This window comes from Balaenoptera musculus, chromosome 16 (genome assembly GCF_009873245.2).
Source record: "Balaenoptera musculus isolate JJ_BM4_2016_0621 chromosome 16, mBalMus1.pri.v3, whole genome shotgun sequence".
Classification (NCBI taxonomy): Eukaryota; Metazoa; Chordata; class Mammalia; order Artiodactyla; family Balaenopteridae; genus Balaenoptera; species Balaenoptera musculus.
In genome coordinates, this window is record NC_045800.1 from 8,644,510 (window position 1) to 8,716,598 (window position 72,089).

Sequence of the window (72,089 nt, forward strand, 5' to 3'; positions counted from 1 at the left end):
CTTGTCTGACCGGTCAGCAGTGTGTCCATTCTGTGCTGAGTGTGACAACGGGACAGGGAGAGTGCCAGGCTTGGGTGCTGTGAGAGATCCATGCACGCTAGGCGTGCCCCTGTCTGCCCTGCTCATCCCCCGTGGTGGCCCGCTTACCTCCCGGTCACCCACCCCACAAAGAAAACCACGATTACCACCCAAGCCTGTGCTAGGAGATCTCAGAGCCAGGATGTCAAACGGGCCGTTGCATTCTGACCCTGCTCTGCTCGTTCCTGGCTGAGGGAAACTGGTCCCTCATTAAATGCCTGTCCCTGGGGTGAGGGGCCTTCCAAGCCCAGATCATAAAAGCCCACTCTTCAGAAACCCCCGCATCCCTGCTCCTGGATCACAGCCTGGCCATGGTGGGGTCCCAGACCGCTAGTCTGAACTGACCTCCAAGGGCAGAACCATCACACAGAGGTGCTGAGGCCTGAGTGCCCAGCTCTGCACACCCCTTCCTTCTTCCTCCAAGGAAAAGAGGCGAAGCAAAGCCCATGACTCACAGAAGCAATCAGTGCTGAAAGAAAGGGAAAAACGTATTTCTTCCCACCCTTCCGTCCTGGCCACCAGATGAAGCCCTGAAGCTCGAGACTGGATCTGAGAGCCGTTGTTTTCGGAGACCTGCCTCATCTCCTGCTATTGATCAGGGCAAGGTCCATTGGAAAGGTCAGTGGTGGGGGGGGGCATTTGACAGTCAACACTGTCTCCAGGTCACTGGTACCTGGTGTATTTTGTTCTCTCACCTGGTTGCCTGCGACCACCTCTGACCAGCCTTGCACCTCTGGTCCCTCTCGGGCATGATCACACTGCACTTTACCTCAAAGACTTCCTCCCAGCGTCTCACCTGGGTAATGGCAGAGGAGACCTCCTATCACCCAGCAGTGATACTCACCTTCGCCCGGTGGTCCAGGCCCTCACACTGTGTCACTGGGTTTTCCCTCCACCCTGCCGTCTCCTCACCCTCCCACCATGAACCTGCGAGAATCTCTGCTCCGGTCATTCTGGCCTCCTTGCTCTCCATCCTACTGACCTCTGCCCATGGAAGCCACCAGCCTCCCTTTTTACCTGTCTGAATCCTGCACACCCTTCTCTGACCACTCCAGTCCTGTCCCCCACTTCCTCAGCACACAGATGACATCTGACCCTGCCCTTCTTGCCTCGGGCCCTGTGACCAGTCACAGGTTCACTGGAGGCGCCCGTTATAGATGGCTTTGTTTGAGCCTCTCCCTTTCCTTTGAGCCTCTCCCTTCCTTATCTGTCCAACTTGTCTCCCTGATGTCTAAAGGCAGTTTTCTGACTGTCCTCCCAAATGGAAAAGTCATCTTTCTCCTCTGAACTCCCACAGCGTTTTACACCCCACTTAGAGCACACACGTTAAAGAATAAGTACATGTAAAGTACTTGCCTGGATGATAGTAAGTGCTCACTAGGCATTAGTTATTGTTATTGATATTATTATTATTCCCTTACTAGAATTCATCATAAACATATTTCAGTTTCCTTATTCAACAGACATACATTCATTATTTCACAAATATTTTTTCAGCACCTACTACGTAAGGCTTACAACTCCTGGTGGCAACATTGCTGCCTGAATAATCTTTGCACCTCCTGTAGCATCAAAACCACACTGAGGCAAGTGGTAAGTGTTCAGTGATTACCCGGTGGGTGTGTGAATCAATAGATATCTCTGACTTCCCACCTAACTTATATATAAAGTGTATATGGCTCTATAACCCAACTAAATGTCAGGGGTCCAAGGGGTCCAATCTCAGCATTGTCACATCCAACAACTAAAAGTAACTCCAATCTTTATTTGAATGTCTCACATAACATTAAAGGGAATCTATATTATTACTCAGAGATGCTTCTTTACAGGCTCTCTGTTCTTGCTCTCCAAGCCTTGCAGGCTCTGCAGATGCTCCGAAACTTTTCATACTCTTCCTCTCTGCTCCCAATTTCCACCCTGAACAAACTCTCCTCTTTCCTTTTCTCTGTATTTCCTTTTGATTTATTCTTTTTTGTTGTCTGTTTGTTTTTCTTTGCCCTGCTAAGCAAGGCTGCTAAACTTTTCCTTTAAAAGGGAAAGACTGCTAGCCTGAGGATAAGGATTCTATTTTGCTTCCTTTAGAATCATAAGGCCTCTGAACATGGCAAGAGCTCAAAATGTTGATGTTTGCAACCCCTGATAATTGAACTATCTAGCCATCAAGATCCTGTCCTGTGGAAAATCTCAACTTTTATTTTAAAGAAATACAAGGCTGTGGTTATTTTTAAGTGTCTCTAAAGCAACTTGATAGAGGCATGTGACAAAATAAGTAGGATGAAGTCTCAGGAAACCTAGTTGGACTGCTAAAGTAAACCTTTTTAAAATAAATAAATAAAATGATTTATAATTTAAAAAAAAAAAAAAAAAAACCAGGCCACCAAGTTGCTTTGTTGATGCATGTATTTCCAGGACGCTGCTGGTTGTGTACCAGTGTGGCTTGCTTCATTTGAAAGAGCCCAAGACCACCTGTACTGGGAAGTTAACATGATGCCTTACAGTAGAAAGACCCAGATATAACACATGGACATCGAAGGGAGTGCATTCTAAGGATGGTTTACTTGTCTGCAAGGTGATCTTATTATTTCTGATATTTTAGAATCCACTTTGAGGTTTTTCCACTCAGACATTCTACAAAAATTTCTTTTCCTTTTGTTTTTAATTTAAATTTTTACCACTTTAAGGATGTTCAAAGTGTGTAACACATTGAGTACTGTTCAAAAGAAAAGCAGAATGAAAGCTCCTTGGATTCAGAGACTCTGTCTGTCTCGTTGACCACAATTTCCCGCACCTACAACACACCCTGGAAAATGTATGTGTACATGGAGAAAACTGGCTCCAAAGTAGGGAAATGTTTAAAACTTTTAAAACGTAAAGCAAAAAAAGCAAAAAATTTGGACTTTTCAAGTCACCAAATTCTCTAATCAATGAGAAGAGACAGTAAAGGATGATTTTTTCAATTATATTTTTAAAAATCAAGCTATTATTGATCCAAAACTACTGAAATAAGAGGCTGAAAGGAGAAGCTGAATAACAGCAAAAGAACGCTCTCTAACCTTTGTGTGCCAGACACTGTTCTAAGTGCTGTCACAGATCAGCTCAGTTAACCCTCCTAACAATGCCCATCATCCTCATTTCAGTAGATGAGCAACGGGGCCACAGAGAGGCTCACTCACTGGGCCAGTTTGCACAGCTAGAAAGTGGGGAAGCCGGATTCGAACCTCAGAATCTGCTCCAGAGACCGGGCTCCCCACCACTGCACCACACTGCCACGACTGCACCCAGTGAAAGCTGCCGAAGACTGAGCGGGCTCCCTGGACCAAGACTCAGCTCCTTGGGGCCACAGCCCTGTGAGTATTTGAGCAGGAACATTCTAGAGGAAATTCAGACATTGCGTGGGAAGAGGCAGGTTTGAACTAAATTACTTTTCCAGTTTCTTTCAACCCTGAGATCCACAATTCTAAGAAGGCTGGTGTCTGATTTCTCTAACATTTTGTATCTAAATTCACGTTTTCCTTCAGTGCATCCAGTATGCTTGGGTTTACACGAGTGAGTCCATAAAACTGGCTAACACATTTGGAGGGGAGGGAAGGAAATGGATTCACCCAGATGAATATCTGCAGAGAGCAAAATTTGCCAGATAGCTGCCAAGCTTCCAAATTAGCCAAGACCCCAGAGGTTAACTCAGGAGGAGCACGCTGACACCCCAAGAGAACACCAGCCCAAACAACTAAGAGCTGATCTGATAAGAACACGATAGAACCCCTCCAAAGTCTGAAGAAACGAACTTGCCCGGGCGGAAAAAAAAAACCTTGCTGGGCAACTTAAGAGGCCTAGGTGATCCCGGATGCTTTTTCTTGGGTTCCTTGGCCCAACCCATAAAACTTTCCAAGCTGCGTTTGTGTTAAACTGTTCCTGATGTGCTCCAATAAGTGTGCTTTCGACACATTGTTAACATAAGGCCAGATCTGTAATACAGCATGGACAATTAAGCCCACAATTTTTGTATAAATGCAAAATCCCTCACTGTGAATTATTTAATTAATGCTCTCCAGTTCATTTAATAGAGCTCTTTCAGAGGCCATTTCACTCACAGAAAACTAATTTCATCCTCCGGGTTGATTTAATTAGATCGTATGATATATGGATGGTATTGTTAATTCAGCGACTCCGGACGCCGTGCCTGGGCCCGTTGTCCCTACTGTCGGCAATCTGTCAGCCCCATTTTTAACAGTATTGAAAAATTCAAGCTTTATTATTGCTCGTTCACTCTTTCTCTCCCATCAGGAGGAAAGTAATGAGCTTTTCTTCTTACGAGAGCCGGCAGAGAGCGTGGTACCCTCAGTGCTTCAGGCATGAGGCAGTATTAACAGGGCTGATTCATGAGTTAAGTTTCCAACTGCTCCTGGCTATTAGCACTCAGTCCTTTGCTGTCATTTAGTTAAAAAGACTCTTCGGTTAATTCACTCTTTTAATGAGATGGCGCTATTCAACTAATGTATTTTACTGTATGAAAGGTCACACCAGGAACCAAAACAGATTGGAGGGAATGTAGCAAGAAGCCTGGCTGTCAAGAAACAATTCAAGCCTCCGAGGCATTTAGCAGCCCCTGCGTCTGTAATAAGCTACGGAACTGATGGGCCAGCATTCACCTCCAGAGTTGAGCGCCATAAATCAAGGCTAAAGAGAAGGCAGATTAATCAGAGGCTCAGACAAAAAGAGCACGTGTTTCATTACCCATATAATCACTAACATGATTGCCAGACAAGCTGAGGAACTGGATGCGGGGCTGGAAAAATATAGTTGAAGAGAGCGCTGGAACTCAGTTCTGTTTAGCTGCAAGCACTAAATCTTTTCATTAAGGCCCCGTTGCCTCCATTTTCTGAGCTGCCGCGCGGGGTGCGGGGCAGAGAAGAGGAGGACGGAGGGGCCGTAAGTTTGGGGTGGGGGGCATGGTCGGCGGGAGAAGGCTGGGCCGGGGCGGGGTGGCCGAGGCAGCTTCCACAGCCTCCGCATAGGACGAGGGTGCAAGTTGACAAAAGGGTCCATCTGCACTGGGCTGCGTCAGACCTTGTGGGAGGCTCCAGGCCCGTCCTCCTGGAAGCTCGTGGACCAGGATCACAGGACCAGATCCACAGCCCTCATTCAGCTCTTCAAACACACACGCACACACACACACACACACACACACACATTTTTGAGGTGGTGTGTGTGAGAGACTGCTGACACCTCCTCAAACTTCTGCTATCTTATATCATCCTGCCAGCCTACATTGGCAAAAAGGCTCTGCACAGATGTTGCTTATTTGGGATTCCTAAAGCCACCTCCCACCCAAGGCCTCCAGACCACATTAACTTCTGGGGGGACAAACGAGATGACTGGACATTGTGACCTGCCGATCTCCAGCTTCTTTCGCAGTGATTTGCAGATCAAATTCACGGTTTCCAAAGTAAGCAGATCATAAGAAGCTGCCCTCCCCTGGCACGGGACACATCCCTCCTTCTCAGATATCTCTGTACACTTCATTCATCTAATTCCTGTTCTTGGGAAGCAGAGCAACTAGGACCTCGGGTGTGGATGAGGGATGGGGGGGCGAGGGAGTAAGAATATTTCCTTTAGAACTCGAGTTTCCTCCAAGCGAACAAGTCATGACAATTTGAAATTCCTCCAGCTCTCCAAAACAGGGAAACCGTATGCTTAATTACGAAACATCTGTTGCCGAGAACACCCCTACGCTTTTGCGCAGCTCCGATCTCGCGGTCTGAATTTTAAAATCTGTCAGCAAGGGATCACCAAAGCTCTGGGAGCAAAGAACTTCTCATGTTAACCTCTGAACCAGATAATCTAACGGTAATCCATTCAGAACTAATCAAACATTTACAGAACCGCACCGGCATGCCGGCAAACAATTCGTCATCTTCACGCACTCATTACCTTGCACCCTCTCAATCTACCTATGCAAATGAAGCGAGGGAGCTGACGTCGGGACCATGGACAGAAATTATAAACAAATATTCATCCATTATGCTGCTGAAATTTAACAGCTGAAGTACTAACAGTAGCTGAACTTCAAGCCCTGGGTATCAATTATTTATGAACCTAAAACCGACAGGACTGTGTAGGTGAATTAGCTGCATATGTCAAGCTTTGTTATAAATCCCAACCTACTGTAAAACTCATTTTCATAGAATGTATGTACAAGGCTGACAATATATCAACAGCACAGCATTAATAATTTAGAAGAATGGAACCGGGAGGGAACACCTTGGTAACTGCGCTCTGCTCCGTAGTTGATATTACAAATAAAAAAGTCAAATAAAATGAATTTCCCATAAACAGAGAATCAAATAAAGCATTTTCTCCATAATTTTATTTTCAATTTTCAAAAACATACTGGTTGATACTTTCATGTTTCGGTACCTTAAGCATCACCTTAAGTTATCTTAATTTCCGTCTTTTTTTTTTTTCCCAAGGAGATGGCAGGGAAATTTCTAATCCAGTGATGAACGGAAGGTTTCCTTCTCTTTCTTATTTTTATGACAAGCTAAGTTCAAGAAGGAAGAGGACCTGGAGCCTGCATAGTGCTGTTGGCCATGGTGAAATTATTTGCTATTGCTTGCCAAGGAAAGTATATTTTAAAAAAAGAAGTGCTGCACAGTAATAAAGATGGTTGACTGAGACTCTTTCTCTGGAAAATGTTAGGATTTTCGTAATTGTCACTCTCTATTCTGAAATGCAGAGGTGTAAGCAGTTGTGAAATCTCAGTGACTAGCTTGATTTGCACGGTGCAGATATTCTTCTGCAGGGCTCCAACCTGAAGATGCTAAAGGGGGAGGAGTGGCAGAATTCTCCTAGATGAAACAGTGCCCGGCCTCGCCCCGCCTCCACCCCGTGTGCCTCTCCTCTGACTCGTCTCCAGCCTTAACCTTCACAATCGTTATTAGGCGAGCGATGCTCAATTATGGGGCCCCTTTGTCACTGCTAATGACTTCTCCCTGTCCATCTTCTCCCGACTCGGGATATTTATGGCTCTGTTGCCACATTTGTCACCTCTGGCCAGTGAGGAGGCATCTCTCAGTGTGAGGGGAACTTCAGAGCACATTCTGGGTCCTGGCCTCCTTTGAATGAAGAGACGGGAAACACTTCCTCTCCTCCCATCTCCCGCTCTCCACAGACTTGTCCTCCAGGTCGGATGAACTGAGAGTCTCCATCTCTAAGCCCCTTCTTGCATCTCTGCTGGTGGGGCCATCCTCACTCCTTCCCAGCGTGAGGCCCCTTCTGAGACCCGGTAACCCTGGCCAGGTGAGCCGCAGGGAGCCTAAGCCCACATTAGGCACCACTAGGTAGCCCGTTCTACCTCCTGACTGACTCCCATCCAGATGCCAAACAAATAAGGAACAGCAGCCAGAGGCCCCAGAGCGCCCCTCATCTGCACGAGGCCAAGGTAAAAACCAAACATTTCTACCAGCTCACAGCCCAAAGGCACAGGCCAAGCTTTAAAATCTCCCGGCATGGCACAGGGAGATCAGCTCGGTGCTTTGTGACCACCTAGAGGGGTGGGATAGGGAGGGTGGGAGGGAGGGAGATGCAAGAGGGAAGAGATATGGGAACATATGTATATGTATAACGGATTCACTTTGTTATAAAACAGAAACTAACACACCATTGTAAAGCAATTATACTCCAATAAAGATGTTAAAAAAAAAAAAAAAAATCTCCCGACAACAGACAGGTTATCTGGGTCTCCACCCTGGAGGCCACGCTTGTGTCAGGCGGAAATTTCTGCTGGAGACAGACAAGCACCTTCTGAAGTCTCCCCGGCAAGGCCTGTCCTAATACTTGCTGATGCCAATACTTTTCTTCCTCTGCAACCTTTCAGGGCATCGTTAAGCTTTCCAAGTTCTCCCAAATGGCCTTTAGTAGAGGGAGCCCTGGCAAGGAATCATTTCTTTTTATGCTACGTGAAATTGCACTCTGCAAAGTACCTGCTTAGACAACCTGCTTGGGCCATGGAAATTCTCATTTGTGAAGGTTCGTTCTGCCCCATAGAAAGACAGTGGCCCTGTTCTTTCTTTTTAACCTTGATGTCAATGATTTGGAGAAAGCACTATCTCTTCATGTGTCTTGGACTTGGACTGGCCCAAGCCATCTTCCACCACCGCCACTCTGTCCCAGACAGACACACTCAATTTATTGTGCCCAAGGCAAGAGAAATCTCCCTGTCCCTTTACGAGTGAATTCCTGAGTCCAAAGTGGCAGAAATGGGAAGGAGGCAATGGTGCGACTGGGTTGGAGTTGGACCATTCTGCTCCCTTGAAAAATGACTCTGGAAAGCTAATTGATTAGAATGGGTAGGAAATACTTGCTGTTATTCAAAGGACTGTGAAGGTAGCCTCGTATGTTTCTAGTTTTATGAAATGCTAAAATATTTACACTCTTTTTACTTCAGTCAGGGGGAAATCATTTGGATCTGTTTAAAAGGGAAAAGAATTAAGAGAGCTGACATTTCCGGGAGAAACAACACTCGTGCACGCAAGTGGAATTTAAATGAGAACCTGCGGACGATTCTGACAAAACAGGCTTTCGTTCCAACGTGTGGACGGCTGCAGAACCAGACCAACCTCCGGAAGCCCAGAAAGGACGAGAGCTCCGACTCTCTGGGGTCAGGGGCTGTTGGTTTTTGTTGCATTTTCTGGGGTTAAATATTTCAAGGATTTAAAAAGAGCATCTATTTCTTTTCTGTTTATGATTCCCTTCAGATCATAGCTTTTTCCCCTTCCATGCTTCATGCAGCACAGGGGAAGGAGAGGAAGTGTCGGTTTATTCCCAAGAACAGCTAAAAGCATCACAGGAGTTATGGGTACGTGTTCTACGGAGGAGGAAAATATACACATTTGGTCTTGAAAGTTATTGCTTCAATTACTTAGTAATTTCTTAAGCAACCTCAGGGTGGGCTTTTAAGAGGTGGGTTTGAGAGAAGCCTGTGGAGACTCTCTCCCGAAGTATTACCATTCACACCTGTCAGAGTGGAAGCGGAGAACCCTTTCTACGTTAACCCTGCCCAGAGAGGCTGCCAGGACAAGAGGGCGTGTCCAGGGCACCTGGCCCCGGGCTTGTCTCTGTCTGTGACTTTTGTGATTTTAAAAAATATCCAAAGACTCTTCACAGCGACACTATTCACAATAGTCAAAAGGTGGAAACAGCCTAAATATCCATCGACTGATAAATGAATGAAGAAAATGTGGTAGATCCATATAATGGAATATTATTTGGCTGTAAAATGGAATGAAGCACTGACACATGCTGTAACATGCATGAACCTTGAAAACATTATGTTAAATTAAAGAAGCCAGACACAAAAGGTCACCTGTTGTATGATCCTGTTTTCCAGAATAGGCAAATGCATAGAGACAGAACACAGATTGGTGGTCGCCAGGTGCTGGGGGTGAGGGGAGAGGCAGGAAATGGGAGTGATGGCTTAATGGGTGTGGAGTTTTATTTAGAGATGATGAGAATATTTTAGAACTAGACAGTGGTTTTGTGAATGTACTAAATGCCGTCGAATTGTTCACATTAAAATGGTTAATTTTATGTTCTGTGAATTTCACCTCAAAAAGAATTTTTTAAAGTATCATCAGCTGTGGTTCTTTAAGTGTGTGGAGAGACCTAAGCTCAAGGTCAGGTCCCCCTGGTGATCATTCAAGAGCCACCTCTCTCCAAATAAAGCACGAGCCCCCGGGGCGGACTGGGTGCAAACCATCCAGGCTTTTGCGAGGCTCACGCCACATTTGTTATCTCTTCGCCTGCTGGTGACCATGCGGGTTGTTTTCACCTTTCGGCTGTTGTGAATAGTGTTGCAATGGACAGTCTCTTTACGTGTTCTGTGTGTTAGGTGAGCCCCTCAGCTGTCAAGGAACAGACATTCTCAGGTGACCTAAAACAAAGCGGGCAAGAATACACCTGGCCTTGAGGATGGCGAGAACAGCAAGGGTACCACCTGCCTTTGTGGAGACAGTGCACAGCTCGAGAATAGAAGGCCATTCAGGTCACGTCTAAGCTTGAGCCACCGGAACCTGCTTTCCTCAGAGATGACACCTCTCCCTCCCGACTCGAGGCCTCGGCCACGAGAGCAACTTGGCCTAATGACACTCCTCTCCCGGACGGTTCTCCCTCCTCATCCACGGGATCCCGGCTTGCTCCTGGCTTCTGCTTATCCTGGTCTCCCATCCTCCATGGCCACACTCTCTGCCTTGTCTCTGTTTCTCCGTTTCTGTGCTCTAGAATGAGCCATTAGCCCACTGTTCTCTGTATAGCTTCAAGTCCAACCTCCGTCTTAGGCTCAGACATGTTCATCCATTGCTACCATCTCTGCTGCGGAAGGCCGTCACGTCAGGGGAATAACAGGCCTACGTCCCGGGGGCCTGACCAGTGTAGCGGACGCCTGTGAGGGCAGCTTCTCCCTCCGCACTGCCTCGGTTCCACCCTGCCCTGCTGGTTGTACAAAGTCCGATGTTCCATTTAAAATGTGCTGATTTGGGTGCTGCCTTTTTCTCAGCCTGTGGTTGTGCAGTGGCCAGGACTCTGAACGCCCGTCCTAAACTGAAGGAGGTGTAGAAATAGCTACCTGGTATCCTGCAGGCTGGGTCGGGTGACTTCCGTTACTTTACTTTGTCAGCCATCGTCTTGGAGAAAACCAAGGCCCCGAGCTTCCCGTTCTGCCAGCCGGCTGCAGGGCGGCCGCAGGGAGAGAGAGCTCATCAGGGGACGTTTGACTGGGGACTTTCAAGTGACAGAAACCCAAGCAGACCTTCCTGAGGCAAAGTGGAGGAAGTGTTGGCTCCCACAAACCAAGGAAACATTGGAGAAAGAAGCAGCCAGCCCTCAGGGACACGCTCTCATCCCCTGTCTGCTTCTCTCCGCATGAGGACCAGCCTACTCTTTCTCCTTACAGCTCGGTTTTCCCCGAATAGTTGGAAACATGACCACTGAATCCTCTTAAGTTCTACTTCCACGAAAGAGACACCACCCTGAAGGTCTCTGAGAACCCAGGGGAAACACGCACCAGCCCAGCTGGGTCAGGTGCCCATGCCTAGACTTATGAGCCATGGCTGGGGGCAGGGTCACTGGACAAGAAAGACTATTCTAGAAGAAAGATGCTTCTTTGGGCTTTGGAGCTGGACTTCCTGGTTCACATCCTAGCTTCACAACTTATAAGCTGTGTGACCTTGGCAAGTTTCTTAACCTCTCCGTGCCTCAAGTTCCTCATCTATAAGATGGAGATGAAAATGGAACCTGGCATAGGGTTATCAAGAGGATTAAGTCGTCGTCACGTGTAAAGTGCTTAGAACAGCGCCCGGCACGTGGTGAGAGCTCCTCGTTGATTGTTTCGTTGACTATAATCTTAGAAGGTAAGTGAGGCAAGTAGAATGGAGAAGGTATTCCCAGGGGATCACGATGTACCCAAGCCAGGAGACGAGATGAGAAGAGGCCTTCAGAGACGTGCGGGAGGTGCCACGGGGTCGGAGTTTAGGACTGACAGGTGGAGGAGGGGCTGTCTCGGATCGGCTGGGGGGTGGCTGGAGCACAAAGGGCCTCCAGTTCTCACTGACGAGCCACCGGGCTCCACCTCCATCTCCAGGGGGACCCTTGAGGCTCCCTCAAGGCCAAGCTCCTCCACTCCCTTTCTTCCTGCTTCGCTCGGCCAGGAAGGCTTCCGATGCCCACCCAGCTCCCCAGTGCTACAGGCTGACCGTCTCCAGGCAGTGAGGGAAAAGCCGGGATGATTTCCTGGGAAGCGGATGCTGAGGGAAGCTCTGTGGGCAGGAGAGTTCTGTCAGCTCCCACACGGCCAGGAGTGGCCAGGGCTAGTGGTCGTCTCATCAGGACAAAGGCCTCAGCCAGTCCCAGGACAGCTGTGGAGCTGGGACAGCCCTGTAGAGTTGCCCCAAGTTGAGCTCAGGGAATTGGGCCTTTCTACTTCCTCATCAACCAGTCACTGGAGGGCAAAACCTTGGGACCCACAGTCCAAGCACGTTTCCCAGCTTCAGCGGTGAGCTGTCGGCAACCACCACCCCCAGCAGCTGGGGAAAGACGGCCTCGGCCAGGAGGGAGGGCTCTGGGCAGCCCACCAGCGTCCACTACACCTTTATCTAGATCAGGGCTCAGCAAACGTTTTCTTAAAGGGCCAGATAATAAATATTTTAGGCTCTGCAAGCCAAAAGGGAAAATCAGGTACTCATATAACCATTATAAAACGTAAAAAACTATTCTTCTCTTATGAGTAAAACAAGCAGTGGGCCAGAATTGGCCTCTGAGCTGTAGTTTGAAGACCCCTGACCTGGGTCTGTGTTGTCCAGTATGGTTGTCACTAGGGGTGGCAATTAAGGCAATGTGCTAATTAACCTCTTAAAGCCTCAGTTTCCTCGACTGTAAAATGGGTGTACTACCCTATCCCTTATGGTGTGTATTTTTTTTTATACTTTTTTGGCCACACTGCACAGCATGTGGGATCTTAGTTCCCCAACCAGGGATCAAACCCACGTCCCTTGCATTAGAAGAGCAGAGTCTTAACCACTGGACCACCAGGGAAATCTCCCTTATGGTGTGTATTAAATAAGGGAAGGGAGAAAGAGCACATCACCCAGTGTCTGGGCATAATTCTAGCCCTCCCATCTCTTCTCCTATCTCTTCCTATGGCCAAGTTCTTCTGTGCCTTGTTCAGCTTCTTGCAGCCAAGAACTCTTTATCCAGTGAATAAATGGTTCCATGGCTTGTTAAAGAGCCAATGGAACAGATACTTCCCCGTTTGCTGGGAAGCCAATGTGCTCTAAGAGCAGCCTGGGTGGGGGGTTGCCGTGGATACCCTGCTCCCAGGAGCCCCCCCAGCCTCCCAACGATGCACAGCCTCTTCCGTGTGTGGCTCCTGCTGGGCCTCGAATGCCTTGGGGTGCATTTGTACACAGTAAAGGCCGTTAAATATACTTAGATAATAAATGGAGCTACCAATACTACTCAACATACTGAACACTCAGTGTGTTCGTTCTGAACACACTGCAGACAATTAAATTTACAAACCATTTCCAACTCAGCCAGCAACCCGGATGAGGTGTGTGATATTTGCATGGGTGCGTCCGTAAGGCCGGTAAACTTTAATTTCTCTCTCTCCTCCCTCACCTGGGAGTGTGGAAAATGGTTCTGAGGGAACTTTGCTCTCTGGGGTTTTAAATGGCAGATCACATCCACCACCATGAGAAGAAAGCTGGCATTTTATGATGTCTATAAAGCACTCAGGGCAAAGTCACCCCTCCTTTATTGAGGGGCTATGGACCAGGAATAAGAAGCTGCTGGAAAAAGGTATGAAGCAGGTTTCTACTATTATTATCAATATCTGTGAACTGAGCACCTACTCTGTGCTGAATTCTGGGTATCCTCATCTCAGGAAGAGGAAATTTTGGCCTCTTTGCTTCCTCAGGTAGTTGAGCAGTTAAAGGACTGACACCACCACTCCCATGATCCTGATGGACTCAGGTCACAGGCTCGTGTCAAGAGATGTGATCGTCTTGTTAACCACTCATACAGCCATAAGACAACCCCATGAGACAGGCACTACTGCCCTCACTTCTCATGTTGAGAACACTGAGGGCCAGGGGATAAGTAACTGGCCCAAGGCCATGCAGAAATTACTTCAGAGAAGTCAGAATTTAAACCCCAAACTCCCTCATTTGAAGTCCAAGTCCTTCCCACTATACTTTGCTGCCTCAAGAAGTGAGTGTTAAATCCCAAAGAAGGCTGAGAACTGGGTAAAGTTCTGGAATTTGAGTAATGGGAAAGCTGCCTCGGTGCTGAAACTAAAGTGCACAGTAAAAGGGGCGGTGGGTGTGGGCGTATGTGACAGTGTTGAGGTTCCAGTTTCCACTAAGGTTTTCCCTATGAAAACATAGGGTTGGCCCAACCTAGCACTATACCTTCCAAGAAAACCCCACAGAGAACATCATTGGCCCTACAGCTGACAAGTGTCCCAGGCTCGGTGTCCTATTGTCAAATGATGCATCAAATGCTCTAGACAAAAGGATTCTTCCTCCTCTGACACTGTGGATTCTGTAATGATAGTTTCTTGACCATATCACGGCATCATTTCCAACAGTGTAAATGATCCTATTTACACAGTTAGTCACTTATTCACTCAATAACCATTGATTATACACCTATTATGTGGTTGACAGTCCACTAGACACTGGGATACAAAGAGAAGTAAAGTAACATTTCTGTCCTCATGGAGCTCAAACTCTAAATGGAGATAGATATAGATATTCCAGTCTACTAGGCTACACTGGGGATGCAAAGACAAAGAAGTGAATTAACAATTCTCTTTGAAAAGAAATGGACCAAAGAATTAACTGCTGGCATCTGCCTTGGCAGAAGCAGTAGTGCTCAACAAATATTCCATCAGCTTCTCCACATCTCCCAGCCACCTCTGCAGTTAGGAAGGGTCAGATGACCAGTTCTAGCCAAACGTGTCACTTTTGGGCTGAAGCCTAGAAGAGCCAGTAGGCAACCTTCTGTCTGCCCCTGCTGCTATGGCAACCATACATTCTTGGCAATGGCACCACAGTTACCTTGGGTCCCTGAGTGACTATGTGGAACAGAGCCCTTTGATGATCCACAATGGACAGAGAGAGAAATGAACCTGTGTCATGTTAAAGCCTATGAGATTTGGGGTCACTTGTTACTGCACATTATCCAGCCTATCCTGACTAATACAGATGGATTAGAAGCCAAATCACATTCTGGACAGGAACTGATTTCTCTACATAAAAAGATATGATATGGGTTTTTTTTGTTTGTTTGTTTGTTTCATTTATTTATTTATTTATTTTTGGCTGTGTTGGGTCTTCGTTTCTGTACGAGGGCTTTCTCCAGTTGCGGCGAGCAGGGGCCACTCTTCATCGCGGTGCGCGGGCCTCTTCGCTGTCGCGGCCTCTCTTGTTGTGGAGCACAGGCTCCAGACGTGCAAGCTCAGTAGTTGTGGCTCACGGGCCTAGTTGCTCCACGGCATGTGGGATCTTCCCAGACCAGGGCTTGAACCCATGTCCCCTGCATTGGCAGGCAGATTCTCAACCACTGCGCCACCAGGGAAGCCCATGATATGGTTTTAATTAACCTTTTTTCTATATACTGTCTCAAAAAAACTCACTTAGACTTCACATTTTAAAATCAGTGAGCACCCAAGCCAATTTCCATTTCCTACAAATTTGAAATTCATACCATTTTTCATGAATTTGTTTTCCAAAGTCTAAAGAAGCAAACCTCAGACAAAAAGAATTTTAAAGTGTAATTGGTAAGCTGAGAAAGTAGTGGCATGGAAAATATCTACTTTTAGGAAACCAACAAAAGATAATGGAAATACAGAGGCTGTGCGTTGTCCTGTTGCCATGGTGAATGCAAGGTCTAAATTGGTTCTGGATGATGTGATGGCAAGGACAGCCATGGTTGGTGAAATGTCAGCCCACTAGCAACTGGTTCAGTCCCACCCACTGACCTGGAGGGCCAGGAGATGCACACAGCAAGGAGAGGAGATTGAGGCATAAATTGGAAGTGAGTCCTGGGGTGGTGAACTAATTAACATAAGCTACTAGTTGAGTGAATAACCAACTCAGCTTCTCCAAGAAGACCAGGATCAAGATGGGGTGTTTCTCTGAAGCGTGGGCGTACTAATCACCTCCTGATGAGGAAGACGCTTCCTCATCTTTGCTTCCTCATTAGTTGAGCAGTTAAAGGACAGACATCACCATTCTCACCAACCCAATGGACTGAGGTCACGGGCTCGTGTTATAAATCTGACCATCGTGTTATTCACTGGTTGGGTAAGTATATGGTTCAGCTTGGGAGGGGAAGCAGAAGCAGAGTAAAGAGGGCTAGGAGAGAGGGAATGAGAACGTGGGATTCAGCCAAATGTAATGGGCTTTTTAATCCCTCTCACAAGTGCTTGTATGAATGTATCAGGCTGACTGGTGACCAAATAGCAACTACCCAAATGTATTCAATTCCATTCAACCAATTTTACTAAATGGCTCCTCTGTGCCAGGACACAATGGTTATATAGAGTTGGAGATCAACTATAAACTATTTGAATAGAAAGAAGGAAACAAACTAAAATGTTAATAGTTATCTCTAAAAGGTTGAGTTATGGGAAATTTTTATTCTCTTTGCTATTTTTTCTGTATTTGATACGTTTTCTGTAATGGAGGATGAGTTAATTTTATAGTCACAAAGTTATCATTTTAAAATAACGTGATAATCAGCTGAACAGCCCTGGTGATCTAGGTGGGTGAGGTCTGGGGTCTGGTGGTCCCAGCTCAGCTGTTCGAGTGTTGGAGAGACATCAGCCTTTGCAAAATATCACCAATATTCCTTAAGCCATTAAATACACTTTATAATTGCAATTGCTCGCTCTAAATTGCCTGTTTACACTGTTAATGACTTTTTTTGTGAACCACTGTTTACAAATAAGGCATTTCCTAGAATCTGCTAGCAATTAGGGACTTGTTCTGGCCTCCTAATGAAAAGTAAACACCGTTAATAATGCCTATCCTAGCTCATATTCATGTTGGTTTTGTGTCATTTACTTTGGGGACAGAAAATAACAATCCTAAAAAAATGCATTTAGCCTACATATAGGTCCTAGGCACCGCACGGTGAGCTAATCTCATAGCAGGGAGAAGATGCGAGGAAGAGTTTTCCCTCCTCCTTCAAGCTGGTTTTCATACACAATGGTCCCCTGACAATTGCTTTTACTAATTTAGCTATTTTATTTTGTATACTCACACCAACCTCATAGGCCAAATTAAAGGTGACTTGGACCAGGACCCACGGGCTACAGTTGTCTCAAACTGGGGTGTACAAACACCCTTAACCCCATCCTACCCAGTCTGTGCAGAAGCAGTGGGAATGCAGCACATTCTTAAAAAATAAGATATCTGATTATGAGAGAAGTGAAAGTTAAGATGATAAAACTACCCAAGAAAAAAGAAGACATATGTCCATACAAAGAATTGTATATGAATGCTCATAGCAGCTTTGTTTGTAATAGCCCCAAACCGGACGCAAACCAAATGTCCATCAATAGGTGAATGAATGAGCAAAAAGTTTTATATTCATACAATGGAATATTACTCAGCAAGAGACATGAATGAGCTACTGATACGTCCTACAGTATGGATTGCAAAATAATTATGCTGAATGAAAGAAACCAGGCAGAAAAGAGTACATACTGTGTAATTCCCTTTTAATAAAATTCTAAAAAATGCAAGCTAATCTGTAAAGACAGAAAGCAGATAAGTGATTGCTGGGGGTGCAGGGAAAAGAGTAGGGGAAAGCGATGTTCATTACCTTGATGGCAGGGATGGGTTGACAGGTGTGCATGTATGTCAAACCTTAAACTTACAATTTGACACACATGTATGTCAAAAACTTATGCTTTGGGAGCAGTTTATTGTATGTTGAGGATGCCTTAATAGAACTCTTTTTAAAAAACTAATGAACCACATGTTATCACATTTTCTTATAAAATTATAACAATAATTTTGATAATAATGAAAATCTTACCTTTAAAAATAAACTTTATTTTTAAAAATTAAAATTAAAATAAAATAGAAAATGGTGAGGGAAAAGACTAATGTTCTTGCATATAGGATGAACTTTTAATTATTATTCTGGCGGGGTGTTAGGTTCACATATTTTCTGCGTATGTTATATAATATTTTTTACGTATCATATATTTCATAATGCAATAGATAAGAGAGATTCTGAGGGACAGAGGATAGATTGTGCAACGTGAGAAATGTTTAGAGCCTATAAAACATGACCCTACATAGCAAAAAATGAGGAAAAGATTCAGAAAATGAAAACTTAAGGCCAGAGGCTCAGAACAACCTCACATGCATATTCCCATGTCTATGCTAATGCCTGATGCTGATTCAGAAGTCTGGGAGATTGTTCCAGAAGCTAAAACTAAACAGAATGAAAGGGCTGCTTCCAAACTTTATCAGAAAATGCAGATGCTTCCACCCATTCGAGGTCCATGCAGAGTTGGGTCGCAAGAGCCAGGGCCCCCCACTCTCCATGGGGATCCAGGCACAGGGGTCTCCTTTCCCTGCTCCAGGGCTCCCATGCCTTCTCATGTCCCTGAGGGCTCAGACATGCCATTGACCTGGAGCATCTCCACCCCATCCCCCATACACCCAGCACACTCAGACTAGTCCTCTAAATTTCACTTCAAATGCTCAGGAAAACTTCTCTGCTCAAAGTCTAGGTCAGTCCCCTTGCTACTGCTTCGTATCATGTGACCCGGTCCACTAAAGATCTGGGAGACTCGTGGCTTGCTATCTGTCTCGCCCTGGGGTGAAGACTCTGACATCAGGGCTTCCATCATCTGTGCCTCCTCAGGCCAAGATCAGCACCTGGCACATGGTGGGCACTCAAGAGATTATGGGACAGGGAATTCCCTGGCGGTCCAGTGGTTAGGACTCTGCACTTTCACTGCCAAGGGCCCAGGTTCAATCTCTGGTTGGGGAACTAAGATCCCACAAGCCTCTCGGCGTGGCAAAAAAAAAAAAAAGAGACTATGGGACAAAAGGGGAAAAGAAGTCACCTGAGCCTCCCAAGAGGGCAGGTAAGGAGGTGTGGGTTTCAAAGAAGCATGACCTAACATAGAGGTATAAAGAGGACCAACATAAGGAAAACTGGCAACCATCTAAGGAGCCTGTTGATGGGGAAATTCTTTATTAGGTCCCTGTGTGCAGAGCCGGGGTGAATGTGCTAGAACATCCTGGCACCTCTGGACTTTACCTCTTGCCCACCCCAACAGTACACATTCACACGCACAGATCGCCAGGATGTGATATCACAACTGGTGATTTTGCAAACAAGTGCCATCACTCACTCGCTAAGCCACTGATGTGCACAAACCAAATAACAAAAGCTAAAGGAGCAAGTTGTCAGGAAGCCAAACAGCATAGCAGTTGAGAGCCTGGGCTCTGGAGCTGTATACTTTGAATCCTACTCTACAGTTTACCAGTCATTTGTCTGTATTTGGGAGGCTAACAGCTATAAAAAGCCGCCCCAGTACAATAAAGATTTATTTCTTTAATCCAATCAGTCCTCAGAACAGGCTGTGACACAGGGATCTCTTGTCACAGATGGCTTTTGCCATCTTATGGCACCATCTTCTAGGGCCTCCTCAATCACCCACTGATTCACTGAATTCAACCAGCTGATAAGTGAAGGGAGAGTGTGGAAGATTGCTCAGGTGTTTCATGGCCAAGCCTGGAAGTGATGAACACCTTTCTGCCCACATGCTATTGACCAGAACCCAGGGATCTGGCCCCAACCTAACTGCAAGGGAAGCTGGGAGGTGTGATCTTCATGTGTGTCCAGGAAGAGGAAACCAGACTGGAAAGTGCACTGGGTTAAACAGTGTCCCCCTAAAATTTCCAGAACCTCAGAAGTGAGCTCACTTGGAAATCGGGTAGTTGCAGATGTAATTAGGTACATGAAAATGACATCATACTGGAGTAGGGTGGGCCCTTAATCCAATATGATTGGTGTCCTTATAAGAAGAGGAGGAGAAGAGACACACAGCAAAGTCAGCCATGTGACGACAGAGGCAGAGACTGGAGTCATTCTGCCACAAGCCAAGGAACACCAAGGATTGCCAGCAACTACCACAGGCTAGGAATAGACAAGGAAGGATCTTCTCCTGGAGCCTTCAGAGAGAGTGTGGCCCTGCCAACAGTTTGATATCAGACTTCTTGTCTCCAGAACTGTGAGAGAATAAATTTATGTTGCTTTAACCACCCAGGTTGTGGTACTTTGTTCTGCAACCCTAGGAAATAAATACACCTAGTAAGTGTCTCTGCCACTGTGCCTGTAGACAACTTACTTCTCTAAGCCTCAGCTTCCTTATCTGTAAAGTAAGCATGTTAATAGTAGCTAACCAAAAAGTCTCTCTGAAGATCAAATGAGATAAAGTATGTGAAATGCTTAGCACACTGCCTGGACCATAGTGCCTCAAATAAAGATATTATGATTATTACTATCATTAGTCAATTCAGAGGTAAGTATGAGGCATACAGAGCATAGGAAAAGAAGCAGGCTAAACGGGTTAATCATCTTTGAAAATCATCACTTACCTATTGGCCCTTTTTTTTTTTCTTTTAGAAAAATGAACATATGTTTTTATTATCACAGCTACCCTCTCTTTTTGATAAAAAGAACCCTGTTATTTTTCAAAGGTTTTAATTTTTCAATAAGATATGCAGGTATTAGAGTAGAGACAGTATTTACTCCTGAAATAATATATTTCTAATAAACTCAGGTGTGGTTTCTAGGAGATGCACAGCATGAAATGAATAAAGTCTTCTCTGTTCTTCTCATGGTAAGATGAGAAGAATCGAAGCCTCAGCATCCTAGAGGAATATCCCGAAGTGGAGAAAATGACGGATTAAGAGCTTGCAAAGCTGGGACTGAGCCCAACTGTAAATCATTATCTGTGTGTCATTGAGCAGGTAAATCCAAGCATCATTTCTTTATCTGAAAAATGGGGACAGTAATAAGTGCCTACCTTACCTACTTTGAGAGTGTGTTTGGAGTCTGAAAGGAGATATACAACCTTTACCTAGGAGTACAGCTTGTGAAAAGCAAAAAACTTTACCAGAGATGAATTCATCCAGAATCAAGTTCTAAAAGGCTGTGTGAGGCTGCAATCACCTAGAAGCAAAGATGCCCTTGGAAAATCCACTAGGAACCACCTGTTGGACACCACCGTCCTGTCTCCCAAAGTTCAGCCCTGCCAGGTTTTCCTCCAGGTCTGGAAGTAACCAGTTTCTTCAGCTAAGTTTAATAATAAGTTTCTTCAACTAAGTTGATACTGAGCTGGCTTGCATTTAGGAGCTATGTTGTATGAATATCTTTAAATTGTAGACTCACACTCAGCATGGTGAGACGCCCCCATAGGAGAGGCAGAAAGTACAGCACATAGGAATGGGGACCAGGAGGGAACATCAGGGTCACCCACTCCGTGGCAAACCTCCGATAGGGAAGGAAGCAAAGACTTTCTCTCACTCTCGCTCTCCCTCCCTCCCTCTCCCTCTAAAAGGCAAATAGCTGAACTCTCATAAATTAAAGGACAGTAATCCACTGTACCTAAATATTTGTGGCCGTGGTTGTCTTATGGGGAGAGAGAATTCAGATACCTGTTTGTGCATCTGATGTAGAAAGATAATCCTTGGGATCCCACGGCCCCCTGGCAGAGAGTTGAGAGCCTAACCTAATCTAAGAAAACTGATTTTGTCTGCAGGTAAAGGCACAAAGCAGCAGTAGATAAGTGGGTGCAGAATTTGGAGGCACCAAGATGACCCTGAAAATGCCCCTTGTCCACCTATTCTGCGAAGAGTGTCCTAACATTTGGGTGCATCTGGTGCCTCCTTAGCCATGAGCCAAATTCTCAAAGCATTGCTTGGATGGTAGCTAAACCCACTGCCCCTGCAATTTGCAAACTTTTTCCAGGGCCACGGGAAAAATTTAAGTACAAGTGCATTCTTTCATGGACCTTTGAACTGGATTAGAGTCTGGCCACTTGGCAGTACCCTTTAAACTGTATATCGGCTTCTGCTCGATGATGAAGTCAGGAGCGAGGGCAGCTGCATCATCACAGTTGACCGTTTCCCTTTCAGCTGAAAGCATTGCCGTGATTTTCATAGTTGTAACCTTAACTTTGGATCCAAAGGATTACTGAAGTGTATTTATGCAGCTTCTGAGCGATCAGAATGGATTTTATGACGACAGCTATTGAGGATCCAGAAATTCAGGATCAGAGGTGCCCCAAAGGACACGGGTCATCAAATTCCAACCGTATCATAAGTATCTGTGATGACATCGAGATTAATTCCCAGCTCCCTGCATCTCAACCACACTCTATTTCTGACCTTGACTGCAGTCAAATTGATACCCAGACCAGTGAGCTCTTCAGAGGCAGGCAGTGAGCACATCACTTTGCTATAAGAACAACAATAATAATCAGAAATCAAACAGAACTGCTTTTTAAGATGTGCTTTTTATCCAACGTCAGTATTTTTCCTGAACATGCTGCTGATCAATTGCTGAGGACTCCAGAACTCTTAAAGCTTATACATCTAACAAGGCTATAATCAATGGATATAATCAAATAAGAAAGACCTGTGGGCCCAGCACATGACTCCAGCTACCTAGAAATTGGAAGACAAGAAGAGAGACAAGGGGACATCCAAGAAAATATGTTTGTTCTACCTCTGGTGACATTTGAGAATAATTGGGTCACATGCGGGAGCCCCAGATGAAGAATAGTCCGAAGTACCAGGAGACACTGCAGATGGCAGCCCACGCTGTAGACAGAGGTCTGGACAGGCGGTACTAAGAAAGAGCTGCTGAATTGAGGTCAACCTGAACAGGCGTCTCTGACCACCTCCCAGACCCTACATGGGCACCAGAGTCCTGAGCCACTGGAGATGAAGCAGAGAAGCAAATGTCTGCTCAGAAAAAAAAAAAAAAAAAAATCAATGGCTACAGGCAAGAGAATCTATTTTGTAGACTAAGGTCACCCTGAAATTCTAGAGACTTAAATACCACATACCCACTTAAGGTCTGGCATATGAATTTCTCATTTCTTGTTAGAGATCTTAATGTAACTTCGGGGTAAGAGTATTTTTCCAGTGTTTTCAGAAGCATTCCCAGGAATGCCAGAGAAGGGGAACTCTCTCTCAAGAATCATACAGTAAGGGCTTCCGTGGTGGCACAGTGGTTGGGAGTCCTCTTGCCAATGCAGGGGACATGGGTTCGAGTCCTGGTCCGGGAGGATCCCACATGCCACAGAGCAACTAAGCCCGTGCGCCACAACTACTGAGCCCACGTGCCACAGCTACTGAAGCCTGCACGCCTGGAGTCCATGCTCTGCAACGGGAGAGGCCACCGCAATGAGAGGCCCGCGCACCGCAACGAAGAGTAGCCCCCACTCGCCACAACTAGAGAAAAGCCCGCGCATGGCAACGAAGACCCAACGCAGCCAAAAATAAAAGAAATAAATTTTAAAAAAAAGAATCAGACAATAAAACAGATCATCTGATGAAGTTTATGAAAAAACATGCATGCAAGGATGTGCGTCTACAGCAAAAGGTGGAAGTGGGGAAGGAGGAGACCTAGCCCTTTCAGCCAGGAGCCAGGAGCAGCCTGAGTCCACCTAGATACCTAATAACAAATTGGGCTGGAGGGGGGAGGATGGGATGGTCGTTTGTCTCCAGAGCACAGAAATGGACTACTTTACAAAAACTAAAATAGGATAAGAAAAATTACATAACTCTAATAAGAAAACAACCTGAGATATAATAGGGTTCCATAAGAGAATGAAGAAGCTGGAAAGAGCCTTTGAGGTCAGCGTTCACTTCACCCTTTACTCCCTTTGCTGGCTCCTTCCATCCCAGCCTCCAGCCCGCGCCCTACCACACACACACACACACACACACACACACACCTCCTCGAAGCCTGAGTCCCAGGCAGCTAAGCAAAGATCCTGAGATCATCCAGCTCCAGGCTGCCATTCAAACCCCACCGTCTGTGCTCCGGGGCATGGCGCTCTCCACTCCATCACATTTGCCTTTAGGGGCAAGTCTTTAGATGATAAATGCCTTACAAAAAGTTTTGCCACAAGGCTTCTTTAAAAAGTCATTCGTCCTAAGTATTTGTAGCATGATTTGCCTCTTTGAGAAATTTCCTTATCATGAACAGATCCATGACCAAAAACCGGGTCTGTTTGCAGAAAACAAAGACCACTTGCATCCAAACCTTGTCCAATGCAAACATTTAAATTAGGAGATAGAGTGTCTTGATATTTCTCCTTTACCAGGGGTTTCCAATGTGGCTTATTAAGAATCATAACCTCCTGGACCTCAAGCCAGGCCTGCTGAATCAGAATCTACAGGGATGAGGTCCAGGAATGTATATTCTAGAATCATCCCTGGCTGATTCAGATTCAGTCTGATGCTTGCTCAGTGACCACTATTTGTGTCTATATCATAGAAAACACCAGAGTGAGACCCGCTATTGCATTACAGCAGGCATGCCCCACTGGCCCAACCATGCAGGCAAAAATAGTGTGTTATGATGACTGGTAAGGTGGAAAAAAGTATCATTTCATTCCCCAAATGACCAGTTTCATTTTTGACTGTGTACCCTACTCAAGAATCTTAAACATCTTTAAAACATCATTTATGCATCCACTTTCTCTCTGAGAAGACTAAAGGAATTCGGTGCAGAGGTAGCATTTGCTCCTAAATCACATGCCTTTGATTTCAGAAGCGTCCCCCCCCCATCTCTCCTTGTGCACAAAGAGACCTCCCTCCCAGAGCCCCCAGGCTTATTGAGGTTGGAGCAGGAATGCCAAATTTTATTTTGGATCTCGCTTATCCTCTCTCTCCTCTCCTCAAAATAAAAATTGATCTCTAAGGAGCACAGGTATTGGCTTAACTCGTTCTGAATTACTCTAATCTCAAGTGACTCTTTGTCACTCACCATTTTACGGGAAGCAAGTAAGATACCTATTATCCTGTTATCTCCTCCCAGAAAAGAACATTCTAATGGGAACTCACTGTTCTGGTTTGCCAGCAGCCAGGCCTCAGAGCCTCTGCACAGAACTTTATGGGGACTGAAGGTTTCCTTCTCTGCTTCTCTTACAGAAACAAGGGAAAAAACAGATTTCTCGCCATCAGCCATGTGCCCACCTCGGCGATGGAGGACCCTGGCACTGGGAGTCAGGCAGACCTGCGTTCAGATCCTGGAACTGCCACTGGATCACGTGGAGGAGTCTAGGCCTCTGATTAACGCTCTGTAAAATGGAAACCATGGGGTTGTAGGATGCATATGGAGAGAGAATGGTTTTCAAAATGGTATAGCTCTGTATGAAAAGGTTATGGCTTATGTTATATTTTAATTAGGGTAACTAGATAAAACACAGTTGCCCAGTTAATTTGAATTTCAAATAAATGAATAAACTTTCATTGTAACTTTGTCTCATGTGATATTTGGGACATACTTAACTTAAAAAATTATTCCTTGTCTATTGGAAATTCAAATTTAACTGCGATTCTTGTATTTTTATTTGCTAAATTTGGTAACCCTAATTTTTTTTTTTTTTTTGGTCGTGCCATGCGGCTTGCGGGATCTTAGTTCCCCAACCAGGGATCAAACCCACGCCCCCTGCAGTGGAAGCGTAGAGTTCTAACCACTGGACCGCCAGGGAATTCCCTGGCAACCCTAATTTTAATGGAACATTTTATTAACATGATTTAATCAAATTCCAAGATAGAGGAAAGAATGTGCTATTTGTTTTTTTTAACAACTTTATCAAGATATAATTCACATATCTTGTAATTCACTCAATTCAGTTTTTTTTCAGTATGGAACTGTGTACCCATCACCACAGTTTAAGTTTAGAACATTTTCATCACCCAAAAAGAAACCCCACACCCAATGCAGGAACTCTGCATTTCCCACACCTGACACCCCTGACCCTACACCAAGCTGCTTCATGTCTCTATGGATTTGCCTATTCTGGACATTTCATATAAATGGAATCATACAATATGTGGTCTTTTGTGATGGCTTCTCTCACTGAGCATCATGTTTTCATGGTTCTTCCACATTATAGTATACATCAGTATTTCATTTGTTTTTATTGCCAAATCATATTCCATTGTTGATAAACCAAATTTTGTTTATCCATTCATCAGCTGATGGATATGCGGGCCACTTCTACTTTTGGTTATTATGAATAGTACTGCTATGAACATTCATGTGCAAGCTTTCATAGAAACTTATGTGTTCATTTTTTGCACATATACCTAAGAGTAGAATTACAGGGTCATGATGTAACTCTATGTTTAACTTTTTAAGGAACTACCAAACTATTTTCCAAAGTATCAATAGCTGCACCCTTTACATTCCCACTAGCAATGTCTGAGGGCTGCAATCTCCCCTCATCCTCATCAGTTCTTATTATTGTCTGTCTTTTGGGCCCTAGCCATCTTGTGGGTATGAAGTGGTATCTTATTGTCACTTTGATTTGTATTTCTTTAATGACTAATGATTTTTAGCACCTTTCCATGTGCTTCTTGGCTATTTATATATCTTCTTCAGAGAAATGTCTATTCAGGTCCTTTGTCCATTTTTTAAATTGGGTTATTTATCTTTTTATTATTGAGCTGTAAGAGTTTTTAATATATTCTGGATACAAGTCCCTTCTCAGATACATGATTTGCAAATATTTTTTCCCATTCTATGAGTTGCCTTTTCACTTCCTTGCTGGCTTCATTTTCAGCACAAAAGTTTTTAACTTTCAGGAGCCAATTTGTTTATTTTTCCCTTTTGTTGCTTGTGCTTCATCTGAGAAGTCATTGCCTATCCGAAAATCACTAAGATTTACTCTTTGTTTCTGCTGCTGACAGACTTTTAAGACCTTTAACTTACACTGGATTTAGAAACCTTTTTGTTCCTAAATGCAGGTTTATCAGGCTCTAAAATTTGAGTCCTTTCTTCTGGACCCCACTGACATACCCTAACCTGTTTTAAGTATTTCTGCTATGAATGAGAATATGGGGTGGAATGAAGTGGGGGAAGGTAGGCATGTGTGATTTATAAATAAAAAGGGATGCTGAAATATAAAGCAAAATGCCCTTCCAACTTACCAACCCTCAAATAAACTTCAGAGTGATTTCCAAATAGAAACTAATCATAAAAGTGATACTAACATTTCCAATTTCTATTCTTCCTGTATGAGCCCCCATCCCTGACCTGGAATTGGCTGGGCCAGGCATTAACAGAGAGGGTGGAGTGAGCACAGGGTTCCCAGGGTAAGGCTGGTGCAAGGAGTTTCTGGACAAAATATATACAAGAGGTGATGGGACTGGAGAGACTGATTAAGTCAGAGGCTGGGAGAGTTGAGGTCCAAATACCAGCTTAACACATTGAGGGCAAAGGGACAGAAGGAAGGCAAAGGCAGAGAGAATCCATAGTCACAAAGCCAAGAGTTGTGGGGAGATGAAGGATGCTGAGGAAAGAGGAGTGGTTATCTGGAGCAGTGGTCCAGAAAACTCCAGAATTTGAGGCTTCCTGGGATACGGCTCATCGGAAGTGTGAGGAAAAGGGGGAGGGGGTGTCAATCCTCCTTAGAGCAGCAGGAGTGGGACAAGCAGAATAGGTGATTGATAGCCACAGCTTCTGAAAGCAAAAGTTATTTCAGATACGTTACTTTATCTTCTAAACAGTCTCATGAAGGAACCAGTGTTGTCTTGCCCGTTTTATAGATATGAACACTTCATCCATGAAAAGTGTATGGATTTAGACTGTCCTGCTCCATTTGTTTCACTGATAGCCTTATAAGAGATAAGGTCAATGTCTAGGGATCTCCCTTTCCCATAAATAAATAAATAAATAAATAAATAAATAAATAAATAAACCTGAGCTAAATATAACCTGCAGCAAGCAAATAAGATGGGGTTGCACTGAGCACAAATGCCAGCACCAGCTCTGCAACTAACATAAACCCTGGGTTGTCACTAAGGTGGAGGAACTAAGCGTAAGACTATCATATTAAATTAGAGACCTTCAGCAGAGTCTCAAGTGACCCTACATGTGTAGCCCTTCTTATTAACCAAAAAGAAAGCTAACACAAAACCTTTCCAGAGGAGAGCATCTCTTACCAATTAAGAGCATGCAAATGTAATTCCATAATAAAAGATCACCAAACACATAAGGAAGCAATCACCATGATTTAAAGTTAGCAGATACATCAAACAGTAAACTTAGATGGCCAGTAATTCAGACAGTGGAATTATTAGATAGGTATAATATGAAATAATTATTCATTAACTGTTTCAGAAAATTAAAATTAGAATCACAAAAATAAACAGCAGGAAAAGACCATCAAAACAACAAGGTTATCTGAGAAATTACCCAATAAAACCTTTAGGAATGAAATTGTTGTTAAAATCAGAAATACAACGGATAGTTAAACAACAGGTGAGACACAACTGAAGAGATATTAGAGAACTGGAAGATAGAACTGAAAAAAACTGCCCACAATGTATCACAGGAGGCAAGGAAATTTAAAGTATGAAAGAAAGGCTAAGACCTATGAAGGCTAGAGTTAATAATTCTAAATCACATTTAATCAAAATCCCAGGAAAAAAAAAAAAAAAAGAATGCAGAAAATGGAAAGGGGAATTTTTTTCAAGGAAAATGGCTGAGAAATTTTCCAAACTGATGAAAGACATGAATCCATAGATCCAGAAAGCATCAATCCAAAAAGGATAGAAAAGAACATAGATAGATCTAAACATATTATATAGAAATTGCAGAACATCAAAGACAAAACAGCTAGAGAGAAAAGACAGACCACCTGCAAAGAAACAAACTGATAGCAGACTTCTCAACTGTGACAATGGAAACCAGAAGACCAAATGGAATAATATCATTTCAGTGCTGAGAGAAAATAACTGTTAAGCTAAAATTTGTTCTCAATAAAACTATTTTTCAATAACATAGTTTGAACTAAAAAAGCAACTTTATACAATTCTGTAAGCAGAAATAAAAATTTAAAAAGAGGCTTGCCACCAACAAATCTAAAGGAACATCTTCACTCAGGAACATCTAAAAGACATTTATTAGGAAAAAAAATTAAAGATTACCGAAGGTATGACTGTGCTACAAAAAGGAATGATGAACAAGTAAAATGGAAAAACACACAGGTAAATCTAAACAAATATCTATTATAACTAAATATGGAACTAAAATACCAAAAAACCACAAAGTGTAGGTCAGAAGTAGGTGAGGGGAGAAGTGTATTTGGGTTAAAAAGTTTTCTAAAGTCCTGTGTTTTTCATTAAAGATTTTGCTAAAAATGCATGTACATTTTAAAACTAGAACTGTCCTGGGAAAACACCTGTTATCCCACATGACTATTAATAGCAGTCCCTTTCACTCTCAAAAGTGTCCTGGTTTGAACCATACATTGTCATCCTGTCTATGACCCATGTCTCACTCCTGGGTACACACCCCAGAGAAACTCTTGTACATCTGCCCTGGGAGATGTGTACAAAAATGTTCACTGAGACAGATATTGTCTAATGGGGCCTTGTAAACTGTTCAGCCTTCTTCCCAAGAAAGGGAATGTCGGAGGCGAGGAACAGATACAGAGCCCTATCTGGTAATGAGTACACCATGAGCCCGCCTTGCTTGTCCCCCAGCAACACCATTCTCCAGCCCCGAGCCCTTGGTCAAGTTACCAAGCCTCTCTGAGCCTTAGCCTCCTTACACAGAAGATGTGGAGAATAACTGCATCTACCACATAGGGCTGTGGAGGTGCCCATCAGCAATGATAACAGAAATTTCCATTTACTGAACACTCACTATAGCCACACAGTTTGCTAGAGGCTTCATAGAGAGAACTCATTTTAAAAAATTTTTATTTTATATTGGAGTCGAGTTGGTTAACAATGTTGTGTTAGTTTCAGGTGTACAGCAGAGTGATTCAGTTATACATACACACGTATCTATTCTTTTTCAAATTCTTTTCCCATTTAGGTTATTACAGAGTATTGAGCAGAGTTCCCCATGCTATACAGTAGGTCCTTGTTGGTTATCTATTTTAAATACAGCAGTGTGTACATGTCAATCCCAAACTCCCAATCTATCCCTCTCCCCCCACACTTCCCCCCTGTAACCACAAATTCGTTCTCTAAGTCTGTGAGTCTGTTTTCTGTTTTGTAAATAAGTTCATTTGTATCATGTTTTAAAATATTTATTTACTTATTTGGCTGCAATGGGTCTTAGTTGCGGCACGTGGGATCTTTAGTTGCAGCATGCGGGATCTTTTCTTAGTTGTGGCATTGGACTCTAGTTCCCTGACCAGGGATGGAACCTGGGCCCTCTGCACTGGGAGCACAGAGTCTTAACCCCTGGACCACCAGAGAAGTCCCATTGTTTTTAGATTCCACATATAAGCAATATCACATGATATTTGTCTTTCTCTGTCTGACTTACTTCACTCAGTATGATAATCTCCAGGTCCATCCATGAGAGAGCTCATTTAATCCTCACAATGACCTTTAAGTGGGTATTATTATTATTCCCATTTTACAGGTAAGAAACCTGAGGCTTGGCAACACTAAACAACTTGTACGAGCTCACACAACTAGCAACACTCAAAACATCAGCGGCCCGACAGTAGCCCCAAGGCTCCTCACACTGCAGCCCCCATCGCCGCCCGCCCACTGTGAGCACCTCATGCAGAGCGATGATGACCATGACAGTGTCATCCTTGTTGAACCAACAGGGGGCAGCAGAGGATGGAGGGCCTGCAGACCCTCCATGAAAGGCGGCCAAAGACTGTGCACGGGGTGGTCTGTGGCCCACTGTGGCACCCAACAGATTCTCCTCTGATGCCATTGGGTTGAAACACCAGTATCCCCTGTGACCAGCTGCTGGTGACAATCCACGCTCCAGCTGTGCTTGGAGAAACCACCAAGATTCGCAGACCCTGGCACACTGCCTAGGTTATGGACCAATGTCTCTCTTTAACAGAAATGTGGACAAGCTGGAAGGAGGATATGGGAGACTTTCTCTTGGTTTGTGTTTCTCTGGATGTGCTTTACTGTTCAACGTCAGGCAGGGAAACAAACAAGAGAAGCGGGTGAGAGTCTGGGACAAAATACCCACTTCTTTCTTGGCCAAAACAATAGAGCAGATTCATCTCCAAGGATATTGAGGTTTAGACTAAACTTGAGCCTGATCTGCCCTTACTCCTTTTTGGTTCCTTTCAGTTCTAACTTTCTACAATCCAAGTGATGAGAGAAGAAATGCGCCATCTTTTTTACAGATGAGGAAACAGAAGTTCCCCTTGAGGCAAAGGGGCCATGAAGGAAGAGGACTGGGGAGGAGGCCAGGAAGGTGGCCAGGAGATGGCTCACCCCAAAGGGCAAGGGGGACCCTGAGGTTCATGAGAAGGGGAGAGGCGAGAATGCCCTGTCAGAGTGGACTATGGGGCTGGGGGAGAAGTCTGCCTTCCCTCTTTTCTGTAAGTCCCTTACGTCTCCTTCCCTCCTTCCTTCCCTCCTTCATGTAAATATGTATTGAAGGCCTACGGAGGCCGATCTAGGCCCTGGAATACTGTGGTGAACCAGCAGCTTATTCTGCGCTCTTAAGGAACCAAAGAATCTGTCCCCAAAAGATTCATAGGAATCTTTCTGTGAGCCCCCATCAAAGACAGGTGGCCCTGACCTCAGGTGCCGAGCCTCCTTAGGCGGTGATTAGGCATCCAGGCCTTGCTGTGGGTCCCCCCCCCCACCCAACTTTAAAGCCATTAAGACTCAATCCATGCACTCATGCCCATGTGGGCCACAACCCAGGCCCCAAAACTGGCCTCGCTGCCCTCAGGACCCGACACGTTCCGCATCTTCCAGGTTTCGATGGATCCGGAGTCCCCACCTGCATTTTGCTTGTTCTCAGGCCTGGTTACGCTTGCCTCGATACAAAGCTCTTTCCCAGGAGCTAAAGTAAAATGATCTCTCCGGTTTGCAGCCATGCTGCCTGGCTTTCTGATGCTAAAAGGCTTCATTTGCTACAGCCGCAGACAAACCCACTGCCTGTGTGGCTTTGGTCTCCGAAGCTGCCCTTGTTCTCCCAGGCGGAGTCAACGGGGCCAGTATGGGGGCCCATCCCACCACCGGCACCGAGGACCCCCATCACCTCCACGGGCTGCCTGACCCTCAGGCCTTTGGCAGAAGGGGTTTCTGTGGCTTGGCCTCCAGCCCTTCTGTGTGGCCTCACCTGCTTTGCCTATCTGGTGCCCAATTAACACCCCAAGGCAAGCATGCGACTCCCCAGCTGGACCTAACTCAGTCCTCCCAGGTGTGCTGAGCACCCACGCGTGCCAGGTGTGTGCAAGGAACTGGAACCCACTGCTGACCCAACTGGACCCATCTGGGCCTTCCCCCCACCCCCCGCCACTGTGCTTGCCATCCAGCGAGGGAGGGCAACATTCCTCAAATCCTGACAAAAATACTCACCTCCAATTGTAACGTAGGATAAACCATAAAGGAAAAACACAGGGTCATGGGAGTAGGTGGCAGAGGGACCTGACAGGGTCAGGGAGGTCCTCTTCTCTGATCTTTGAGCTGCGAGAGAAGGATGAGTGAAGAGGTGAGTGCTGCTGGGGGGATAGGTTGCAGGAAGGATGTCCCACAAGAGGGAATGGCATGTACAAAGGCCCTGAGGCAGGAAGGAACACGTGTGCAAGAAGCAGGCTGCCCAGGAGCTGTGGCAGCGAGAGCGGCTGGGGAGGGGGCAACGGTCAGTCCAGGGGGAGCACCTGCCTTCCTCAGCCACCCTGCGCACAGGGTGCCCTCTGCCCAGTACGCCCACTGTCCCTAGCTCTGTGCATGCCTACCCTTCCCCTCGCAACCAACCCACATACCACCTCCTCCGGAAACTTCCTTATTCCCTCATTTGCAAATGTTCTCTCCCCACTCTGAGTCCCCACTGGTGAGAGGTGCTCCAACAAGCCCACAAACCTGCACTGAGCTGCCACTCCCCGCCTGACCCCGTGCCCGGGAGATGCCAGGACAAGGAGCCCAGTGCCTGACCCCAGTGGGCAAGACCAACGCGTAACAACTGTGAGCAGGGTGATTTGTGCAGGTTTAGGGGCATGGGTGAGGGGCTCTGGGTCCACAAGGGAGGCACCAAATACTCCTCGAGCCCCCATGATATGCCGGGCACTGTTCTAGGGACCGGGATGCAGCAGCCAACTGAACAACCGTGGTCCCTGCCTTCATGGGGCTCAAGCAGGGACAGAAATAAATGCGTATCAAGTCAGGTGGTGGTGAGACAGAGAGAGAAACATAAAGCAGGTTGGAGAAATAGGGAGTGTGGAGGAATGTGCGTGTTATTCGAGTCTTAGGGCAGCAGAAATCTGACGAAAGTGAAGAGATGAGCTCTGAGAATATCTGGGGGAAGAAGAGTCTAGTCAGAGGGAGCAGCAAGTGCAAAGGCCCTGAGGCAGGACCACGTCTGGCATAACTGAGGAGCCGCAAGGGGGCCAGCGCACCTGGAATGAAGTGAACAGGGCTGGGGCAGGAGAAGAGGCTGGAGAGACAGTGGGGGTGTTTCATCGTGGCACCTGGAGTATAATTTGTGGAAGTGACTGAGTGACAACATGGAGGGGTCAGTGCCATTGCAAGAAGTGTTTATATACTTACAGTCCCGAGAGGAGGGGACACACCGGGCCATGCAGGGCCACACAGGAAGGAGGAAGAAGGAGGCCAACGCAGGCACAAGCCTCTAATGTGGGTAGGGAACGGCAGGGCAGGCAGGGTAAACAGCTTAGGACCGGCCGGTGTGAATAATGCCTGCAGACTCTGGGCTGTCAGGGTGGTCTCCAGTTCTCTGGTACCTGGCCATGGGGTGACTTGGGGCAGAGGCAATACTGGCACGGTGTGTTGTTGTGAGTTAGGTTAAGGAGGTGACATGAGCTTTGGATTGGTTGGTTTGCATAGGAGTGGTGCAGACAAGCTGTTTGCTATCTCTCCTTGGCCAGCAAGATCCCCAGGATGTCAAAGCATAATAAAATATAGAAAATTTTAAAAACATGATTAATACAGGGGTCCAGATCACACAGGGCCTGGAAGGAAATTGGGAAGACTTGAGATTCCGTTTAAATGAATCCCCTTTGGGATTGCTAGATCTGCCTAAGGATGACTAAGAAAGATGCAGAGAGTAGGCGCCCTGGGAGCAGGATCCAGAGAAGAGAGGAATTCTAGGTAGAGGAAACAGAGTGAACAAAGGCTCAGAGGTGTGCCCATGCATCGGGGAGAGGGGCGGTCAAGGTCATAGGGCTCTGAGCCTGTGGCTAGGGCAGCAGGGGCCAGAGTACAGAGGCTGGCACCGGAGACTGTGTTCAGGGTCGACACAGTAGCCCCTAGGCCCAAGGATCAGCTGTCAGAGGTCCTCAGGCACGCTGGGGAGTGGCTAATCAAATCTCTATATTATTAGACTTTTATATTTTATATTTGGACCTATGCCACCTCCCTCCCAGGATACTGACATATTCCTGGGGCCAGAACCTACTTTCGACTCAGCTGTGAATCCCCCTGAAAACACAGTGCTGTGAGCTTCACACACACTATATCGCTTCATGCCCTGTGACCCCTTTAGGGCAGGTGCCACCTCAACCGCCACACAAAGAAACTAAAGCACAGAGAGTTCAATAACGTACCTAAGGACACCCAGCTAATACGATGCAGAGTCAGGAGTCCAATGCACCAGTGAATATTTAGCCAGGTCTCTGGGAAAAGAAGCCTTGATTACTAGTGTTTGCCAATTGCTGGGGCGTAAATACTGCCACCACAGTTGATTTCAAGCTACCAACGTGAGGTCACAGAAGGTGGGGTTGGGACGAGAGGAGCAGGAACACAGTTACAGAGCGTTTCCAGCAGGCAGATGTCGCAGACATAGATAACTTCAAGGGCATGGATCAGGGGCTGGCAGACTATAGCCCAGACTGTGGGCTAAATCTATGCTACCTGTTTTGCAAATAAAGTTTTATTGAAACACAGCCATGCCCATTCAATTAGTGCCTAAGGCTACTTTCACCCTAGTACAGCAGAGCTGAGTGATTGGGACAAAGATCATACACCTTGCAGAGCCCAAAATATTTACTATCTGGGCTTTTAGAGAAAAACGTTTCTGTCCTCTGACACAGATGATAAAATCTTGTAAAATAATTAGGCAGTCATGAGTTTTGAGTGTTCATTACCTTTGTTTTTGATATAATTTATTTCATTCATCATTTAATTTTTAATAACGGCTATATTTAACAACTGGCCAATAAAATTCCTGAAAATTCCATGGGCAACTTTCAAAAGCTGGTGCGGTCCCACCCCAGCACAGCACGGAGTGATGCCCGCCTCCCCATCGGGTGCCCTTCCCTTGACACTTTGTTAATGAAGGAAGGAAGGAGGGAACAAGGGAGGGAGGGAGGACGGACCTGAGGACTCGGGAGGCTGGAGGGGAAGGCTTTTTGGCTCCCGCGTTGGGAAAGTGCTGCATGTTTGGGCAAGGCCCCAGATTCAGTCAGAGCAGAGGCTCCTTCAAAAAAGCCCGGCAGACAGGAAGAAAGAAGGGCAGCAGACCTCCCTAAGTGGTTAAAGGAAGAATGGGAGTCATCAGGTCTGAGCGGGAGACTCAAGAGGAGCCCTTCACGCCACAATCAGGCTTAATTCACACAAGCAGCACAGAGACGGCCGCGCCACAAAAGGGCTGTGTCCACTTCAGCGGCAGGCCTGTGTGTCCCATTATCAATAGAAATGAAAGTCTAATTAACAGATGCTGTTTTGCCCCGGGCTGAATGCAGAAAAGTCTAACTTGGTTCCTTAAAAAGCCATGGATGCGGAGGCGGCTGGCGTCTTGTGTGAGGCACTTTGTCAGTTTTCTTGTAGAATCCTTCGCACCTAATGGGAAACCATTTGGAGTGAAAACCACGTGGGCAAAAAAACATCAGGTCTAAGATGCAACTTGAACATGTCTTTAGGAAGGTATGCCGCAGGGATAAAGATGCCCGCCCTCGAGGGGCTACACACACACACACACTCACACACACACACACACACACACACACACACACTGCATGTTAATACTGGGCCTGTCCCTTCCCCCAGGCATAACAGTCCCTGGAGCCTCTGGCCCTTCTGTCCCTCGAGAACTGCACGCAACACAGTGCAAGACACACAGGCCAGAAGTTCAGCCACACAACACCGTGAAAGGGGAGAGGGGCCTTAGAGGGGACGGCGGGGGAATTTGCAGAATCCTGAGCACTGGGAGGCCACGGTCATGCTTTTTTCTCCCAGATTGTTCCATGTGACTTTTCTGGCCTGGCCCAGCCAAGCGGCCCCAACAGACAAAGAGCAAGAACTCTGACTTTCTTTTCTTGTCAGGACACTTCCCCCCGAACCCTTGCCCTTTCCTATTCTGGACAAGGCCGCTCTCTGGCCTCAAGATCGACCCTGCACCGTCTCTTGGATGGGATACCCAAGGCTGCTCATGCCCAGAAGAAATGCCTGCCACCCTGCCTTCAAGAGATGCCCTCGGCCAAGAGATGCGCAGTCCTGCCGGTCCCCCCCGCTTGCCCCGGGCCACTCGGGAGACACAGGCAAAGGGCCCCAGCTCCCAGCCCCGGATTGACGGGCTCTCATCACAACCCCACACAAGTGCTTCTCCATGAAACAGACAGAGAAGGGGACCCGCCCAAGGTCCCTCAGCTGGGCGGGATAAAACCAGGCCCAGAATCCGGGTCTCCTGTCTTCCAGGCCTCTCAGAAACTGAGCAAAACCCAGCTGCCGAGAGGAAACTGCCCCTTCCTCCTACTTTCCTATTATCCGCTAATGACACAAGTTATCAGCACAAACTTTCTAAACAATACAAAGGGCACAGTAAGTGTTCTTATGGGAGTGGGAGGGGAGGAAAGAGAAACTTTATACATAATAATTTTTGATATTGAATGAGGAATGTAGGTGACGAGCAGAGGCCGAGCATGGCACATTTAATTTAAGCTGTGGCAGCACGGGGCAGCTTCCATTGCAGCCATAATAAATTACATACAAGTGCCACCGAACAATAACAAAAAACTGTGGGCCATCTATTTCAGTCCCATTTACAAGAAATCAATATCAATACTTAATGCAATACTGGTGAAAAATGAGCAGAGATACAGAAAGCATAATAAACCAGGAATGGGAAGCTCGCAGTGTTTCACTCTGGAAGAAAAAACTAACTGTCTATATTTTCATGTTGAGGGATATTTCACCGAAACCTTGTGCTGGAGGTATGAGGGTTTTCCAGATCTAAGTTTAAAATAACTTCTTTATTAAATTAAGAGAGTTCTTTAAACTGTGGATTACTAGCTGGATAAAAGTCATACATATGGAAGGAGGTATTTCCTCTTTCCCAATGTACTGGACATCGTTCATCAAATTTTCTTTCTTAAAATAGCCTTACTTTTATCATGCACATTTCCCACAGTGTTTATGCTGTAAGTAACAGCCTACCTTTGTGTTGAGGGCAGATAGGAAAAACTAATCTCTACTTATTCTTGGCGTCAAACCAGATAAATTGGGGCAGCCCGGTCGCAGGTGGGGCAGGGAAACCACACCAGAGGCCCAAGGTACGTCTGTGTACACACACGACCCATCCAAAAGCTCCACCCAAAATGCAGGGCAGACCCTGTCCCCCGTTCCTTCACCTGGGTATGCGACAAGCAGACACTGACATCTCACTTTGAACTGTCTGCGGCCATTCAGCTTGACCAGAATTGAGGCCATCAGACCCCTTGTGCACCCCAGCAGCAGGCCCAGAGGGAAGCCTCTGTGTCCCAGAGGTGGCCAGGAGCCAGACCCTCCAAGCCAACCCGAGGCCGAGCAAGCACTGCCAGCCACACGCAGTGGTTTATCAACCAGTCCCCCACCAAGCGGGGCGAAAATAGGAAGGAATTTGATTTCTCTGAACACCCCCGTACCAAATGTCCCTTCCCTGTGAGGAACGTATCCTGTAAGGGTCTGCTGGGCAGATTCTAAAACTTTCAGGTTATTTCCGTTGTGAAAACTGAGTCCAGGGGCTTCCCTGGTGGCGCAGTGGTTGAGAATCTGCCTGCCAATGCAGGGGACACGGGTTCGAGCCCTGGTCTGGGAAGATCCCACATGCCACGGAGCAACTAAGCCCGTGAGCCACAACTACTGAGTCTGCGCGTCTGGAGCCCGTGCTCCGCAACAAGAGAGGCCGCGATAGTGAGAGGCCCGCGCACCGCGATGAAGAGTGGCCCCTGCTCGCCGCAACTGGAGAAAGCCCTCGCACAGAAACGAAGACCCAACACAGCCAAAAATAAATAATTAATAAATAATTTTTTAAAAAAACAAAACAAAACTGAGTCCAGTTTAAAACTTCAGTCTCATGCCCGACTTGCCCACCACTGGCCAGGCTCATGGCTCCCGGGGCTCGGGGAGGAGCCAGTCTGTTCTGTCCCTCCCCTCCCTTCTCTCCTTGGAGAAGGGCCTGCGTCACCTCCTCCGCCTGCTCCTATCGTTCTCCTTCTGGAGGCTGTGCTGAAATGCAAACCCAGAGGTGTCTGGCTCCACTGGAAGTGGGACGGGGGAGGGGTGCAGGGATGAGGTCATTAGGAGCCGATCAGAACAAGCCTCGTATGCCTACATGCTGCTGGACACACAGTGGAGATCACTGGGGAGCAACATGGTGAGGTTTTGCGGAATTAATTAAAGAAACCGCAACTAAAATTGAAGTCCGGGAAGGCCTGTAGGGGAAGCTCTCACGCCCGCCATGCAAGGTCAATTACTCCCAGCGAAAAGAGACTTAAAAATGCATACACAGGGACTCCCCTGGTGGCACAGTGGTTGAGAATCTGCCTGCCAATGCAGGGGACACGGGTTCGAGCCCTGGTCTGGGGAGATCCCACATGCCGCGGAGCAACTAAGCCTGTGCGCCACAACTATTGAGCCTGCGCTCTAGAGCCTGCAAGCCACAACTACTGAGCCCACGCACCACAACCAAGAGTAGCCCCTGCTTGCCACAACTAGAGAAGGCCCGCATGCAGCAAGGAAGACCCAATGCAGCCACAGAATAAATAAATTTATTTTTTTTAAATGCATACATCTCCCACAGGAAGGTTCTACTTTACTATCCAGCACGAAGAAGAAAGCTTCTCTCCACCCCCAAGGTACACAGCTCAGCCAATCAGAGACTGTTGCAGCCCAACCAATGAGAAGCCTCCATACTTTGGACTATCAACTTCCTCCAATGGATTCTTTGCTTACTGCAGCCCCTCCCAACTCCCCCCTTTCCCCTATAAAAGCAAGCCTGGCCACCTTTTTCTCTGGGTTTGCCTATGGGCCTCCATAGTTCACACTTGCCATATTGCAATTCCTCTGGCTGTTCTCAAATAAACTCACGTTTACTGGTAAAATACCTGGCTATTATATTATTGAAGTTGACATATTGAACGCTGGGAAGATACTCTGATGGAGGGAAGGACTAGCAGTGAGAAATGGAGCTGGAGGCTGTTAGAGGGTACAGGTGAGGGAGAAGGCCTGGCAAGAAGCGTGTCCAGGAGAACAGAGAGGTGCGCGGTGGAAATGAGAGACACTCAGGAAGAGGAATTAAGGGGGCTCGTGCTCAATGGAACATGGTGGGAGGGGGGCGGGGAGACTGTGAAGATGCCCAGGTATCCAGCAGCACACCTGAATGCATGACTGTATCACTAAGCAGGACAGTGGGAAGATGCAAGCTTGAGGGGGCTGGAGAAAACGTGATGGCGTCATGTAGGACCACGTGACTTTGAAGAGGCTGCGGGTCTTCAGAACCTTTTTTTTTTTTTTTTAGATTCCATGTATATCTAACACACCACTGTAGAGCAATTATACTCCAATAAAGATGTTTAAAAAAAAAAAAAAAAAAGAGGCTGCGGGTCATCCAGGATGGCTGGGGCTAGAAATGCCAGCCTGGGGTCTCCAGTGTCACGAGCGGGTGCAAGTCACTGTGTGGATGGACAGCCTAGCTCCACCTCGCTAAGACTGCACAGCCCCAGTGCCTTCTGGGGGTGAGAGCTGTGTGGGCTCACACCCCAGCCCATCTGCAGCTCCTTGTAGTCTGTTCAAGCCTTCATGCTCTGTGTCGTGCATGTGTCATCGGGTCCTCAAATTTGAAGAGGATTGCTAAGTGAACCAGAGTGTTGACCCTTTGCCCCCAGCCGGTGACTTCTCTCCTTCACAGAGAGCCAGGGCTTTTGTTTCCTTGTTCGTTTGGTTTCATTTGTGATCTTCTGTGGTACTTGCAGCACAAAGTAACCTTTCAAGCAACTAAAAACATGTACATAATACAATGATCCAAAGAGACTGGGCAAACAGCATCCAATGCCTCCTCATTCTACTATTAGGTAATTGTGCATTCATTCATTCATTCAATTATTCACTTGTTCAGCAGCATTCCCCAGGGAGAGGTATGGAAGGAGTGAGAAGATGCGGGTACTTCCACCTGTAAAAGAGCAACTCAGCCGAACTGGCACTTAACTGAGCCTTGCAGGATGGGGAAGCTCATTAATCAGAGGATGAGGGAGAGTGTCCCACACAGAGAGACCAAGTGAGGAAACTCTGGGGGCTGTCTGTCCAATGGCAGTCTTGAGAATTGTGACCCTGGTTAGAGGGTCACCATGGATTTATGAAAAATTGAGATGATCGTATTGCAGTCTGCTCTTCCCTCTGACAAACTCCTATTCACCCTTTAAGTGCCAATTCAGGCATCACTTCCTCCAGGAAGCCTTCCTATCAGGCAGGGTTGGACGTTCCCGTCTTTCTATCTTCACAGCCTTGTTTGTGCACTGATTCCTCACTTGTCTGGCAGGGGCGGGGGGAGGGGTTTACCTCTGCTGGTTTAACTCCAAGCTTCCACAGGGCACAGACCTTCTCACTCTTTTCAGCCTCCTTAGCCCCTTGCCCAGGCGTGAAGCAGAGCAGTGCACAGCCGAACATCACAGCTTCGGCTTCCTGGGCTTGCTCAGAGGATGACAGGAAGCCAGCTTTGTAAAGGGCTTAGCATGGGGCCCAGCCATGGGAAGTGCACAGTCAATGTCAGCTATATTCTTACTAAATGTTTGCTGAGTGACCAGTGGCTTCTATAATACGCGACCTCTCTTCTTATTGGTCAGTATTTCAGAGCCACACGGGATGAGAAAGGGGCCGCAGAGGTGGGGATCATTCTCCCCTCATTCCTCACCCATGGAAACGCCTGCAAGAGTAATTGAAGAGAGGAAAATAATTCTTAAACATTCCTCCTTTTGTGCTTTTATTGTTAAATGAAAATGTCACACTTTTTGAAATGCTCTAAGCAAGTTTGCGCAGCCCTTTCTGCAGAAAATACTGTGTGTGTTGGGGGGAGATTTGTACGTGTGTGTGAGTGTGTATAACCTCTATCCGTTCTTCAACAATTAATTGGCCAAAAGCAGGTGGCTTCAAAGGTGAATTAATTCTCTCCTGGAAAAATTGAGTTGTGAACACCTACATGTTGATGTGATGAGGGATCTTAGACTCTGCTGTACCAGGAAGATGTCTCAAGCCCCAGAGCCAGGTGAGTAAGATGTGTAACTTCAACGTATGTGAACCTAATTTTTATCTTGAGTCCTCATTTCCCTGAGGAAATTAGCCCTCATTAGCCCTCACTTTCAGCTAATTCGGCGCTGGTTTAGCCAGCCCTGGGGCCGTACTTGGGTTTCCATTGGGGCTTACATGTGTTCAGGTCTGGTCCTGGCCACTGTCATCTCACCGCAAGGCTGCTGACGTGTCCTCCCTCCCTGCTGGTCTTAGCGCTGACCCACTCCCGTTGGTCCAGGGAGGACCCTGCTGCGCCCCCTGCCGCCCAGCTCATCCCCACAATCTCTCCCCCTCTCCCTCCCCACACAGCCCTCCTCCCCCCAGAGCCTCTCCAGCACCCAGAGCCAGCCGGCTGCTCCTGCACCCCTCTGGGGTCACTCAAAATCCCTTGGCCTACACACCCAGTGCCTAGCTACTTCTGCCCATGGCTCTGGCCCCGTGATGGGTGAAGGGCAGCTCTGGGATCCCACCAGCTCCCCGGACCTTACCTCGGGGATGGGACATGCAAGTATCCTCTGCTCTCAGTCTCCAAATCTGGAGACGGGTCTCCTTATCCTCCCCTTCCTGTGAAAGTCAAAGCCCTCTCCTCCCCTCTCACTTCTTCCTTCAAGTTATCTAGCCACAGGGTAGGAAGACTGGCTTTGGTTGATTTGCATTGTTCCAAACATCTTTCTGTGCTCAGACCTAGGCTGCTGGAAGTCAAAAGCCCATTACCTGACTTTTTGCTCTTCTGCTGCCTGTGTTAGGGGATGGAAGGAGGGTAGCAGGAAATGCCAAGAAACGAATTTTGTGATTAATCTCACAAAATAGTATACTTCCAGGGCGGCATGCCAAGTCCCGGCTTCCCAGGCTTATGCAGATAACCCAATCCAGCGGTGCTGCCCGACAGCTGCCTTAGATGCCTCCGCATAGCGTGCTTACGCTGGCATGGGGGTGGGGATGGGGACCACTGGGGCCACAGTGCCTGGGTTTGAACCTGTGCTGCTCCTTCCTCCCTGTGTGACCAGAACAAGCATCGCCTGCCCTCAGCACCCTGGCTCCTTATCTGTAACAGCACCATCCTTCTCCCAGGACTGCCGCTGAAAGAGAAATCACCTAAGAGGCAATCAGTGCTAGGAACCCGGAGAGAACCGCCGAGATGCCCTGTTTGCCCCACGTCTGTTCTCCTGCCCAGCATCAGTCACGCGCGCGGTGGAGAGAGGACCAGAGAGCGCGGAAGGCATCTGCCACCTCTGAGAAAAGTAACTCTACCCTCTTTCCCGGCAACTCACAGCCGCTTTGGAACAGCCAGAGGCGCAAAGCCCCCAGATTCCTTGCAACGAGGCTGTGGATGAGACTCAAGGGCACAAAAGAGGTGGTGCTCACACTGCCAGCTTTCCAGAGACTTCCTGCGCCGCTGCTAATGCTCCTGCTTCTCTAAGAACAACTCGCCCACCTGGACAGCCCGACCTGTGTTCCCTGAACTCCCTGGAAGAGGAGCAAAGGGCCCCGGTGCTGGGTCTCCTCAGGTGCTCTTTCTAACAGGTTCCCCCAGACCTCCTGCTCCCCCGGGGGGCCTCCCCGCCTCTTGGTCTCTCTCCGGGGGACAGCGCTCAACCTCTGTCTTGTCTCAGTGGAGCCCGGGAGAGGGCTTCCAGGGGAGGCGGCGAGGTTCCGTCCTGTGCTGCGTTCTCATCCCCAGGGCCGCGCAGCCCTCCCGTGGGGTCTCCGCAACTGAGCCCGCTCTTCGTGGATTCTGCTTCCGACCCCATCCGCCTCCTTTTCCAGGCAGTCCCAGGCCGGGGGAACCGACGCCCCTGTTGTCACTGTCAGGGACTGGCCTCGGGCGTCTGTGTCACCCGTGGACAGCGGCCCGTGGAAGTGCAGGGGGCGGGGTGGGTGCTGCACGAGCGAGAATCCACTCTCTCAGGGGGGCTGAACATCTGCCCACACCTTGATTTAGGCCCAGTGAGACTGGCCTCCAGAACTGTAAGAGAATAAATTTCTGTTGTTTTAAGTCACCAAGTTTGTCATAATTTGTTACAGCAATAACAAATTACAGTTACAACACAGTGCTACACACACAAAAGACATACGCTCCTGAGAAAGAGATACAGAAAATTCAAGCCAGTCCCAGCACTGAACATGGATTGGTGTGGGAAACTGGGAGTTCCGCGTCCACAGAATCTCAGGTCACTGGATAACTGCCCAAACTTTCATTTCATTTGCCTCAGTGTCCCCATCAAACCTGGGCCTGTGTTCACTCTCATATTTTATCTGTGCAAGTACAAAATAGCACAACCCCTCTGGAGGGGAATTAGGCAAGACATTCAGCCCTTGGCCAAGCTGTCGCAGTATGAGAATCTGCCATGCTGAGATGCATGCCCATAGGCCCCTGGCTGGATACACTAGGGCACATCCCCAGACAGAGTGCTCTGCAGCCATAGAAGGGAATGAGGAAGATCTCTACAGATAATACGGAGTGATTTCCAGGGTCTCTGTTAATTGAAGAAAAGCAAGATTCAAAAGTATATGTATACATACTTTTAATATATATTACCTTTTAATATATATATCACCTTTTAATATATACATTACCTTTTAATATATATTACCTTTTGTATAAGACAGAAGGTAAAATTTATGCATGTATACACATACATACACGCTTATTTTTTAACAAGGTACACAAGAAGGATAAACCAAAACTAATAAAAATGCCTACCTGCAGAAAGTCAGTGGGAATGGGGTGGAAGGAAGAGGTTGGGGGTGAGATTCCTCTGAGTAATCCCATTTATATGGTTTTTGACTTTTGAACCATGTTTGTGTTTTATACAATTTTCAAAATATTAAATCAACAAAGATGAACAAAGCAAACCCTAGAATCTAAAACAAAAGGAAACAAATGAATCTAAATGAATAGCAAATTTATAACATAACCACTCAGAATAGAGAATAAATTCAAGGAATTTTTGAACTTACGCCTCTCATTCTATACCCTTAGTGTGATACATTCCAAGGCCAAGAAGAGCTATGGAGAAATCTGTCACTTTAACTTGGTGATTTTCTTATTGGTGGGAGTAATTCTGACAGTATTCTGATGGTATTTTAGGTGCCTTGAGGATACAGTATATTAGTAACTAGATTGGTGTTGGTGAAAACCACGGTTGTCCCTGGGAGAAGGGAAGTACAAATATGAAGTGAAGGAGGTATCAGTGTGTACGTGTGATTTGTAAAAATACAGAGTACATTAAGGGCTCTGCTTCTTCGCTCCTCCCTGCATCCACACCCTTCGCCACGTGACTTTGCAATTCCTCCCACTAAGGAGGCAGAGGACACCTCCCTGTCCTTGACTGTGGTTTGACCATGTGCCTTGCTTTGGCCAATGGAGTGTTAGTGGCCATGATGTAGCCAAAGGCTTGACAAGTGCCTGTGCTGTTGGGTTTGCCCCTTGTGCCTTTGTCATCACCACGAGGAGAATACGTCCAGGCTCGTCCACTGGCCCAGGAGGATGAGAGGCATGTGGAGAAGAGCTGAACCACCCAGGGGATCCTAGCCTAGATGGTCTGATCCCAAGCAGATCCCCAGACACATGAATGGGCACAGCCAAGATCAGCTGATCTCCAGCCAATTCAGCGATCCATGAATATAAACGATTGTTCTCTTAAGCCATTGAGTTTTGGGGTGGTTTGTTAAGCAGCATTTCTGAGACAAAAGCTAACTAATACAATCAGTGGGTTGATGGGAGGGAGCGGCAGGAATTAAAGAAAGGAAGGACTCTGCGCAGGGCGGGGCACGAGCCAGGAGCACCGCAAACAGCAGTTTGACAAACACACCTGGAAAGACGTCACCTTCTGATAACACGTGAGCACAAGAATTGCATTTTTCAATTGAGAGCTCGGGCTAAGACCAGAACCGAGAGAACACTGGTGAGCTCTGTGGCTGTGACTTCACAAGGCATAACTCAAATTTGCAAGGATTATACAAACTCTACGTTTTTTTAAAAAAAAGAATAAGATTAAGGTCATCACATTTTAGAGTTGAAGATATCGCCATAGGTCATTTAGTCCAATCCCTCCTTTTACAGATGAAGAAACTGAGGCCCAGAGAAACCCAAAGAGACCATTAGGACATAGTGGACGCAGGACAGACTGTGAGTCTCGTCACTGCCTCTTCCCACTCCCCCAGGCTGCCCATGAAGGCCACAGAGCCGTCTTCCCATAAGGGGAGACTCTTGGAAGACAGCCCAAGACTGATCCCAGCGGCTCCAACCCCCTTCCTCTTCCATCTCTCATCATGAAGCTGGAGTTTCCATCACACCTCCGCCCAGGAGAGGGGCTGCCCCCTCTATAAAAGCACTTCATGTCCTGAAGATGCTTGGGCCACAGGCTGACCCCCAGCGGTGTCATCAGGAAGCGGGGGCCGACTGACTCGGCCCTCCGCTTCTTTAAGTTGTGTATCTGTTGCATTTATTGATGTCTCCGCTTGTTCCACCCCACAAAGAATCAAGATGCAGATCATGTAACCAGATGGAATAACATTTAGGAGAGAAAATGTATTAGGAACCATCTTAAGAGGCTGACATGCGCTTATGGATACAAGTGGGACACTGTCAAGAGGCGTCTAATAGTTGCATGGTGAGAAGAAACTTGGACCAAGCACTAGGAGAAGTGAGAACCAGTTTCTAGTGCCAGTTTTGTCACCGCTGGGGGACCCAAGGTCAGTTACTCAGCCTCTCTGGGACCCACCCATCTGTAACCTGGGGATGGCGGCAGCCTCCCGTGTCTCTCAGAGATGGGGCTGGGGGGTAGTTCCAAGACTGTGATGCTTAAATTGGCCATTATCATGGGGGAGGGGTGGCAATCCTGCCTCTGTCCCAAGGCAGCCTGGCCCCTCTCTGCTCCACGTACACAGGCGATTTCTGCTGAAAGCCAGTCTCCTCTCTTCCTCTGTAGGTGGTTTGGTCCCAATCATTCCTTCATTATTTATACATCCGACCATCTACCTTGTATCTCGCGAATCCCTCCGCTTCCCTGCCCCCATCGGCCCCTCCACCTCCACCCACGGTGGAGTCATCCTCAGGCGCCCTCTGCCCTGCCTGCTCTCGAGCCTGCCCCTCCAGGGCTCCCCACCCAGCGGCAGAGAGGTCTCCCTGACATGCCTCGCTCTTAGGACGGAGAACACATCTCCAGCACGACTACAAGACTGGGCGGTCCGGCGCTGCGACCTCACCAGCCTCCCTCTCCTTCTTCTCCCTCCTTCTCCTTCTTCTCCGCAGCCCAGCCACGTTGGGCTGTACTCTCTGTTTCCTGAGACCTGCTGTTTCCAAGCGCTGCCATAACAAAGCACCACAACCTGGGTGGCTTAAGACAACACAAATTAATTCTTTCACATTTCTGGAGCCAGAAGTCCAAAAGCATGGTGTTGGTGGGGTCACGCTCCCTCTGAAGGCTCTAGGGGACAGCAGCGTTCTTCCCTTTGGGGACACGCTCCTCTGCCCACCTTCCCACCCACCTTCATGCCATCCCGCTGTCCCACCCTGCAGCTCAGGTCAAGCACCCCCTGCTCCAGGCAGCCTCCCCTGATCTTTGAGCTCCGTTGCTGTTATACTCGTCCCCTTCTCTCTAGTACCCGTCCTCAGTGTGGGTCTATCTGAGTAACGTCTGTTCCCTGCCCCCCCCCCATTAGACTGCTCGCTGCACGAGGACAGGATCAGGCTGTTTGCTCACCACTGGGGCCCCAGCACCTAGAACAAAGCAAGCGTTCAGCACACTGAATAAGGGTGAGTTAATGAATGATCAAACTGATTGACAGCCCTGTGTGCCAGGCCACAGGGACACACAGATACCAGGATAAGGAGGCAGGGTGTCCTGGTCTCTTGGCTTGGTAGGAAAGGCGAGTGGACACACGTCTAAAACGGAAGGTGACACACTCTGCACCCCAGGGATGAACGAGGCCAGCGGGACTGGGGAGCGGGGAGGGGATTACCTGCTGGGACAGCGAGGAACTCAGCTCAAAGCTGCTGGTTCAGCTGGGGTTTAGGGGGAAAGAACAGAGAGAAGGGCATTCCAGGCAGAGGGACCAGCCTCCACAAAGCCACAAAGGTGAGAAAAGGTTCCGTGGGTGTGTGAATGGTGAGAGCCAGCCCTTGCCCAGTGGACCAGCCGGGGCCAAATCAAAGGCAGTTATCCAAGAGGAGGAGATGCTCTGCAGGTATAGACGTGCCTCTGCAACCCATCACTGCCACATCCAGGGTGAAAGAAATTCAGTGATTAGGGTGCCTTGGCCATGGCAAGTGGAGGAAGCTGGCTGGTTTTGCATCTGACTGGAGCCCCTCACTGTAGCCATGAAGCCGTGGCCTCTGTCAGTGTATATGCCATAGCAGTCAGCATCTCAGGGGAACCCAAACCCTGGGATTTTTTTCTTTTTTTAACCAGGTCTCTGGAAAAGCACGGCCAATGCCTTTTAGGAAACTGGGAAGAGAAAGGTCCCCTCCCCCTGCTGGCCTGGCTCCTTGCTCCTCCAGTGGCCGCGAGTGACCCCGGGAGGCCCATGGCAAGGCCTGGCCCCGACAGAGCACACGTGAGCGCTCAAAGCCATCTCATCTTAACAAGTCCTCACCTGGCTTCCAGAAGCACGCTTCAGGGACGCTCTGGTGTGTTCCGTTTCTGTTACTTCCTGAGTGTGACTAATGCGATTCGTCCCTTCCCCGCCATGTACACAGAGTCCTTCCCACTTTCCTCACCACTGCAGGAGTGGCCTATTGCACAGCAAGAAATCCATGCTGATCAATTCGGGGCAGGCTGCATAAGGAAGGCAAATTACACGAATATGAGTTAGGGATAACTATGATTAATCCTTTGGCCAGGCAGAGCCCTGATTCCCGTCATGCCCTTGGGCAGCTCCGGGGTGACAGGGCTAAGGACAGCACTTCTGATGGCCGCGGCACCCAGCCATTCATTACGGTGGCGTCCCCATCACTGAGCCTACTGATGAGATTATTGATCCCAGGAAATAATCGTATGAAATGCATCGCGGTAAGCGCGGGCCATTGTCTTTGTAAGTATTTATTGGCAAGGGATTTTTGTCATTTTAGTAGAGCCTCACTTTTATGAATTAATCGATGGCACCTTTTCAAACTAACAATCGGTACTTCTGCTGGAAGAAAGAGCAGAGGAGAGAGGAGGAGAAAACAGGAAGAAGGAGCAAAACCCAACGGGCAGGAAAGGTCTAGAAAAATGGGAAATCTAGCACCCAGTAGATGGTGCTGTAATCAAATTCTAAAACCTGTTACAGCAGAGGTTTAGAAAAGTGTTAGAGGGAAGGAGGGGATGGAGAGCTTGTTAGAATTAAAGGTACATGGTTAAATGGATTCAGCCATTTCCCTCAGTTTGGATAAAGATACGATGACGATGGTGATGAAAGCAAGGCCTCCTTCCAGAAATCGCAGGCTGGGAGGGTTTCTGCCTCTCAAGAAGTCAGTGCAGGTAGATGGTGGGTGATAACAGCCCCACCCAACCAAACGGACTTGCTCGCCACCTACACTGGTCCCTTGGAAATACCAGGAAAATCCGTGAAAAGGCCCTTTCCACACTGAATATTAAGGTGGCACCCAAAGATATCTTTAATTCCACCCCATTGAGAACAAATGTCACTCATACACATTTTCGTCACTTAAGGAAATTTGTCTACGCAAAACTGTCCTCAGATTTGGGGACGGAAAACTGGAGTGGAGCAAGGTGGGAGCTGAGTGTGCAGATGCACAGCCTCTCGCGACACTGTCGCTTCGCTGGCCCGATCCAGAGCCCTTCCGGACCTGTCTGAGTCCAGCTCTTCTCCAGAGTGGCCCAGGTCCCTCAGCTAGAGGGGAGACGTGCCCTGGAAAACACCTGACCACAGCCTGTTGTTTTGTGGGCAGCTGGGGGAAGGAGGGAGACGGGTGAGCTGCCGATGGCTGGGGGGCAGACGTGCACAGGGAGACTCGCCTGCAGACTTGCACACTCAGTGGTGGGCGGCCCTGGCGCCTGCGAGGCTCTCTGCATCTCTTAGATTGCAGCCACCCCAGGCGGCTCTGCCAGGCTTCCAGCAACCCTAGGAGCACCGGGCCGTCTTCATGAGGATGTAGAAGCCCCTCCAGAGCTTCAGGCTCATGACTGACTAGTTGACAAATCCCCTACACTCTTGAGACAGCATCTGCATTCTACAAGCCATTCCAAAGGTATCTGGGTGGAACCGGGGTAAGGGTTAAGGCCGGGCACCTAAACTGCTGAGTGGTGGCCTGATTCCTAGGGACAGTGTTGAGCTGGACACAGATAGGGGCACATGGCTCGTTGGGAGTGGAGGTTGGAATGAGGAGGATGCTGGAACCATGTATATTTCCACGAACAGGCAACTGATCAGTTGACCCTGGTCCCATCTCAGAGACCGAATTAAGGCAAGGAGGGCTGGGGTGGGCTTCGTGGGTGAGATAAACCTTGAGCTTGACCCTACAGGCCCAATAGAATGTGATCGGATAGAGAGGGGAGAGAGGGGTCAGGAAGGGGGCTCAGGTAGGGGTGGGGACAGAGCAGTCAGGAGGTGGGAGGCATGGGGAGGAGTGGGTCCCACTCAAAGACAAGGGAGGAGCTCTGAGCAGAGACCCCACGAGACATGGGCCTGAGCAGGAAGGCCTACCTCCCCACCCCCAAATTCTTCACCAAGAACACACTGCAGGTCCCTGTGGGACAGGCACCATGTGCTTCCCAAGGGTCACCAAGCTGCTGGTGTCACAGGCTCATTCTAAAAGACAAAACTTGAGGCAGTGTCCCTGCAGCTACAAAGCCACAGAGCCTTACTACTGTCAGCAAGACTCCTCTCTCCAGGGAGCAGTGCAAACCCTTTGAGGAAACATTTTCATCCTGACCCTCTCAGGCGAGCACTTGGTACACGTGTACCTCTGCCACCCCTGCCTCCCGCTCAGCGTGGTGTGGTTGAATTCCGCAGTCAGCCAGGGCCCCAAAATAAATGAACTTTTTTATCATTGAAAAATTGAATCAGAGGTCCAAGACCAAAGGAAGAACTCTGTAAGCCAGCCTTCATATGACAGTTGTGTGGAAACATCCAACGCTTAAAGTCAGCCAGAATGAAATCCATTTTTTACCAGATCCAAGTGGCCACCAGCCTCACATGCAGTATCCTCAGGCCCTGATCTTCACTACCGTCCCAGGCCCAACGTGAGGTCTCACAGAACCTTTGGCCAGGGTGATCCAGTCCTGAGAGCTAGGACCTGCCCCACGCCTGCTGGCCTCTCCTTAGCAGCACTGACCAGGGAGGAGCTAGGGAGTGGCTGGGCACTACAGATGCCTCCGGGCTGGAGTGAACAACAGCACATGTGACGGTTAATTTCATGTTGTCGACTCGACTGCGCCATGGGGCGCCCGGATGAAGCACTATTTTTGCGTGTCTGTGGTGGTGTTTCCAGATGAGAATAGCATTTGAACGCGGACTCAGTAAAGCAGATTGCTCTCCCAAACGTGGGTGGGCATCATCCAATCCTTCGAGGGCCTGAATAGAACAAAAGGCAGAGGGAGGGAGGATTTGGTCCTTTCCCACCTGCTGCACAAGCTGGGACAGAGGTCTCTCTTGCCCTCGGACTGGGATTTACTCCACTGGCCCCCCTGGTTCTCAGGCCTTTAGACTCAGACTAGAGTTACACTTGCAGCTTTCCTGGGTCTTCACTTTGCAGAGGGCAGACTGTGGAACTTCTCAGCATAGCCAGATAGATAGATAGATGATTGATAGATAGATAGATAGATAGATAGATAGATAGATAGATAGATAGATAGATAGATAGATAGGTAGATAGATGATAGATAGATAGAGAGAGAGAGAGAGAGAGAGAGATGATAGATAGATAGATAGATAAGATAGATAGATAGATAGATAGGGATATTCTATTGGTTCTATTTCTCTGGAAATCCCTGACTAATATAAGCACAGAACAAACACCTCCATAATACAACTACCAGTTTATGCTGAGGAATCAATCAAAGACAGACCCTGCAGATTGTTTTATCTGAATCACATAACCATCCTTTTAACTGCTTCCCAACAAAGCCATGAAAAGTCTCTCACAGATGCCTCCTGCATCTGATGGAATTCTGGAATTGAAAGACGCCCAGCTCGCTGCAGGGTTCAGGGACCTGCCGGGTCTCTCTTGAGAGGCATCATCAGGCAACATCTCCTCCCTCACTTGGCCCAGTGGAGCAGGGATTGGCAAAGGCCTGGGCACTCTGAGACCCGCCGGATGGATGCAAGGGTGGGAGGGACAGGGTTGGGAAAGGCGGGCCCGGGGAAGAGGCCACCTCAGCCCCGCTGCTTTTTGCTTTCCACGCCCAACACTTTGTGTGGCAGTTCATTTCCAGCAAATTGTAAATATTTAGACTATTGCCTAAATGTTCAGCATTAATGGATTCAAAGAAAACAGCTGCAAATTCAGAAAACTTTTTCATAAATCACATTCCCTTGTGTAACACTTCTCATGTTACCGGACTATTGACCCACAGATATGTTTCCTTGGGCTACAGAATTTCATTTAATCCACAGTGGGTTCCTGCTAATAAGGGATTTCAGCAGGCTGATACTTTCGAAAGTGTGAAAGTCGGTTCTAAATACGCTGCATTGGCACTGGGTTAGGGGGTCGGGGGAAGGTTGCCAAAAGTCACATTATGCCTGATAGTTTTTACGGATGACTAGATTTCTAGTACTCACTGGTGATCGGTCTACCACTTAGATGGCATGCCCAGAACAATTCGCGAAGGATTACTATAATCCCGTGTCTTGTTTTCATTTACATCTTCCTGGCGCACCAGCACCCACTTGCCATGGCCCCGGGCAGTGTGGGGCAGTGGGTACACACTGATTCTCAGCCACTTAGAAATGGGCTGGTCCATCCACTACCTGAGCCTCAAGTAACCTGCAGACCTACTCTGTGCCATGTTCACAGTAGGCATTCCAGAAATGCTTTCTAGATGGATGCCTGAAGGAATGAATGAATGAAGAGAAAGTGATTTGTAAACTGTAAAGTACTTTACAACTCAGGAGGAATGAAGACTCATTGTAATTTAATTTTATGATCTAGTGTGCTACAAAGCTTCCTAAGCAATGATCTAGCTTTGAAAATAATAGAAAACATGACTTCACCCCTCCATTCAAACAGCAGATAGTTTTTGAGGGCCACACTGCAGGGAATTCTGGGGACAGAGCAGTGAACAAGGAAGAGTTCCTGACCTTGTGGAATTTAGCCTGGCAGGGGACCAGAAGAGTAAACAAGTAATTACACAGGTGAGCTTTTCATTACACGTGTTACAAGCCATGAAGGAAAAGTGTAGGGTACTGCGAGAGCAAACAATGGGGCCTGCCTGGGCTTTAGGGGTCAGGTGTCCCTAAAAGAGTGACATCGAAGCTGAGACCTGGGGAGGAACAGGAGTTGGAAAGATAATGGCAAAGCGAGAGCATGAAAGCGTTCCAGGACTGCGAGGAAGGAAAGAAAATCAGACCCAGAAAACCGGAGGAGGCAGGGGTGGATGAGCAGGAACTTGACTGTGGCCACGGCCAACAGAGGTCCCCCTACCGCGCCCCAGACTCAGGCTGGTGGCAGTGGGGGAAGAGAGGGCCTCCGTGCCTGGACGGAGGTGAGGGAATGCCCTGGATTCTCCGTGGTCCCCAGCGCATCCTCCTCTGCACCACAGGGGCAAAGCCAGACTGAATCCAGGATCCCTCTCCCCAAGTGGTTCTGGGTTAGGGTCGGCAGATAAACTTGCTGTGCAAGATTTGGATGGTGGAAAGGAGGAAGGAGCCATTATTAATCTCCAGGGGCAGCTGCAGGCAGATATACGGACAGAGGGCGAATCTGTGGGCTGAAGTCCAATCCCCCACTTTGGAGATGCAGGCGGTGAGGCTGGCAGAGGTGGCCCCAACTGAGGCTACGGACGCCCAGGATGGGCAGTTTCTAGGGGAGACGCTGGGCATCTCCTAGGCAGCTGTTCCTCAGCCCTTCCGAAGGCAGCGTAAACCTCTGTTCCCCTGTATTAAATTCCTTTTCTACTTGGAATACCTAAAGGTCCCTCCTGTCCTGGGGGGAAAGGACCCCAAGCAGCTTGCACCCAGACTGCAGCATCTGATGACACACAGCTGCCCTCCCAGGATGTTTGCATTTGAAAAGTCTCAGCTTGGTTGGGGGGATTGGGGGGGAGGCGTCTTCAAGCAAGTGTCACAGAGTCACTCCCTGTAGGCAAATGCATAAAGAGCAGGCAGCATAAATGCATTTGCTGACACTATAAGGGAGCAGATCAACGGGTCCAGGGCAAAACCACATTCACATTTGTTCTGTGGGCTGAGGCTGCTGAGACCCATCTCAGCCCCAAAGGAAGGAGAAGGGGAGTCCAGGCTAATTAATTCCTCTCCTATCACTTTGAAGCCAAAGTGAATGCTTCAAAAATGGGTGCAGAAGCAACTGGGATGGGTGAGAGGTGAATTTTGGTCTCTCTCACGCCTACCTTCCTGCGGGGAGGCAAGACTACTGCTCAGAGTCGACCCCATCCCACTAAGATGGCACTGGCTGCAAGGGACATGACTCGTCACTGCTAATCCAGACTGAATCAGGGCTCTTCCCTCAAAATACCCTAGCCCCAGAGGCCAGATTTCATACGAAGGCCTTCCTTCATTTTCTATACCATCTCTGCCTGTTTATTTCCAAATCTTGAAAGAAAGAGAGTTTTGAAAATGCAAAAGTGACTAAAAAATAAAAGTTTATTATCCAAGATCCCACAGGCGAAATTCCAGGTAATTCTCTTCTGAAAAATTGCTACCTTTTTTCTTTCGATAGGGTAATAAAAATTCCATAAACCATCACAGCTTCAGCAGCCGGGAAGCTCAAAGCCAAAGTGAATACACAGGGCCACGTGCTCCCTTCTCGTGATAAACAAAGCTGCTTCCTCTTCTTTCATTTTGTGATTTCGTAGTTTGGGGTCTAAAATCTTTAACGTATAATTAACTTATAGAGAAATTTACATTACAGCACTTATAAATAGAGGCTGATTTTAAAAATATTAACCAACCCATAAATACCAGGAGGAAAAAGAGACAAAGAGAAAAAGGACAACAGAATAGATTAATAGAATTATACAGATCAAACCTTAGCACCAGGGGAAAACAAGAACTATGGCAGAAATTTCATACCCCCTTAAACAGAGAGCTAAGGCCAATAGTGAGTCCAGGTCTTATTTCAAATAGGTACCATTTGAGAAATGTCCTGTTCTGAAACATGGGAAAATGAGAAATTATAGAGCCTATCTAACAAATCAAAAATAAATGAAGTAACAACATAAAGGTAGATTTACCATTATTTATAATTTACCATTTTTACCTTGTTTTCAATTGTCTCTCGTCCTCTTCATTTGAGGAGCCCGTTACATTTTATTATGCTAAACCCTATCTTCTGTCACATAAATTACAGTTAAAGATCTTAATATTAAAGCCTCTTAGCTCTGAGATCATATTTCAAGCTTTGTTCAAACCAGACGTTAATGCTGGAATTGAACACAGAACACTTTGTCATCATTACCTATGATCTCAAAAGTATAATACAATTTTTGCTATATATGGCACAAAAATTCCTCTTGGTATAACACTGAATTATGGAGATATATTGATTTCTGCAGTATTTTGACAAAACAATAAAACTAAACCTGTTAGCTCCTAAACAGATACCCAGACATCCACCCAGCCATGATAGCAATGGTCATGAAGATAAAGGTTTCATTTAGCCCAGTTAAAATAGAAAACTACTCAAACCCATGTCCATCCTGGCAGTTCCTGCAGCTCATAATTTTATGGTTCCTTTCTCTTCTCAGGGGCAGATTACGAGAGGAAAGAGAGAGCCAGTTTTGCCATTGGGTTGGTTCAGGTGGGAATCCCAAACCAGCCTTTACTTACCATCAGGGGAATCTCAGGCCACTAACCTCACCTCTGGGAGATCAGCCTCCTCATAGGTAAAATGAGGACGACATCAGCCTCCTGGGTTTACAGAGGGGAATAAAATGAATGAATGCACCTAACTTACCCTCGGGCCCCGTATGCAGTAGGTGCTTGATAAATGACGGCTGTCAAGATTATTCCTGGGAGAATGTTGCACAGACATGTGCCTCTTGCCCACACACTGCTGGGAACGAGTTAGAAGAGCTGACCAAGTTCTCATCATGCCTTTATCACTACCTTTTCTTGGGATCCTGGGCAAATCATGCCTGTTTCCAAGTCTCCATTTCCTCATCTAGAAAGCAGGGATAAGCACACCTGCCCAGCCAACCTCAGAGGGTTGTTTGGTGATAAAATGCAATAAGAGAGGTGACAGTGCTTTGCAAAGCGAAGAATGCTACACTCGCATAAAGGATTATGACCGCAAATCAGTCTTACGGTTTGAAACTGTAAGCACCCTCAGAGTGCCATGGCATTCCAAATCAGGCGTTTGGCTGGCACAAAAAGAGAACTTCCCAAGGAATAAATCAACGTGTCCTTTCCCCCTTAGTAATGGTGATGTTAATAGCACTGCAACCACAGAACTAACTTTCCCCCTAGTAATGGGAAGAATAATGCTGCCGCCATAACAGCTCACATTTATTAAGTTCCTACTGTGAGCCAAGCACTGGAATAATATTTTCACATAAATGTTTATCCCATCTTATTCTCACGACTACTATGATCTGTATTTTACAAATAAAGAAACAGAGTGTCACGGCTGCTGAGTAGATGCCCAGGGTTCAGATGCAGGTCTGCCTGACTCAAATCCAAGGTTCTCTCCACCACGCCTCTTGGGATCCAGCCAGGATGCTCATGTCCAGGTCTCCCTATGTGGTTGCAGAATCGCTGAGATCACTGGGTTGGTTTGCAGTCGTCGGAAAAAGACTATCTCTGAGCCCTAAATCGCCAGACCCGGTCTTCTTTTTTTTTCTTTTTTTTAATAAATTTATTTATTTATTTTTGGCTGCATTGGGTCTTCGTTGCTGCACGCGGGCTTTCTCTAGTTGCGGCGAGCGGGGGCTACTCTTGGTTACGGTGTGCGGGCTTCTCATTGTGGTGGCTTCTCTTGTTGCGGAGCACCAGCTCTAGGCTCGCGGACTTCAGTAGTTGTGGCTCGCGGGCTCTAGAGCGCAGGCTCAGTAGTTGTGGCGCACAGGCTTAGTTGCTCCGCGGCATGTGGGCTCTTCCTGGACCAGGGATTGAACCCGTGTCCCCTGCATTGTCAGGTGGATTCTTAACCACTGCGCCACCAGGGAAGCCCCCGGTCTTCTTACACCTGCTCTGAACCAAGGGTTTGCCCACAACCCAATCCCCAGACCCGCCATTGACCTGGAAATAGCCCCACAGCATGAGCCAGTGGAAAGTTTGAAGCCTGGAAAAACACATCTAACTGGTCATGATTCCTGGTTATGGGTGATGTTGGGGAAGGAAGGGGGCTTTGGAGCAGGAAGGCCAGGTTGACTCTTGCCTGGCAGAGCATTCATGAACAAAGCCCCCACCTTCTCTGACCCTCGGTCTCCTCCTCTGTAAATAGGACACTATAAGAGATACAAATAGCAATGACTCTTCCCTGGTCAAATTGTTGTGCAGTGAAGTGAGATCCTAGGTATGAAACAGCTCTGCAAACAGTTGAACGTGGCCCCAGTGTCCCCTCACCTTGTTCCCCATGGGGTCTGAGGTCCCACCTTGGTGCAGTCACTGCAACTGCATCAACCACATTTCCTGTTCCAAGACCAGGTTCACCCACAGTGAAGTGCAAGTTCTCCCCAACACCTGCACCCCACTGTCCACACAAGCCTAGCACACGATCCTACAGAGCCTCATGCTCTGTGTCTCTATCCCCCCCAGGCAGCAGGAGAACGTGTGAAAAATGCAAACAGATGCACATGGCGCACACACCCCTTCAAACACTTCAGGGTCCTCCCACTGTTCTCAGGATAAAACAAAACAAAACAAAACAAAAAACTCAGCACTGCTTACCAGACCCCACGTGTGGACCTCCAGCCAGACACAACACACCCTGGGGTCCCTCAATCCACCACCCCATTTTGCCTAGTTACCTCCTAGTTTTCCTTCAGATCTCGATTCTGTCATGATGTCTATGTATCTTCCTGGAAAGCCTTTCCCCAAATATATGTGAAACAAGAGACATCTATTTCTTAGTTCCTACCACAGTAGTCATTTACATTTATTTGTGTAATTCTTTCATATCTGTCTATCTATTTTCTAGAAAATAAATTCCACACAGGCAGGAGATGTGTCTATTTAGATACTATTATGTAACTCTAGAGCTTAGCCCAGTGACTGGCACCCAGTAAATTCTCAAAATAATTGTTGAATTAGTTAGTTTATGGTTGAAAACCAACATTCCTCTCACTTGCCCTCTTCAACTGGCCTATGCCTTTTAATTCAATTGAAAAATATTGATGAGCCTAGACCCCCTACCTCACACCATACATAATGTTAATTTGAAATGGATCACAGAGCTAAATGTAAAAGCTAAAACTGAGATGAATCTACAAGAAAACATGGAAGAAAAATCTTCATGATCTCAAGGTAGACAAATATTTCTTAGGACACAGAAAGGATTAGCCCTGAAAGAATAAAATAATAAATTGGACTTCATCAAAACTAAAAATGTCTGTTCTTCAAAAGAAACCATTTTTAAAATGAAAAGACAAGCCACAGATTGAGAGGAAATATCTTAATGTATATATCTGACAAAGGTCTTATGTCCAGAATATATAAAGAACTCTTCCAACTCAGTAATAAGACAGATCAATCAATCAATCAATCAATAAAATGGGTAATAAATAAAAGAGGCAAAAGACTTGAACAGGCACTTCACACAAGAAGATATACAAATGGCCAAGAAGCACATGAAAAGATGTTCAATATCATTAGTTGTCAGCAACATGCAAATTAAAACCACATGAGATACCACTTTTTAACAACTTGAATTGCTAAAATTAAAGATTGATAATAACAAGTGTTGGCAAAAATGTGAAGCAACTGGAACTTTCATGTCCTGCTGGTGTGGCTGTAAAAATTCCAAAGTGACAAAACCACTTTGGAAAACCAGTTGGCAATACCTTATGAGATCATACACTTAACATCCCAGGCATTTACCTAAGAGAAATAAAAACATATGTCCACACAAAAACTTGCTTTATTCATAATAACAACAACTGGAAATAACCAAAATGTCTGTCGATCAACAAGGGAACTGATAAACCATGGTATATCCATTCAGTGGAATACTATTCAAAAATTAAAATGTCCAAAATGCTGAGCAACAACATGAATCAATCTCAAAAACATTATGCTGAATGAAAGAAGTCAGGCATAAAAGAGGACAAAATGTATGGTTTCATTTATATGACATTTATTCAAGAACAGGCAAAATGAATCTATGCTAATAGAAATCAGATCAGTGGTAGAATGGGGCAGGAGGTGGGATAATGGAAATGCTCAGTAAGGCGTTAGTTACATGACTGTATATGTTTATCAAAAACTATCAACATGTATATTTAAGACCTATACTCTTACTCTATGTAGGTTATACCTCAATAAACTTGAAGTTGAGAAAGAAATAATAAAACAACATTGACTAAGTCCTTACTCTGCCACATGCCTTACACTGAGTCCAGGGGAGCAAAGAAGAGGGGTCTGGCCACTTTCTCACCTTCCACCCCCTAAACTTTGATCAGAGAAGAAAATCAAATTTTAAAAAGGAATTGATGCATGGGGTCATGTTTTTCAAACAGTAAAGGACTAAGTTGTCTCTGCCTCTTGTCTCCCTCCCTTCTATCCATTCTCCACAAGAGAACCAGATGATCATTCCAAATCACCACCCTAAACATGTCTCTAGCTGCCTAAAAAATCTTCTCTATTCTCACCCCCATGTAGACTGAATTGACTTAGTTATATTAGTTTCCTGTGGCTGCTGTAATCATTACCACAAACTGGGTGGCTTACAACAGAAGTTTATTGCCCAACAATTCTAGAGGCCAGAATTCCAAAATCATGGCAGGGTCATTCTCCCTCTGAAGACTCTAGAGGAGGATCCTTCCTCGCCTCCGCCAGCCTCTGGTGGACCCAGCATTCCTTGGCTTGTGGTTGCATCACTCTGTTTTCTGCCTGTCTTTACACAGCCTACTCCTCTCCCCCATGTGTCTCTCCAAAGAACACTTGTCATTGCATTTAGGGTCCACCTGAATAATCCATAATGATCTCACCTTGAGACACTTAATCACATCTGCAAAGACCGTTTTTCCAACTAAGTTGAATTCACAAGTTCTGAGGGTCAGGACATCAACATTTTGGGGGCCAGCATTCATCCCACTGCACTGGAACAGGCCAATTTTTAGTGGCCCCAACTTTCTTTTTATTTTACAGTGAGATCTAATACATGTTTAGTAAAGAGCATACATCACAAGTGTTCAACATTTTCACGAACAGAACCCACCCATGCAAATAGCACCCAGATGGAGAAACAGAATGTTCCCAGCCCCTAACAGTCCCCTCATGTCCCCTTCCAGCCACTATCCCCCCCCCGCAAGAAGATGTCCCCTCCCAACTTCTAGTGGCACAGAGTAGTTTTTCCTGCTCTTGCCCTTTGTATAATTGGAATCGTACCCTGTGCTCTCTTCTGAGTCTGGCTTATTTGTGCCTTATATTTGAGATTCATCCACAGTGCTGTATGTCATGGTAGATGATGCATCCACGCTGTGTATGGTATTCTATCATGTGGGGAAACCACAACATATTTATCTTTTCTACAGTAGATGGGCATCTGGGTGCAGTCTGGTCTGGGGTTACTATGATGAAGGCAGCTCGGAACATCCTCGTCTGTGTTCCTTGGTGCACGTGTGCACACAGCGCCGTTTGGAGCATGACCAGGAGCAGGCTTGCTGGGCATGGAGTGTCTTCAGCTTTAGAAAATACAGCCAGACCACGTTCCAAAATGGTTGTACCAGCTACACCAGCACCAGCAGAAGAGGAGAGTTCTCCCGTCCACACCAGCTCTTGGGACTTTCCATCTTTTAAGTTTCAGCCCTGCTAGGGGATGCTGCAAATCCCTTCTTGCTCTCTGTATCCTGTTTTTTCACTCTTTTTAGAGTGTCTTTTGATAAACATAAGTTTTGCTACAGACTGGATGTGTCCCCCTAAATTCATCAGTTGAAGCCCTAACGTCCAATGTGATGTATTAGGAGGTGGGGCCTTTGGGAGGTAATCTGGTCATGAGGTGGAGCCCCCCATGAGTGGGTTTAGTGCCCTTATGAATAGAGACAAGCGAGAGATAATCTCTCTTCCCACCATGTGGGGACACAGAGAGATGGTGGCCGTCTATGAACCAGGAAGCAGGCTCTCACCAGATACCAGACCTGCCAGCACCTTGATCTTAGACTTCCAGCTTCCAGAACTGTGAGAAATAAATGCCTGGGGTTTAAGCCACCCAGTCTATGGTATTTGTTAGAGCAGCCGGAACTAAGACCAGTTTTTTTGCCTTAATATGGTCCACATGGCAACTTCCCCCTTTTGATTAGTGCTTTTTGTCCCATTAAGGGGTCTCTGCCTCCCTAAGACCCTGCCTCCTGTTCATCCTTCCTGCCGTCCAACACGTCCCCAACGCTGCGGAACCTCAGACCTTCTTTCTTTCCGCCAGTGCCTCAAGGATTTTCCTGGTTCTGTGCCTTAGCTTTAAATACATACCCATCCCTTCTCTGATGGGGAAAAAAATCTCCTTTTCATCCCTTAAGGACCAGTTTAAAAGCCTCTTTTGCGTTGCCTTCCCTCACACAGCCCCATTCACCCTCCTACACACGGTCACCCTCTCACCAGCCACTCCCTCCGTCTGAGCCTCCAACCCTCCAGGCTTCCCCCCACCCCACGCTGCTCTTTAGTATAATCTTTCCTTTACACGTCTGACTCCTCCACTCCAGTGATCGCCTCTCAAATGCAATGACCAAACCTGGCTTTTCCTGTGTGTCCCTGTCCTGCATAAGTCCTGGAATACTTTGCTGAAGTGAAACATACAAACATAAGGTAATACTATACTTATAATTTTATTACAACTATTAGGTAGTATAGCCTAGTGGTCAGGATTATTAGGGGCTTTGGATTCTGAAAAACCTAGGTTTGAATCCCAGCTCAGCCATTTGCTAGCTGTGTGACCCTGGGCACGTTACTCAATGTCTCTGAGCCTCAGCTTCCTCATCTGTAAAAATGGAGATGATAATAGTAAGCACCCTCATGGGTCTGTTGTAAGGATACCATAATAGATGTAAAATGCTCAGCTCTGTGCCAAATACATAGTAGGCACTCAGTAAAAACTACTATAATGTACCCTCCACAGAACAGATTGTAGAGCCATGGTTTGCCTCTGGATACCAAGGGAGCCAAGCCAGAGTTCAGCAGGAGAAAACATTTGCACATCTTTACATAAAGCCTTGATGAAGAGCAGAACAATCCCACCCCCAGTTTCCAGCTGGTTCCAGACAAAGGGGCTGAAGTAACAAGGAAAGCTACAATTTTCACACCTGTATCAGGCACATCACCTATGGAGGTACCAGGAAAGCAAATTGGGTTTATGTTGCAAATAGGAGATGATGACACTAATTATGTTACATTGTGGTGGCCTGGGAGGCTTCCCCGAGCACTTTGCCTTCCATTATCTTGTTTGATCACACTATGAAAGACGAGAGACTCCCATCTGGGTTGCTCACGGCTGGATTCGAGATTTGGGACCACCTCCCCTCCCCACTGCAGTCTTTTTTTTTCCCAGGAAAGAGAGAGGCATTACTTCTTTAGAGGGAAGACTTCCCACGCTGCAGTGGAAAGGGAGTTCTGCTTCTGGATCTGGGGTGTAGGTCCCTGTCCTTAGGGCCTGGAGAGCAGGGTCACTAGGAGGTCACCGTGTCTGTGTGATATCCAGAGCTGGGACACCGTTGCCGATGTTAGAAGATGTTTTCCTGGGACTTCCCCGGCGGTCCAGTGGTTAAGACTCCGCGCTTCCACAGCAGGGACCGTGGGTTCAATCCCTGGTCGGGGAACTAAGATCCTGAATGACACATCCTGGGATTCACATGGTTTCACCTCTCAGAGTTGCAAGGGGGCTCCACCATTCTGCCTACAGCCCCTGAATTATTGGGATAAGACGAAGGACTGGGGTATAACTGCACCTGAACATCACACAAATCATCCTAACCTGACACAAAGCCATTTCCCTGCCAAGTATCTCGAATATTCTGCCAGGTCTTATTGGCAGCAGAAGAATCACCCTCTTCAAAATACCCAGACAGGGTGTCCCATCTTGGATTCCATTTTGATGTTTGAGAGTTCCCCTCTTCATTAAGAGAGAGATTTTATTTCAAAAAAGAAAATTAATATATATCCTTTTTTCCTTCACAACTAAAAAAAAGGGTCACGAGCCTTCCCGCGATGAAGGTATAAATATTGCATTCCAGAGGTGGAACGGTTTGCCTCTCACTTTGCAGAATCCCCTTGGGTAAAATCTCATCCAGAGCTGCAGTAGCCTTGCCTCTTTTGACATGCTCGTTTGCAAAAAAGCTCCCAAGAAGTAATGTGGGCCCTTTCATTTCAAATGCTGCAGCTAGTCTCAGGGTAATTGACCAACCACGTTGAAGGACTGCTTAGGGAAGGCCCTCTGCGTCTCCATCACTCTCAATGTTCCCTTTTTGTGGGCAATCCAGGAAATTTTGACCTTTTCCTATTTGGGGGAACAAAATATTTACCAAGAGATGAAGCATTCTTCTAGGGGAACACCCCACTCCCCATCTCTCAAGGAGGGCACCACATTCATCATCCAGGAGATCTTTAAATGATAGGCTTCCTCTCTCTCTCTCTCTCTCAATTTTCAGCTGTCCACATGGCCTCTGAGAAGAGCTCTTCCAGAAACATCTCTCAGCCCTGACGGAGCCTGCTTCCTCCTATTACCTTTAGCATGCTAAATGGTGCTTTTTCATTTTGTTCATTTATAGGGCTACTCTTTTATCTGAGGCATGTTTATTAACTGGTAGCTGTTAATTATATAAGAAGATAATTTCATGTAAATGCTGGATTTAAAAGCAGCCTATCTAGCATGCTTACTGTTTAACAAGAAGGCTTTGGGATTTGTTTTTTTTTTTTTTTTTGTCCCTATGTGAGTAAAGCAATTAATTGATTCAGTTGATTGAATGAAAAATGCATCATAATTGCTTTACCCCATCAAGCAGCTACTAGAATGATTTAGTGCTGGCAGAGGGACAACGGCCTCTATGATACACCATCTCTGTTTATTGCCCTAATAAGGCACAGGGGCTGGGGCCCTTGGTGAACAAAGGGATACACAGATGGGCTTCTGGTGGTCCTTTCTCTGAGAGCAGGGAGAACAGCCCCAGTGACTTGGACTATTCAGGACCCCCAAAAAAAAGGAAGAAGAAAAAAATCCACTTTTGTCTCAATTATTCAGACAATTGCCACCCCTCTCCTTGTAGACACAAGCCCAGGGGCTGGAACGCACTTCAGTCTTGGCGTTCTAGACTTCTCGAGTCCAGAACCAAAGGAGAGGGTCTTACGGGATCTATCTACACTATCCAAGGATCACACATCTGATTCATCCGCAAGTCCCCCGTGCCCAGCGTGGGTACTGGCACTCCACACAGGCTCAGGTTGAACGGGAGTGAACAAAAGCCACCAACCCAGACCCTCCGGTGCCACAGCTGCAGATTATTAAGCTCAGGCCAAATTATGTTGCCAAGCCTGACCCAAGCTCTGAGTTCAGGCACATTCAGAGATTGAACCTTGCAATAGTCACAAGATGAGCTTCATTTGACATTGAGAATCAGCCCTAATAGTTTCTCCCAATAGAGAAGAAAAGTCCCTATTAGGCATCTACTATGTGTCAGGTGCTCTGCAATGAACTTGGTTTACATTGTCTCATATGCATGGATTTATATTTGACCATAAACTTACAAGGAAGATTTCGTTATCTCCGTTCGTGGAATGGAGAAACTGAGGTTCAAAGAAGTTGGCTGGGGGCTTCCCTGGTGGTGCAGTGGTTGAGAATCTGCCTGCCAATGCAGGGGACACAGGTTCGAGCCCTGGTCTGGGAAGATCCCACATGCCGCGGAGCAACTAGGCCCATGAGCCACAGTTACTGAGCCTGCGCGTCTGGAGCCTGTGCTCCGCAACAAGAGAGGCCACGACAGTGAGAGGCCCGCGCACCGCGATGAAGAGTGGCCCCCACTTGCCACAACTAGAGAAAGCCCTCACATGGAAATGAAGACCCAACACAGCAAAAATAAATAAATAAATAAATAAATAAAAAGAAGTTGGCTGGTTCGCCAGTGAACACGTCAGTAGGAAGCAGCAGAGCTGAAATTTGAGCCCAGTTCACGCTGCTCCCAAGGCCAAGCTCTCTCCATATAAAGTGCCTAGTACTGACCACATCAGGCACATAGAAAGGGCCCCTTCATTGTTAGTTGCTATTGTTGTAGTTGTTGTCTTATTGTAGCTGTTGTCATCGTACATCATGATGCTAATTGCCTCTAAAGGGACACACAATATCATCTAAGATGCGTGTATCCAGCCCAGGTGGCTTATATTCCATACAAGTCTTCCGACTTCCAGGTGGAGCCCCGTGACCGTCCTTGTCTTCTTGTCCCATTTGTGATAGGCATTCCAGTTGACTGGTTCAGACCCACTCCCGAAAACTGTTAGGGAATGACATCGGGGCCACCAAACTGGGACTTCCTCAAGTGCGTTCCAGCCCCTGGGCTTGTGTCTGAATAATTATAATAAATAATCCAAAAGTGGATTTTGTCTCCTTCCTCTTTTTGGGGGGTCCTGAATAGTCCAAGTCACTGGGGCTGTTCTCCCTGCTCTCAGAGAAAGGACCACCAGAAGCCCATCTGAGTATCCCTTTGTTCACCAAGGGTCCCAGCCCCTGTGCCTTATTAGGGCAATAAACAGAGATGGTGTATCTAGTGGCCTTTCTGGCCTCTCTAGCTAGAAATCCTAAAGAAACATTCAAATAACCATCGTAGGATGGCTCCAATGAACTACATACACACGTATGCATAAATATAAGTATTATATTGAGAAATATTGACTCAAAAATTTAAATCTTTTATTTTTCTCTTTTAGAAAAAACATTGGGTTTTGCACTGTTTTCCCGATTTGAACAGTAATACACCATCACAAGGGATCTCCTAATTTCTCATCTGCAGGAGAACAAACACAAAGCCATTCCACTGCTTTGCCATAACTTGCTCCATGGCACCAAACAGCAACAACAGTAATAAGTCAAAATTCACTTTGGGTGAATTAACACAGACTGGCCTTGAATTTTTTCTCAGTGGCCAATATGAATTATTTAGTGTTTCTAAAATTAGGGGGCACTTCCAGTGCCTGCGGTAATGACCTTCCAGGTGAACGTCCATCACCATTGAAGACATTTGGCCAACTGGGTGCCGTAACAGTGGTCATACGTCACCTAGACTCTGCTCTCCTGGGACCCACTCTGCTTGTTAGAATTAGATGAGAATGCTCAGGGGAAATCCCTTTTAGACCTGGCCGTTCTGTGTCCCAGCCAATGCTTTCATGTCATTGCCAGAGACACACACCACCTTTGCTCAGAGCGAGGGTCTTGCCAGTAGGGCACCCCTTGTCAAGTCTGGATGTCTGTTTTCCACAACACACTTGCAGGAGAGAAGGTGGAAAGCGATGGTAGAGCTCTTACAGGGCCCCGGTTTCCGGGTCAGGCGATAACTGTGTTCCAGCTGTGTGGCTTCAAAATCCAAGTCTCAGCCACTTGAGTGACCTGAATGACTTGAACTACATTACGACTGTGCAATGCTAATGAACTTTAAAAGGCTCTCACGTTTAAATGTTTTGAGAAATGCTGCATTCTCTACTCCCCTCTTGCAGACGCGCACTGCTCCTCAGCACTATAAAGGCTCTGAGAAGTCCTGAAATAAAGAAACTTGTTAAACAGCTTATTTCATCCACCTTTTCCCACTTTCATGACCACCAAATGTTTTTCAAGAAATATCTTTTAAATCCCACAAAGCTACTGTATAGGATGGCAGCTCTGGTCCTTTCCAAAACTGATGCTCTAGAATCTTTGAAGCACTGCATCCCTTCTGAAGATGTCTTGTGACATCACTCAACTAAAAGACATTCTCTGTCTTGTGACTTCCTCAGATTAGTTAGAACTCCTTTGTTCTCAAGTGAGCACAACCTTCCTCCAACTACTGTGCACATAAAGGAGATTCATTAGGGTATAGGGGATATTGGGGTAACCCAAAATTAAGTGTGTGCTAAAGAATTAGTACCTTGGGGACTGAGTCTGTGCCCCAGCTGTGTGTGGGTGGGAAGATGAGGGTGAATGGAGGGGCTTCTGCATCTTCGGTTAGTCTTTCTTTCTACCTCTCTCCCCCTCTCTCCATCCTAACTCTCTCTCCCACTCGGCCAGCCAACCACCCGCCTCACATTTTCCCTTGCCTCTGCTTCTCCTCACTCCTGCCACAGATGGTCCCTCCCCACAGGTGGGGAACATGACCACCAGCGCCCCAGCTAAGCCAGCCCAACAGAGAGAGACACAGAGAGAAAGAGAGAGACTTACTTTTTTCTCCCATTTTTACATCAGCCCTGGGGCCGGACCCTGGGGCACCCAGCTCTACTCACACGTCCACTGCTAGGATTCCTCACGTGTCAGGATGGTGCATTGCTGCCCCTGGACCTCCTAGGTCATGTACTTCCCCATATGGCCAGGAGGGGGCAGCACACCGAGGGTCGCGTACCCACCACGACTGCATGGGTGGAGACGGGGGTCTCCAAAGGAAAGAGGGACAGTTCCCACAAAAGGAGGGTAAAGGAAAGGATGCTGGACACACACAACCAATAACCACCGCAGACCACCTCCCCTCTCAAGTAGGAAACATTTACAACAATGCTTCGTGGTGTCTCACCACTTCCATTTACCTTCGCTTTTACTCAAGAGAGCGAGAGAGTCTTGAATTTGCACAAATTAGGCTATGGAAGGGATTCTGTCCTTATGTGAAAGACATCTGTTGGTTTGCTCCCGTCTATAATATGGTCTCTTGTAAAAGAGAACAAGACTGGGGTACAGATTAACAAGGGCACCCAGATCAGCAGCCACTAGTCTGAACTAACAGGTCCTTCTTCAGACGTTTCCACTGGTGAGGGTTTCTGTCTGGACAAGGTGGATTTGTGATCAAGTCAGCCATTCAATGACACAGCACAGGACCCTGAAGTCACCAAGGTTGTTTGTGTCAGGGTGGAAGATGGTTCAACACTTAATTATTGCTTTCCCTGGAGTTTTGTCCACACCAAGCCAAAACAGCTAGTTTAAAATTGAAAAATCAGGTTCATCACACAAAAGCATTGTCTCCCAAGCACCAGTCTGCCGTGACCAAGGGTTTCCAACCAGCCACGTGTTGCTCTCCCAACTGTGTTCAACCTCCCTGGTTCTCCAGATGTCTGAGAACTCCAGGCCAGGGGCCACTCTCTCAGGCCTGGGTGGTGCTCAGGATGGAGACGTGGCCGTGCCCACCCTGCACTCACACTTCGAGCTCGGTGCTTGCTCCCCTGCCTGTTCTGCCACCAAGAAGCAGCCTGGGGCAGGAACTCTCACTTACAGCCTGGCAGTCGGCAGGGGCTCAAAAAACACCTTTGTGAAATGGACGAATGGCTGAGCACTCTGCAAAAGCGGAGACCATGTTATTAGAATATACTTGCCCTTCACCACCTACAGGCATGATACACCCACATGGGCCCTGCTGCTGGAAAGATGCCGCCGTGACTTAGAGATCGTCTCTAGCCTTGTAGCCAGGTGGTCTGTGGGGCAACTGCTCCTCTCCTCCAGGCCGTCAACGACAAGTGGTTAGAAATAGCCACCAAGGTCAAGCTTGGTCCCTGAGAAAGCCACCCTCTCCCTCCACCCAGATGGTGCCGTTGCTCATGACAGTCACAGAGAGAATCTAATCTTTAGAAAACGGATCTTCTAACGGCATTAATTACAGCATTACGCACTGTAATTAACCTGGTCAGGATTTTCACAACTCAGACCTAACTAACTATATTATTAAATAATTAGCATGCAGTTGGGATGTTATATTCCATATATTAAAAGAGGCATGCTATGTTAGAAGCTCTAGAATGTTAATTCCATGCTCTATCGCTCGGTCAGTAAAAGGGGCATTGCTGTGTCAACCGATGGCAGTTTTTTGTTTTCACACCTCCAGCCCATTACCCTTTAATTGAACATTTCCTCAAGAAATGGAGACGAGATGTCACTGGAGAGATTTCCGGAAGCTCTGGGGTGTAACCCAGCTACAGTGCAGAGACAGAAAGGTTCCAGGGAGAGGGGCTTGGTTACCAGTTCCTCCCTGCGTAGGGCTTTTCCCAGGCAGAAAGGGTCTAAGGAAGGCATGGATTTCCAAAAGGTTCCAAGAACATTCGGGAAGGCACAAATATTTAAGGTCAGGAAGCTTGGGAAAAGGTAAGTTCATCTTCAAACCTCGACCCCAGCAAGAAAGAAGCAGGTGTCTCCATAAGGATCAGGCTGGAGGTGGGAAGCGAATGCTGTCTTTGCTTCATTCCTCAGGTGCGCCATAATACTTCCTGTCTCTGCGCCTCCCCATACTGTGTCCTGCGCCTGGAAAGCTCTCCCCCGATGGCCCCCCACCAACCACCCCCCCTCGTTAGCTGCTTCTCTTCAGGTTTCACCTCAAACGTCACTCCTCGGGGAAGGCTGCCCAGAACCTCCACCACCGGTCCCGTCAGGCTCCCGGGACTCAGTAGCACAGCCCTGCCCACCTTTCCTCCTTGCCCCGATGATAAGGTGCAAAAATGTATTGGGTTATGGGATTTTTTATAATCAGTGCCTTCCTCCTCTACAGAATGCTAGCACAGTGTAGGGGTGAAGAACCCCACTTCTGCTTATTATGCCCCCAGGGCCCACCCAGCACAGTGCCTCCCCCTTAGAGACACCCAACATTTGCTGAATGAATAAAACAGATAAACTGAATGAGAAGCTCAGCCAGGCTGGAGTGGGTGGGCTGCTTTCATTCTGACCCGTTATCTCTCTGGCTTTAGCGGGAGTTTTACGATTTTCTTGCCCTTTCACTAAGTAGCTGTACAGTCTAAATGGCGGCATGTGTGGTGAGCCAAGGATACTCCACAGGAGGAAATGCCGGGCCCAAAGCCCCCGTCCCCAGGGGCTTCCCTGGTGGCGCAGTGGTTAAGAATCTGCCTGCCAATGCAGGGCACACGGGTTCGAGCCCTGGTCCGGGAAGATCCCACATGCTGCGGAGCAACGAAGCCCGTGTGCCACAGTTACTGAGCCTGTGCTCTAGAGCCCGTGAGCCACAACTACTGAGCCCACGCACCACAACTACTGAGCCCACGTGCCACAACTACTGAAGCCCGCACGCCTAGAGTCCATGCTCCGCAACAAGAGAAGCCACCACAATCAGAAGCCCATGCACCACAACGAAGAGTAGCCCCTGCTCACCACAACCAGAGAATGCCCGTGCGCAGCAACGAAGACCCAACGCAGCCAAATAAATAAATAAATAATAATTTTTTTAAAAAGCCCCAGTCCCCAACACGAAGGCTGGAAATAACCAAAGGCAGCTTCTGTGGAAGAATAGGTTAGGACTTCAACACAGCCACCCGGGGCCTATTACACCCCATATTTTCCTTAAGCCCAATCATGAATTCCTTAAGCGGATGTTTATGGAGTATATACTGCATGCCAGACTGTGTTTAGGTGTCAGGAATACAGCAGCAAGTCAACCCAAAGCCCTGCCCTCACGGAGCCTGCATTCTAGCGAGGAGAGACAGACAAGAAACAAAGAGGTAGGTGGAACATATAGGATGCCAGGTGGTGATAGCATCCTGGAGAAAAATAAAAATGGAGGACAGGGAGGGCTGCTATTTTGAGGCGTGCCTCTCAGATAAGCTGCCAGTTGATGAAGCAGTCCAGGCAGCAGGACAGCAAGCACCAAGAGTACTTGCCTCCTCCTCAGCCTACTTTCCAGTGGCATTTAAAGAACAGAGAGTAGTGGCACCTGGTACCCAAGATCTCTCTGCAACATTTGTGGCTCGTAGTTATAGCCGGTTCATTAGGTGAGGCCAAAGAGGTGGACTGCCCACGCCGACCAAGGGTTCAGAGGACCTGCGTGCCCAGAGTCCATCTTTTCCGGAGCCTCGGGGCACTGCCAGCTGGCTGCTCAGTGGGGGCTTTGGAAGGTGAGCCGAGGAGGGAAGGGAAGGAACGGTGACCCAGCGTCTGCTTCCAGAGCATCTCAGAGGGAACTTTTCACACCCAAGAAGGGCATTGCTGAAAGACCTCTTAAACAGAGGGGAAGGACAAACAGCAGATGTTTTTGAAACTTCTAGAACTGCAAATGGGTGACATCAGCCCAAATGAAGCCAGCTGCAGGCCTGCACAAGAGCCTCAGGGAACTGCTGAGTCACTCCCTATGCGTTCCCGCCCGCCCGCCTCTGATCAATCAGCTTTCTAACTGGGAGCCAAGGAACAAGCCATTTCGCGGTGGGACTGAACAATCGGAGCCTTAATGGCTGGTTTCTGTTATAACCAGTCAGGCATCAGCACAGCAGGGTCTCAATCAGAAGCATCCACTTCAGCTGTGTTTTTCAGATCTGTGAGCGTTAAAATCACCAAGGACATGTTTGAAGATGGCTCCCTCCACCGGTCCTGATTTTGCTTTTACGCAAGAGCAGCTGTTGTAGCCTAGAGCCTACAGACTCCCCTTTCCCGCACCCCCGAAAGTCCAGTCTCTGAGATGAAAGGTCTGGCGATCCACCTTCCTACCAGGAAGCAGAAGCAGGTATTGGAAGTCAGCGTGTGCTCTTGCATCCCAGAATCAGGGTTTCCTATGGCCCGTGGGCTCCCCTTCCTGGCACCAGGGCCCTGTCAAACACCTGCAGGTTGATGGTCATGGACATACCGAAAGGAGGTCAAGGAGGACAACCTCTCACTCTCTAGAGCTGCAGTTTCCTCACTCTGGGGCTCACCAGCTGGTCAGCCTTGCCCTTGCCTGGCCCCCTGCCCCAGACCCACTGCCCACTCTGTCCCTGAAGCTTTGACTCTTGTGTTGTGTGTAGACATCTTGGACTACAGGACTGGCCTGAATGCCCAACCTTTGCTCAGAACTTGGAATCTAGGCCCAACCCTCCCTGAGAGCCCTGCCTAGCAGTCACCCAAGATCCACCCAAGCTGCGTGTGCAAAAGCACATTTCCTTTGTGTTCTCATCCACATCCTCTCCCAACTCCCAGGAATCTTTCATGGCAGCCCTTTCTCTGCCTTCCCCTCTGCTGATGCTCCTCCATCCTCCACATGAATCTTGTTATCAAGCTGTTACCAGAGAGCAGGAAAAAAGAATGAAAGCAACCAAAGCAAAACCCCACACTCCAAAGCAGCATATTATTCATGCCTCTTAATTTTAAGGTTCACATAGATATTAGTTTCACTTTCTATTGACTTTCTGGGAATATATAACATGAAGGCTTTCACCCTGTAAAGCACATGTTTATATTAAATTATGTTGGGGAGAGGGCTGGATCAAGATGGCTGAGTAGGAAGACCCTGATCTCACCTCCTCTCACAGTCATACCAAAACTACAACGACATGTAGAGGAAC